The sequence below is a fragment of the Erigeron canadensis genome, chromosome 1 (genome assembly GCF_010389155.1).
Source record: "Erigeron canadensis isolate Cc75 chromosome 1, C_canadensis_v1, whole genome shotgun sequence".
NCBI lineage: Eukaryota > Viridiplantae > Streptophyta > Magnoliopsida > Asterales > Asteraceae > Erigeron > Erigeron canadensis.
In genome coordinates, this window is record NC_057761.1 from 21,291,095 (window position 1) to 21,363,183 (window position 72,089).

At 34.0% G+C, this 72,089-nt stretch overlaps 5 protein-coding genes and 2 pseudogenes across 10 annotated transcripts in view; 4 read left to right on the forward strand and 3 right to left on the reverse strand.

Annotated features, from left to right (window-relative positions):
* The window catches only part of LOC122585693 (homeobox-leucine zipper protein HDG11-like), a 3,910-nt gene extending 463 nt beyond the window's left edge, over window positions 1-3,447 (forward strand). Inside the window, exons 2-10 of the mRNA XM_043757817.1 lie at window positions 1-41; window positions 217-405; window positions 704-1,228; window positions 1,321-1,422; window positions 1,510-1,722; window positions 1,806-1,986; window positions 2,254-2,522; window positions 2,620-2,709; window positions 2,794-3,447. The exon at window positions 1-41 is cut by the window's left edge and continues 77 nt beyond it. Coding sequence (XP_043613752.1) covers window positions 1-41; window positions 217-405; window positions 704-1,228; window positions 1,321-1,422; window positions 1,510-1,722; window positions 1,806-1,986; window positions 2,254-2,522; window positions 2,620-2,709; window positions 2,794-3,240 — 2,057 coding nt within the window. The 3' untranslated portion in view covers window positions 3,241-3,447. The remainder of the gene's footprint in view (window positions 42-216; window positions 406-703; window positions 1,229-1,320; window positions 1,423-1,509; window positions 1,723-1,805; window positions 1,987-2,253; window positions 2,523-2,619; window positions 2,710-2,793) is intronic.
* A 26,600-nt stretch (window positions 3,448-30,047) lies between these two features.
* Window positions 30,048-35,748, reverse strand: LOC122584805 (ABC transporter D family member 1-like). 6 transcript variants are annotated; one of them, XM_043756868.1, is made up of 6 exons: window positions 35,730-35,748; window positions 35,184-35,530; window positions 33,441-33,554; window positions 33,130-33,325; window positions 32,180-32,245; window positions 30,048-30,327 (listed from the first exon to the last, which is right to left on the reverse strand). In XM_043756868.1, exons 3-6 carry the CDS (start codon window positions 33,517-33,519, stop codon window positions 30,270-30,272), a joined length of 399 nt encoding a protein of 132 aa, XP_043612803.1. In that variant the 5' UTR covers window positions 33,520-33,554; window positions 35,184-35,530; window positions 35,730-35,748; the 3' UTR covers window positions 30,048-30,269. The 6 variants fall into 6 exon arrangements, 3 of the variants coding, with proteins under 3 accessions (XP_043612803.1, XP_043612802.1, XP_043612804.1); XM_043756867.1 differs by lacking the exon at window positions 35,730-35,748 and having other exon boundaries at window positions 30,048-31,018; XR_006321595.1 differs by lacking the exon at window positions 30,048-30,327 and having other exon boundaries at window positions 32,181-32,350; window positions 33,397-33,554; window positions 35,730-35,747.
* Window positions 35,749-36,124: 376 nt separating this feature from the next.
* On the forward strand, window positions 36,125-42,999 carry LOC122586874 (receptor-like protein 20). The gene is made up of 2 exons (XM_043758890.1): window positions 36,125-37,232; window positions 41,756-42,999. Exons 1-2 carry the CDS (start codon window positions 36,125-36,127, stop codon window positions 42,931-42,933), a joined length of 2,286 nt encoding a protein of 761 aa, XP_043614825.1. The 3' UTR covers window positions 42,934-42,999.
* Window positions 43,000-51,323: 8,324 nt separating this feature from the next.
* LOC122586883 lies at window positions 51,324-53,834 on the reverse strand. Its single transcript, XM_043758902.1, has 8 exons — window positions 53,648-53,834; window positions 53,453-53,549; window positions 53,241-53,365; window positions 53,012-53,096; window positions 52,487-52,676; window positions 52,228-52,430; window positions 51,837-52,122; window positions 51,324-51,425 (listed from the first exon to the last, which is right to left on the reverse strand). The coding sequence occupies exons 1-8, from the start codon at window positions 53,832-53,834 to the stop codon at window positions 51,324-51,326; spliced, it is 1,275 nt and encodes a 424-aa protein (XP_043614837.1).
* A 1,196-nt stretch (window positions 53,835-55,030) lies between these two features.
* On the forward strand, window positions 55,031-55,942 carry LOC122584803 (CAX-interacting protein 4-like). The gene has a single exon (XM_043756866.1). It carries the CDS (start codon window positions 55,031-55,033, stop codon window positions 55,931-55,933), a length of 903 nt encoding a protein of 300 aa, XP_043612801.1. The 3' UTR covers window positions 55,934-55,942.
* Window positions 55,943-60,984: 5,042 nt separating this feature from the next.
* LOC122586891 lies at window positions 60,985-61,818 on the forward strand (annotated as a pseudogene).
* A 4,226-nt stretch (window positions 61,819-66,044) lies between these two features.
* The window catches only part of LOC122584804, a 13,060-nt pseudogene continuing 7,015 nt past the window's right edge, over window positions 66,045-72,089 (reverse strand).

Here is a 72,089-nt window from a genome sequence, read left to right on the forward strand (position 1 = left end):
AAATTAAGTTTTGGTTTCAAAATAGAAGAACCCAAATGAAGGTTATTTTTTTTTTTTTTTGTCTTCATTTATATGCATTTTTAACTATCTATTATTGTAGATTTTGTGTATTTATATTATAGATTTTGTGTATTTGTCTTCACTTATATTATTTTTTTATGTGTTTATATATCTATTATTGTAGATTTTGTGTATTTATATTATAATTTCATGTAGGCACACCACGAACGCGCTGACAACTGCGCATTGAGAGCCGAAAATGACAAGATACGATGCGAAAACATTGTGATAAGAGAGGCCTTAAAAAAATTGGTTTGCCCAACTTGTGGAGGCCCTCCTATTGGTGAAGATTGTTACTTTGATGAACAAAAACTTAGATTCGAAAATGCCCAGTTGAAAGAAGAGGTAATTTTACTAAGCTTTTAATTATAACTTGTCCTTTGGCCCTCTTTTGTTTTTGTTTTATATTATGATGCAATATATGCATGAATATGTAATATATATATATATATATATGGCTTAGTAATTGTTATGTACTTATTAATTTGTTTCAAATGTTTGTTTGGTTACTATTTTATTTTATTCTTGTCCCCATGGGTTCTATGTGGAATTTTTTTTTGAATTTGGGATATAATTTGATAGATATAAACTAGTACAGTACTCGCGCAAAATTAACTAATTGGGTAATTGTTATATTTTACAGTTGGATAGAGTATCTAGTATTGCAGCCAAGTACATAGGTAGACCAATGTTGCAACTTCCACCAGTACAGCCAATTCACATGTCTTCACTTGACTTATCAATGGCTAGTAGTTATGGTGGAGGTGGTGGTACATCGAGTCGTATGATGATGATGAATCATCCCGGTTCTTCTTTAGATCTTGATCTTTTTACTGGTTCTGCGATTGGTGCATCATCTAGCACAAGCAATCCTGACCCTTTGTTTCAACATCCTGTGCATCTTTCCGATATGGACAAGTCTTTAATGGCAGATATTGCTACTAATGCCATGGATGAATTGATTAGGCTTGTGCAGACTAACGAACCGTTGTGGACAAAGGGTAGTAGTAAGGATGGGATGGAAATCCTCAATCTTGATAACTACAAGAGGGTTTTCCCGCGGCCTAGTGATACTTTGAAGAACCCAAATATTAGAACTGAAGCGTCTAAGGCTTCTAGTGTTGTGATGATGAATAGTTTGCAATTGGTCGACATATTTCTTGATTCGGTAACTAAGTCCTTTATTACTTATGTTTTTCAATTTTTACTTTCTATGTTCTGTTTTTACATTACACTGATGAAGAACTTTAACTTGGACAGAACAAATGGGTCGAACTGTTTCCATCAATCGTGTCAAAATCAAGAACGATTGAAGTAATCTCATCAGGAATGTTGGGTTCTCAAAGTGGCTCTTTACAACTGGTAATTCATAATCATCTCCACATTTTGAGTAAAACTTTAGACATATTTGTTGTGTTCTTTTCGTTGATGCTTTTTTGTTTATGACAGATGTATGAGGAATTACAGGTGCTTTCGTCACTAGTTCCTACCAGACAGTTTTATCTCCTGCGCTTTGTTCAGCAAATTGAGCAAGGCTCTTGGGCGGTTGTCAATGTTTCCTATGAAGTTCCTCAGTATAGTTCATACATTAACTCTCGATTCAAAGCACATCGCCTTCCTTCAGGATGTTTGATTCAAGATATGCCAAATGGTTACTCAAAGGTTTGTCATTTTCTTTATAACTGTCAACTTACAATTAAAACGTTAACGTGGTCTAATTCCTTTTATTCTGCAAATACAAATAGGTCACATGGGTTGAACATACGGAAGTAGAAGAAATTGCCCTGATTGACCGGCTTTATAGAGATTTTATTCACAGTGGTTTGGCATTCGGAGCCAAACGATGGATATCTTGTCTTCAAAGGGCATGCGAAAGAAGCGCTTCTTTGATGATGAATAATGCTCCCTCCCATGATCTTGGAGGAGGTACATATTTCATCCATCCATTACTTACTATGAAACAATTTAGCTCGGTATATATATATAGTCTTTGTTTACACTTTCATACACATAAATGTCTGATTTTAAGTCCCACTTTTAAATTCAATTTCATATGAATGTTCATATCTATAATTAGACTTAATAAGTTGACAAAAAATGGTGGCTTTTTACGCAATGAATGAAAAAGCTTGTATAACTTGTATTTTATGTATGTTAATGGTCACTAACAATATGTTGTTTCATCCGAGTCAGTTATTCCATCGCCCGAAGGCAAGAGAAGTATGATGAAGCTATCACAAAGAATGGTAACAAACTTTTGTTCAAGCATAAATCCATCTAATGGAAATCAATGGACATCTCATTCTGGTATGAATGAGTTTGAGGTCCGAGCCACATTACACAAAAGCACAGATCCTGGTCAGCCTAATGGCATGGTCCTTAGTGCTTCTACTACCATTTGGCTCCCGGTTTCTCCCCAAAACGTCTTTGATTTCCTTAGAGACAGCAGGACTAGACCACAGGTACTAGTAATTAATCAAAACATTTTGAGCACATATACTTATTACATTCTAAGGCTCATATGTAAGTAACTCTGTTTGTAATTATATATGTGTACAGTGGGACGTTCTGTCGAACCAAAATCCAGTACAAGAAGTAGCACATATATCAAACGGGTCGCATCCTGGGAATTGTATATCTGTTCTTAGGGTAAGTTTTTAGATTACATAATACTAATATTGAACTTATGATTCCATATATGATATATATAACTATTTGTATATATCTACACAGGCATACACTCCAAGCCAGAACAACATGTTAATACTACAAGAAAGCTGTACAGACACATTAACATCACTAGTCGTATACTGCCCAGTCGACTTGCCAGCAATTAACATAGCAATGAATGGTGAAGACCCGTCTTACATTCCTTTACTACCATCCGGTTTCATCATAACAACAGACGGCCACAACGAGATAATCACATCCTCACAACTCAATACAGACGGTGCTTCCACTAGCAACACGGACGTTGTCTCCAACGATCAAGGTGTCACGTCAACTGGCTCATTGGTTACCGTCGTTTTTCAAATACAAGTAAGCAGTTTACCGGCTGCTAAAATGAGCCCGGAATCATTAGCAACAGTTAATAACTTGATAACAAACACAGTACATCAAATTAAGGCTTCTTTAAATGGAAGTTCTACTGCTACTACAACTAATAATTTAATTAACTAATTAAAAGCTAGTGGATATGCATAAAATGTCAAGTTTTTGAGAGGGGGGGTTAGTTGAGGAAGGTGTTAAATGCAGCTGGTTTCATCATCAATGGCAGAAGTTGAGTTAATATTAATATTATTGCTGCATCATCCTGCTACACTGTGGCTGTGGCTCTCTGTCATACTTCATTTACCATCTTCAACTACTACACATTCATTTACATTTTCTTGGATTTCTTTTAGATTTTTTAGTTTTTTTGGGAATTTTTTTACCTTTATTTTTTGTTTTTTTGAATTGATTTTGTGGTTGTTCTTTTGATATTTATTGCATTTTTAGATGTGAAGAGGGAGTCAAGAACGCACCATACTTGTTGTTCTATGTATGGTTTGGGTATTGACTTTGTTTTCATTTTATATATCTATATAAAAAACAATGTCATTTATTTGATTTGATTTATGTGTTTTGAAACACATTTTCTTTTTCTTTTTTGCTTTGTTTGTTTTAGTCATGTTACATCTACATTTCATCTTACTTACTCATACCCTGATTAAAACAAGATGCGTATTATTGATATTAAACATTTGTTTTAAATAGACTTGTCATAAATGTACATAAATAATAGTTGAAGTATTATTTTGTTGCTACATATTTAATTAGCCTTGACTTTGTATAAGTTACTTAAATCAAAAGATTAATTTGTGGATACATGTTTGATTAGCCTTGACTTTGTATTATAAGTTATCTTTTTCTAGACGAGGTTCCACTCGATTAAAGGTAGTCGATTTTTTCAACCAACACAAGTTACATCCCTGCGAAGTAGGCATCCCGGAGAAAAACACTACAAGTGCACATATTGTGCTCAACAAGAATCGATCAATCGCGTTGTGGGCTGATTCTCGGTGACGCAACCAAATGATTTGACATCATTGTTTCTTAGTAAGTTACTTGAGTCAAGATTAATTTTTAATGCTATGTTTAAATTGCCTTGACTCTATATGAGTTACTTACGATTAATTTGATAATACATAGTTTAATTAACCTTGACTTTGTACAAGTTATTTGAGTCAAAAGATAGATTTGACTTGTCTAAAATTTCAAAAAATATTTTTGTTTTATCTAAAGTTATATGATGAGAAGGATGTAGGGGCCAATATACATATCATTTAACATTAACTATCTGAGAATCTTATTGAAGATTGTATATTTAAACTCCAAACAGAAAGTACAAAATTAATTTGAAAATTGCAGTCTATACTTAGAAGTATTAAAAAAGAAAATGTGCCCATCATTATTAGAATGTATATATGTTGTAAATATTAATAATAACTAAGAAAGAGGCATTGAAATAAGTATTCTTTAATATTAAAACATTTTCTTGCACAAAAAATATATTGTTTTTTTCTGTAAAATGAAAAGAGTAATTAAAGGTAGGGGTCAATTAATTTAGTGTCTTTACTTTATTATCATGGACCACATGTACGTACGCGATGTAAGCAAGTAATTTCAAGTCGGGTGAAGTCTTATAAGACCATTTTCCATAGAAAGAGGTGGTTTTACGCGTCCTTAATTAATTAACTAACATCCAATAAGTACTTGAGCTTTAGCTCAATGGTTGAAAGATCATCTCTTTGCATGAGATCTTATGTTCAAACTTTAAGAAGGGCATATGAATTAAGTCTCTTTATAAGGACTTAGCTTAAGTATACTCAGGTTCAAGCTAGTCTGAGAGAACAGAGTTTACACCTATTAATTGTCATTCCTTCCGACAGATTAGTAAGAGATTTTCCCCCCATCGGGTATTTGAAATACACATTTCTACCTGGTTAATGTTAGATCTCTCGCTGTCGAATCGCGACGCGAAGTTTTCAACGAAATTCACTTTTAAAAAAAATAAATTTAACATCTAATATTGATTTATTTCTTTCTTTTTTTTATGGTTATGAGTTTTATTACCATCTACAATATTATATAACCTTAATCTAATATAAGGTAGAACGACAAATTCTAAGTTCAATTTAAGATGGAAAAAGAACTACGTCTTTGCAAAGAGTTGCATCGAATTAATAACTTGTGTCTCCAAAATTAAGGATAAACCCACTTAAATACTTGATCCAAGCTTTGCTTAGTTACCTGTCACATCATGTTACTACAAATCCTTAAAATCTTTTTATAAAATCCTTAAAGAAATTTAATTACCTTCAACCATACAAACATTTTTATATATTCTTATATTTCCACATAACCAAATACAAAAAATGATTTATATATTAAGTAAATTCTACAAACATCTTCAAATATATACTTACAAACATTATTACTTTGAACATACTTGAATTTTGTGTTTAAGTATGGACACATGGGTTGAGGATAGGCTAATAATTTTTTGAGTTGTCATTTGTATTGTAATATTAAATATAGTATAAATATTCATTTCCATATTTATGTAATTGTATCTTCTCTAGAATCTTCTTATATAGCCTATATATACAAGGTTATATTGTAACCCTAATGACTCTCTTATTAATAAGATTACCTCTTCTCCTTTCTCAATTCTTTTCTCCATATTATAACACGTTATCAGTACGAAGTCTCAAAAACCAAAAATTAACTTTTTTTTCGTTTTGTTTGGCCTTTGTTTTCTTGAAAACTCACGTAAGTATCTCATTGTTTACCATATTCAGTGGTTTTCTTTATATTAATTTTATTTAATATACTACTAAACAAAGCTCTTTTGTTTTAGATTATAAACATAATTTTTCAAACATCTAATGTTGAATGTTTTATATTAATGTTATTTTTTTTTATAATTGATTTTCAAAACCCAATTCGAACACCTTCATGAATGGTGGGGAAAGGAGTTATATTACTATTGATTTTTTATATTTTTTTATTCAAACTAAATTACTTAAATGTACGTGAATCCAATGGATTATATTGAGGATTTTTCTTAATTGTTTTTAATCTAAACTACTCATTCGGTAATAAGAATTTTACATTCACTGAATTATAATTTTAATGCATTTTTCATTTAATTCTTGTAACAAACAATTGGTTGATTATTAATATGTTTTAAATCTTTGAAAAAAGAATTTTATTTTTCATAATACTTGTGTACTCCACTGATTTGAGTCTGCCGAATATTACTGGGTTAATAGCTTGTAACATTGATCATAGCAAGCATGCAATCATCAAGCACGAAAGCTTTTAATAAAAGCTTACAACCTCATGTAAGTATAAAGGATGGGACTGGGCCGGCAAAGCATGGATGATAAATTTTCAATGGTAAATCCATGAGAATATGGGTAACCAAGTAAGAATCATCGATGCAAAAGGTATTATCGGTTTGGTTTATTATTTTAGTTTCATACTTTTATTTTATGTTATGAAAAAATAATAATAAAAAATACGCAACTACAAGCATTGCTTACACATAAAGGAACAAATTGTTATATAACTTATAAACGTATAACCGTTATGCATAAGAAACTTAAGGTTTTATTTTATTAAATTTGATTATTGTTTGAAGTAATTAATGATTTCATAACATTGGTTATGCATTAAAGAACTAATGTTCTTTCGATATTCACCAAATTGAATCATAACGTATTACCGTTATGCATGAGAAACTTAAGGTTTCCTTTTCTTAAATTTTAAGATTGCTCAAAGCAATTCATGATTTCATAACATGAATTATGCATTAAAGAACTATATGTGTTCTCGTTATTCACTAAGGTGAATCATAACTAAGGTTATGTATTGAAAACTTCAAAGTTTCCTCACTAATTGTTCTTTTGTTATTCACTTAAGTGAATCATAACTACAGTTATGCATAAAAAACTTCAATGTTTCCTCATGAATTATTTTTCGTTATTCACTAAGGTTGAATCATGACTACGGTTATGCATAAGAAACTTAAAATTTTCATCTTTTTGGATTGAATCAAAAATAACATGATCAATGTTATGAGAAAAGAGCATGTAGTTCTTTGCTACTCTTTTAATTTATTCAAAGCATTAATAATTGTAGCTTATATAAGTAAATAACAATGGTTATTTACAATAATAATTGAATTCAATATGAGGCTAATAAATTAAGGTTTATTATGCAAGAGCTACAAGTGACTACATATTCTCGTATTTTGTAGTTACAATGAAAAATATTGCAAAGGTGGAAATAATTATTATTGATATATCAAATTCATCAATATCCAAATAATCTTGGAGACACAATTAAAGTTGGATACGACCACTTTGCAAGACCATGAAAAATCAATGATTTTTCTCCAAATCACTTCCATGAAGATTTTGAAAGAAAAATATATAATGACGAGAGACTCGTTGGAATCATGTCAACATTTGAATATTTAGCAGTGAAATACCCGTTGCAATGATGAGAAATCGCAATGGTTAGTTGACAACTATTACAAAATAAAAGCTCTTAATGATTCTTTATAGAGAATCATAACTACATGTTATGTCAAATGGACTAAAGTTATTTTTGATTTTGTTGGATAAAAAATTATATGATTTGCTAATAACATCAGTTTATTACGCAACATGGTTATCGAATACCGTGCAATTATGTCAAATACTTGAAAGAAATATCATAACTAGAGTTATGTTTATTTGACATGAAGTTGTTTCAAAATTCTCCATAGAGAATGATATTGATATGTCATTGATTACTACTACTTGTAGTTCATATATAATAAAAAACAAAAGTTTCTTGTGTGATTCTTTGAACACATTTAAAGCATAAATAGCTATAGGTTATCGATTTTTTGACATTATTTGGCATTCTAATAATCTACGTCATGTAGTTCAAAAGTTCTTAATGATTTTTCATTGGGAATCATTACTATAAATTATTGTGCAACAATATACAACTTTTGATTTTGTTGGATTAAAGTTTGGTTTGATTATCAATATCCATGGGATTATGTCAAAAAATTGACATAAAATACTATGATGAATTGGCATATAAAAACTTCAAGTTTTGAAATACTTCCATTTTCTTGAAGAAAATGATCACCAAATTGGTGTGATATAATCACGAAAATCCATTATCAGAGCTCAATATGAGAGCACATCAAAATTCGTGACAATGGTCATAAGAATTCTATGATAATCATAAACATGTGATTCTTTTAAAGACTCGCTACAATTAGTTGCACATGAAGTTGAAAATTTGTCAAATATAAGGCGAGTACAACTTCATATGGATGCTCATGAAGTAGCAATATGATAAAAAAAATTTCTAAAGTTAGTTAACGGTGTGGTATCCATTCACTAAAGTGAATACAGTTACATGTGATCGGAATGATCAATGTGTGTCATGGTCATAGAATTTTAAATATCAAAGTGTTTTTTAAGAACACGAGATGACACTAGCAATCATCGACTTCTATATGATCAAATGAACATGAGAGTTATTTTACACAATGTTTCTATTATTAACACGAGTTGTCACAATGAGTGACCAAATAATTAGTGACTAAAGAAAAATGACTATATACAATATGTCGTTATTTCACTTCAAAGACATTTATATATGTATTCAAGATTGTCATATTGTTGACATATTGTTGGTTCCTAAAGAGCTACTTCGATAGCTAATATAATTTGATCAAAAGGAACAACATTAAAGAGTAAATGATACGGTTTGGTTTCATTGTTGTATATGAACTATACAATGCAATGCAAAATGCACTTGAATCATATATGGTCATAACTGAAAGTTTATGAACCATGATTTTGTTATTATTGTTTGGCATGATCGGTTAGACCATCCTGAGTCCTTATGATGCAAAAGAGAATCCGTAGATTCTTCAAAGTAATGAGTTCTTAAGCTCTCATAAAATTTCAATTATTCACCAATTGCTAGCCAAGTGGGGACTCATTCTCTTAAATATCTAAAAATGATACAAGAGGATGTATGTGGCCTATACATCTAATATACCATTTAGTTATTTAAAACTGATGCATCGTCTAAATGGTCACATATCATGAATAGCGCAACATGAAGTTTGCGTCAAAAGTGGCTTAGCTAATATGATTGCGAGTATTCGTAAATGGTGGTGAACCTTAAAGCGCTTATTAAGCGTCTATTGCAAATTAAATGATTATGAGAGCAAAACTCTGCATTATATGTGTTGAGTTATGGATTCGCTGAGAGACTCAGCAAGTCTCTTCATCAGTGAGTCCCCAGCGAGTGGCTTCGTCAGCGATCTCTCAGCGATCTATATTATCTTCAAGTTAAAGATAAGATTCGATGACTCATTGCCTAGTTTTTGTAAGCTAGAAATTAGTGGGAAAATGAAAATAAGAATATTGGTCCCAAGACACGTGTTGATCAAGAAGATTGAAGACATGTGATCATGTACCAAAACGGTACCTGGGTCTTTCTCTTTCGTACCGGCTTTGGAAACAAACAAGATGAAGACAAAGAGCATTGCAGATCTGGGAGATCCACCAATAGATGGTTGACAACCTTGAGGTGTCAACATCTATTGGGTTGTCATGTGATTCCCATCTCTGCCTATATAAGGAATCACTTGACCTAGCCGCAACTCTTGTTGGTGTAGTTTTGCAATTGTCACTTTGTGTATTCTTTCTCTTGTTGTAGAACATTTAAGTTTTTGCGTGTGTCAAAAACTTAATAAGTATTTTCTTTTTCTTTGTAAACCAACCATGTATTCACTGTTTAATTAATATATACATATAGTTAAACGTGTTTACTTTCTTACCTTATATCTCTAGTTTAATCTGTGTTTGATCGTTGCAAACTTGGGACTTTCAGTTGGTATCAGAGCGGTGGTTCGATACACCGAATCTGATCTGAACAAGATCTTTTCTTTACTTTTTCTGCATCCAAAACTTTTCCTTCTTTTCGTTCTTAAAATCTTTCTCTATGACTGCAGTTCCTACTCTGGTTAATACCAGAGACTTTGGGTATGTCTCCATCCCTCCAAGATTCGAATCCCATGATTTTGGATCTTGGAAGGAAAGAATGCTACTGCATATTGTAGGAGTTGAACCTTACTTGATGACCATCTTAACCAAAGGTCCATATGTACCGATTCTGGTTACCAGGACACCAGGAGCCACCACTGATGCTCCTGAGATTGTCACTGAGCTTATTAAACCAGAAGTACAATGGACAGATGACGAGCGTAGGCTTGTCAATGTAGATGCTAGGTTAAGAAATCTCATTATCAATACTCTTCCTGATGACATTATGAAATCTGTCATCAAACTTTCCTCTGCTAAGAAGGTATGGGACAATCTTTGTACCAGATTCGATGGTACAGAAGATGTCCTTGCTACTAAAAAGATTGATCTGAAGCGTGCCTATGAAGGATTCTTTTCTCTTCCAAATGAGAATCTGGATGGCACTTACAATCGCTTCAAATGTCTGTTGAATGATATGACTAATGTTGGCATAGAGCATGATATGCTTGAAGTATGCCACAAGTTCATTGACAGCCTTCCAATTAAATGGCAAGGTTTAAGACAAATTCTTCTCACCACCAAGCAGCTTAAGATGCATGACTTGGAATCACTTTATGGCACTCTTCAATTTGAAGAGAGAGCCCTTGCTCAAAACTTAAGAGTGGAAGTTGAATCCAAGAGGCATGTTGGTTTATCTTCTTCTTCCTCTCTATCTAACATTTCTTATTCTCATGACCCTATTGCCCTGGTCTCTGCTGAAGTTGACTCCATCCATGTCAACAGCAGCTCTGCTACCCCATCTCATCTACAAGATCTTGTCAATGACCTCGATATTGAGGAGAGACAAGAAATGTTCTCAGACTTCATGCAATTTGCTCTCATCGCTGGGAAGAGATATTCCAAAAAATGGAATAGTCGCAAATCGACTTTCTCTCAAAAACCAGTGGTTGACAAATTGTAAGAAGAGTGTTGGAGATGTGGTCGTAAAGGCCACTACCAAAAAGAATGCAATGTTTCTATTCCTTCCACGCAGGCAGCGAAGCCCTCTTCTTTCTCCTCAGCAAAACCCTCCTCAGTAAAGCCTGCTGATGAATACAAAAAGAAGTACTACGAGCTTCGTGCTAAGATGGCTGACGTTGAGAAAGCTAAGCTTCCTGCCAAGAGTCTTGTTGCTGAACAATATGACTGGGCAGACTCTGATGACTCTGAAGCTGACGCAGAAGAGTATGGTGATGCCATTTGCCTTATGGCCCTCGCTGATGATCAAGCACTGACAAAAGATCAAGTCTATTCCAGTCAATGGGTGAATGTCACTCTCAAAAAGGTATGCAATTTTTCTTCTGCTTCTGAAGAAAGTAAGTCAGAAATTTTTGAGTCGCTTACTTGTGACATTCAGTTTGTTGAATTAATTCGTGCTGATCTTTAAACTAAGCTTAACTCAGTTAGTGCTGAGCTAAGTGATAAAAATGACAAGCTCAAGGACCTTAGAAATGTCCATGTTGATCTTGAGTCTCAAAAACTTCTTAATCACAATCTTCAGAAATCTAATGAAGATTTAAAAAATAAGGTCGCTGACCTTGAAAAAATTGTTATCTCATGGTCTAAAGCCTCCAAGCTTCATGACCAAATCTTCAGCAAGCTGATGCCTACTCAAATCAACGCCATTATTGGTGGAGATTATGAGACTACTGCCCTTGTTACCAATCACTTTGGTGACAGTCCTGCTGCTGAAGAAAGAACTCCTCCAAGTGCTGTTGCTTCTTGTGAAGAAATGATGAAGTATTACTTCACCAAAGGAGTAAAGGATTATCACTCCGAGCTTGATAATGTGTCATCTTTATCCAGCACTTCTTCGTCTTCTACCAAGTCTAAAACTAACTATTCTCCTAGTTTTGCTAAGACAATCTTCCCTGATCATCCCATCATTGATATGATGCCTAATGAAGGCAGAATTCAATATTCTTCTTCTCAAACCTTTGAATGAAATCCTTCAAGTGATGGTTACAAGCCTATCGCTCCTCAGCTGCTGGCTATTCAGTCTAAAGCATTTGAACCGTTCAAAAGGAGCAAGGTTGCTGTTCCATATGACTACAGTACTCCTCAACGAGCTGTACCTGTTAGTCAATCTGTTAAGTCTTCCATTCCTTCTGTAGTTGCTGAAAGTCTTGCGCCTCAGCTCTCACCCTCCTCTTCAAATTCTTCTCATGCTGGCAGAAAGGCTGCTATGCATGGTCATTTAATGAACAGGAGAAATAAGTTCGCTGACGCTCGCTATCAGCAACCCAACTCCATTTATATTCCTAAGGGAACCCCTCTCTCCCAGCACTTCAGACCTGTTCAGCAGGTCAGACCTTCTCAATTAGAAGGACAGCAAGCTGGAAAATCCCCTTTGGAGACTCAGCATTTCAGACCTGCTTAGTAGATTAGACCTTCTCAACAAGGAGGTCAGCGAATTGCTCAGATTCACCTTGATCCTTCCTCTTCAAATGCTCACTCTAAGGACAAATCCATTCTTGGTCTTGTTCCAAAGTCTGTTCCTTTACTGCATCAAAAGAAGTCTCCATCTCTTAAATCAAAAAGGAAAAAGGCCTCTTCTACGGCATCAACTGCCTTTAATAATCCTGAAATTTGTGAGCTGACCAAACGTGTTAACGACCTATCCTCATAGCTTAAGGATTTTCTGACTCTAAATCAGACCAGTAATAGAAAGTGTTATCTTTCTGGTGAAAGAGGACACATTGCTGCTGACTGCACTGACAACAACTCCAAGAATCCTCCTGAAATTGTCATTCAACCAAATCCCTCTTCATCTCCTGCTCTCCTACTTCTGCTATCAACATGCAAGCTCCTCTTGCAGAATCCAACATGAATTCGAATAATAATTTTGTTTTAAATGAAAGCAATATTGTTGAATTCATTGCCTTTCAACAAATCTCCCTTCCCTTCTCTCAAGAGATTATTTCCAATGGTACTAACGGGATCCTTGTAGAATATGGAAATAATAATCAAGTTGGCAGCTTGGTTATTCTTGACACTGGAAACTCTGTCAATCAAGGAGATACTGTTGAAGCCATGAGTTCCATGCCTCCGTCCAATCAACTGACTGAAACACTTTCAGCTGATGAAACTGTTAATACTTCAGTCACTCCCTCTCTTTCCACTGATGATGATTCTTTTCTTCTCTCTCATTCTTCCTCTACTGATAATGACATCAGTAGGGATCCCTATAATTCAACCTAAATCCTTCTATTGTTATCCATGTAGGCCTCGCAAGGAAAAGAAGTGTGTTATTTGGATAGTGGATGTTCAAAACACATGACTGGATCCAAGGACCTGCTGGATAACTTTGTGGAGACTGATGGTCCCACAGTAGTGTTTGGTGACAACTCAACTGACCAAACTGAAGGATATGGATCTATCTCTAATGGGCTAATAAAGTTCACAAAGGTTGCCTATGTGAATGGTTTAAAACACAACCTTATCAGTATCAGTCAACTGTGCGATGCTGACTATAAAGTCATTCTTGACAAGCATCAAGGCACAGTTGTAAATATTGACAAAGAGGTAGTCTTAATAGCTCGTAGAAAGAGAGACATCTATTTGGTTGATTTCACTCCTGTTAAAACTGACAGCGAAACTTGTTTCTTTTCTAAAGTTGTATCTCAAATCAATTGGTTATGGCATAAGCGTATGTCGCATGTCAACTTCAAAACCATCAACTCTCTTGCCAAGAAAAATCTTGTTCGAGGCCTTCCTCCTCTCACTTATGAGAAGGACAGGCTCTGTGGTGCCTGTGAAAAGGGTAAAAGCCACCGAGCCACCTTCAAAACTAAACATGCCAACTCAATAAATGGTTGCTTCCATCTTCTTCATATGGATCTTTTTGGTCTTGTAAATGTTCAAAGCCTAAAAGGAAGCAGATATACTCTAGTTATTGTGGATGAATATTCACGATATACCTGGAACATATTTCTGCATTCTAAGAGTGAGGCTGCTGAGGAAATTATCAATTTTATCAAGAAGATGGAAAACCTCAACAACATTCGTGTTAAAGAACTCAGAAGTGATCATGACACTAAGTTCAGAAACCACACTCTTGAAAGTTTTTGTGTTGATCAAGGGATAGCACAAAACTTTTCTTCTGTTCGTACCCCTGAGTAAAATGGTGTAGCTGAAAGAAGAAATAGAACTCTTATTGAGGCTGCTAGGTCTATGCTCAGTGAATCCTATCTTCCTTTAAAATTTTGGGCAGAAGCAGTTAATACTGCTTGTCACACTCAAAATAGGTGTCTTATTGTCAAACGACATGATAAGACTGCCTATGAAATTCTTAATGGCAAGAAACCCCAATCTGGGTATTTCCATGTTTTTGGTTGCCCCATCTTTATTCTTAATAATAGGGATCACTTAGGAAAATTCGATCCCAAGGCTGATGATGGCTACTTTTTGGGATACTCCTCTATTAGCAAAGCTTTCAGAGTGTTCAACACTCGCACTCAAAAGGTTGATGAATCAATTCACGTTACTTTTGATGAAAGCTATTCAGCTCTAAGTGATCTTCCCAAACAATCATCTGCTGATGAAATTCTCAGCGACCTCGCTGATCCTCCTGAAATGTCGGCTACTCAATCAGTCGCTGACATTCCATCTACTGAACCATCTTTGAATGTGTCTCCAAGTATTGACCACATCGCTTCTCATATCTATTCTATAGATCCAGTAGAACCTCTTCTTAGGTCAATACAAAAGAACTCCATCGGCAATTCTTCTCTTGAAGAAGTTCAAGAAACTGACAGTATCACTGATGATGTCTTCCATGATGCCTCAGCGAACCCTGATTTAGGAGACGTTGAGGATGACATTCCTCAGCAGGAAGAACCTGTCAGTGACCCTCCTGTCAGCAATCCTGAACCAACCTTAACTGTTGATCTCTCTAGCTATCCAATAGTTACTGGTGATCCTATCTCCACCTCATCTTCTGCGCCTACCTACTCTTCCATTCATTCTCCTGCACTCAAATGGACTGCTGACCACCCACTTAACCATGTAATTGGTAATCCAACCAATGGTGTCCAAACCAGATCAGCGACAAGTAATACTTGTCTCTATGTCAATTTTCTTTCTCAAATTGTTCCTTCTAACATTGGGATGCAATGGCTGATCCCTCTTGGGTTGAAGCCATGCAAGAGGAACTTACCCAATTTGAAAGAAATCATGTTTGGTTTCTAGTTCGTCCTCCATGTAAGGAACCCATTGGTACTCGATGGGTTTATAGGAACAAAATGGATGAAGCTGGTGTTTTTGTTCGCAACAAAGCCAGACTGGTGGCACAAGGGTATACTCAAGCTGAAGGCATTGACTATGATGAAACCTTTGCCCCAGTCACTCGTCTTGAGGCTATTCGCCTCTTTCTCGCTCACGCTGCTTATAAAGCCTTCATTGTCTATCAAATGGACGTCAAGAGTGCCTTTCTAAATAGTGCTCTTGAAGAAGTCTATGTCAAGCAGCCTCCTGGTTTTGAGGATCCAAAACATCCTCATTATGTCTAAAAGCTCAATAAAGCTCTTTATGGTCTCAAACAGGCTCCCAGATCCTGGTATGATACCCTCTCTTCCTTTCTTTTAGAACATGGCTTTCATAGAGGAACCATAGATAACACTCTCTTTATTTAGAAAGAGAAAGCTCATGCTTTGTATGTTCAAATATATGTCGATGACATAATCTTTGGTTCCCTTTCTTCTAAGCTGTGTAAGAAGTTTAGTACTCTTATGTCAAGTACGTTTGAGATGAGTATGATGGGTGAGTTAACCTTCTTCTTAGGTTTAAAAGTTAAGCAACTTCCCATAGGAATTTTCATCAATCAAGAAAAGTATATTAGGGATATGTTGCATAAATTTGACTTTACCCATGTCACTCCCAAACGTACTCCTATGTCTCCTCCCAATAACCTTCATGATGATCCAGATGGGAAGCATGTGAATTCCACTTACTATAGAGGCATGATTGGGTCACTCATGTATCTTACAGCGAGTCGCCCTGACATTATGTTCCCCACATGTCTCTGTGCTCGCTATTAGGCCCCTCCACGTGAGTCTCACCTCCTCGCTGTAAAGCGAATCTTCAAATATCTTAAAGGTACACCCACCTTGGGTCTTTGGTACCCTAGAGATTCCAACTTTGATCTTGTTGGCTTCTCTGATTCTAACTATGCTGGATGCATGCTTGATCGCAAAAGCACCAGTGGTGGTTGCCAATTGCTGGGAGGAAGACTAACTAGTTGGACCAGCAAAAAGCAACATATTGTCTCCATCTCCACAGCTGAGGCAAAATATGTCTCTGCAGCGAGTTACTGTGCCCAAATGCTCTGAATGAAGCATCAACTCGCTGATTACGATATGGAATACTCTAAAATTCAATCATGTGTGATAATACAAGTGCTATTGCTATTACACACAATCCTGTTCAACACTCCAAAACCAAGCATATTGATATTCGATATCACTTCATTCGTGATCATGTCATGAAGGGAGATGTTGAAATCTATTTCATTCCAACTGATGATCAACTAGCTGACATCTTTACTAAACCCTTGGATGAAACTAGATTCAAACTGCTTGTAAGCAAGTTGGGAATGCTGAATGGAGAATCAGCGACATGATTGTCATGTCTGCTACTCAGCGAGTGAGTTTGTCTTACTTGCTGATCCATGTTGCTTTGGGAAAAAGCAAAACATAGGCAATGGAAAGCCAAAAGTTTCCATCTAGTCCAATAGCAAATGGTTATTGGTAAAGACTTCTAAAATCCGTTGATCCCTGTTGCTTTTGGAAAAAGCAAAACAAAGGCAATGGATATTCAGAAGTTTCCATCTAGTCCAATAGCAAACGGTTATTGGTAAAGACTTCTAAAATCCGTTGATCCTTGTTGCTTTAGGAAAAAGCAAAATAAAAGCAATGAAGAGCTAAAAGTCTTCATCTAGTCCATCAGCAAACGGCTGTTGGTAAAGACTTATAAAATCCGTTGATGGCTGACAATTTGTCAAAACTTGTTTTATCAGCGACCTTATGTTAGTCATAAGATCGCTAACCCTCTTACTCCAAAATTATGTCTCAGTACCAAATTAAATCCTTTTCTTAAAAAGAGGTGCTGAAGCATTTTATAAATAAAATATTATCAAACATATCTTTTCGATATTAAATAAAACATAGGACTACATCTGAAACTAACTATTTCAGATGCAACTATGTTGGTGACGTGGCACTCTTGTGAACCATATGTTTTATAATTCAAAACTAAAATTCACCCACTTGTTTTTCTTGAGTACGTCACCCGTCCACTTGAGGCTGCTACTGTGCATCTGACTGACTGGCTGGCTCTGTCAGACACATACGGCGTACACTCGAGTACTTGTGAATAAACCTTTCTTTATACGTTACTCACAAATATTTCTTTTATATATATATATTTTTTTATATACGTATATATTTGACAGTTGTTAAAAAACAGTTGTCCCACAGTTTGAAAACGAGGAGAGAGAGAAAACCTTTTGTCTTTTCATTTGACCAATCGTGGTCCATCACCATACCCTATATATACAAACTCATACTCATTTTTCAACTTTCACGCTATCTTTCAACTATTCATCTTCTCTCAAATCTCTCAAATCTCTCAAATCTCTCAAATCTTTATCTCCTTCTTTTGATCTTTTCATCTTCTAATCTCCATACTAAATCTCTTCAATGGCCTCCCCATCTGAAACTCCATCTGCTTCTGCCGCCACTGAACAAATCTCTAAATCTTATCTAAACTCTCTTTCTTATTCTCCTTCTTCCAATGTTATCAAATCTTCCAAAATCTCTTTTGCTGCATCGGAAATGGTTGTTAAACCCAATAACCATCTCGGCTCGTCTGACGTACCAAAAGGTACAAAAGGATATAAGCCAATGCTGGATTTCATCCATGCATCCACTGCCAGTCGATGTATTATGGCTGATCCTGAGAAGATCTTTGTTCATCTTCTTAGAGAATTTTGGTGGACGTGTAATTATAATGATGAAACTAAGTCCATCAGTGGTACAGTTAGGGAAAGGACGAAAACCATCACTATTACTCCGACGTCCCTGCGCCAAACTTTTGGATTTCCTCAAGAAACCGATGAGAATAAATTTGTGGAGCCTTCTACTGAAAGTGAATGGAAAGCATGGCTGCCATCGATTGGGTTCAACTATAACCTAAAGAACCCTCCAGCAACGATCCCCAGCAATCCTCTAAAGCAAAATCTTCCAGGGATCTGGAGAGTTCTCTTCACCCACGTAATCCAATGTATGGGTGGTAACTCAGGCTCATATAATCAGGCATCCACAACCTCCATGCCCATCATTCATGCTCTTGCTGAAGGGAGATTTGTAGATTATGGGCTGCTGATTTTCAATGATATGAAGCACAAGATCTCCATTAACAATAGATCACACACTGTACCCTTCGTGAGATTATTCTCTGTGATCTTTAAAGAAGTGCTTGGTGATGCATATGCGCTGCCGGAAGCCTCAGTGATTCCAATAGCAAGAGTTGGGAACAACATATACAAGCAGCCAGCTGAGCATCTTGTTACAAGGCTCACCTCACACATGAAAGAGGTACTTTTTTCTTTAAACTCTTCTTTATACCCGAAAGATAGCGACTGGGAGGCAACACTTCTCTCTAATGAAGTGGCTAGTATGGTCGCTGTGGATGCCGAAATGCCTTCAGAGGCTGGCTCGCTGGAAAACCCCCCAGCGACCTCCAAAGCCTCCAAACAAGCCAAAAGAAAATCTAAGGCAGCATCCCCAACTCAAGATATTCAATCTTCACCCTCTGCTGTCGTCCCAAAATGGAAGCGGAGTAATCCAAAGGGCAACCCAAAGGTTAGCACGTCCTCAATGCCCAAGGACATTAGTACCCAAACCACCCCATCAGCAACCTCCCAACAGGTTGTTGACGAGTTAAATGGGAACAGCAGGCAGCCACCTCAAATTTCTGTAGGAGAGGTTGGTGAAGATATTGGGTCACCCCAACCCATTAGAGGTCTAAGTCCAACTCCGAACCAATAAAATATTCCTTTTTCTCCTCAAATACCTTCTGAGTCGTTGACAGTAGCCAGATCATAGGTGATGCTAGAGTCAACACATTCTACGACCGATGATGTCTTAGTGGAACAACACACTGAGGCTGAGGCACCAGGTTTCTTTAACCCCTCTTCTATTTCTGTCTTGGAAACTGCTCTTGCAGGGACTGAGACAAGTCTTTTTGATAACATATTTGATGAAGAGGCAGCCAACGAGTTTGACCCTTTGGATGATGATGCTGAAATAACACTCGCTGCTGCTGAAGAAAATGAAGAAGATATGAATATTGGTGGATTCTTACCTGAAGATTTGGGATATGTGTTGATTTCTTCCCCACAAACTCATTTTGATGATGTCCCAGAATCTAATTATGATATGCCTTCTCTTCCCAGATTCTCTCCAAAGCCTACTGTTGATTTGGAGCTTGATGCTCACTTTGGAAATTTTGAGGTTGAACTTGATAATGCTGAGCTTCAAAAGAGAATTATGCTTTGCAAATTGACAAAAATGAAGCCAGCAGTCTACGTTGAAGTTGAAGAGTTAGATGATGAAATTATCATGGAAGTATCACCATTTCACCATCCAGACTTCTTTGGTCTTCCATGTTGTAAATACCCAGTGTCACTAAAGGACTTGAAAGTGCCTTCTCCAAAAGAACCGACCACTGCCTTCACCGTTGTTAATCTGCCTGGTTTGGATTATGTGGAGACCTACCAGTTGCAAGAAATCTTGAGAAGGTTGCAAGTATTCCAAAGTCAAGGGAATAGACATGGCTACTTATATGCATGGTTAGTTGACAAAGTGGCTGAGCTTAATTTGGGAGCATGGGCAAAGTTTGGTGAGTTGGTCGCTGGGAACAATACATTGCAAGATGAGCTAGCTGAACTTAAAGACAATATATTTGGCATCAAGAAAGCTCATCGTGCAAGCGAGCTAACCCACGAGCGCCTTCTTCGTCAAAATCAAACCTTATTGGATGCCAGCATGAAGAGGGTTAGTATCTCAAACACTTCTATCTCAGCATCTCTTGAAAATTTGAAAATTGAATTTTTGAAATCTAACTTGGCCACTGAGGTGCCTGGTCTTATTTCATCGCTACATCAACTCTCTCAATCAAACATTCTCTTCACTACCCATCTAAATCAACTCAATAATACCGTCTCCACTTTCTCAAAACATCAAGATGATTTTCTCACCACTCTTACTAAGGAAATCTCTTCTTTAAAACCACAATCTTCTTAATCTGCTGCCACTTCTGATGATAGAACTCTTAAACTTGAAAAAGAAGTTGGTGAGCTTAAAGGTATGATGCATGAGATGTTGGGCCTCCTTAAATCTAAGGTGGAAGTCGCTGATACTTCAGCTACTTCCAAGGGGGAGAAAATTGCAAAGGAGGTTCCAACAAATACAACTCAAGAAAATGAACCAGCTGAGAGGGTCGTTGAATCGACAGCTGAGGTTCATACAGAAAATGTTGTTCCCCAACATGTTGAAGCTAATGTTGAGGGGGAGCAAGCTGATGAGGAATTTGCTAAGAAACCCGCTGAGGGGGTGCTAGCGAATGTTGAAGAGGTAGTTGCTGAGGGTAGTGTGCTAGCGAGACCAATCAATGTCTCAATTTTTAAGCCCACTGATGCATTTCATGCTTCCCTGGTGAAAAAGTTCCAAGAAAAGAATAAGGGAAAGGCTGAAATGGTCTCTCAAAGCAAGCCACCAAAAGTTCCCTCCTCAGCAAGGGAACAACAACAAAAGTTGATGTCTGGTGCCTTCCCTAAGTCTTCATCAGCACCTAAAACAACTGCTGAATTGACACCAACTGAGATCGTTCTTCAAGAAGAACAAAAGAAGAAGAAAATCCAAGAAGAAATTTCTCAGAAATTTATAAGCGAGCAGGTTGTGAATGAGGAGCTTAAAGATGCTGATGATGAAACTAAAAGGTTGGCTCAGCAAGCTGGTGGTTTGGAAGCCTTAAGGAAGAAAGAAGAAGAATTCTTCGCTGAAAGGCAGAAAAGCATTGAAGAGGCTCGCCATACTTATCTTGGTTCGAGAAACGTCAAACAGAGAAAGGAAGAGATCTTGTGGGTCAAGCCATCTCTCACTCAACAAGGCATGAATCTTCAAATGCAAAGAAAAGGTGTGCCCAAGATGTTCACTCTGAAGAATGTCAAAACTGATACTCTTGGGCCCACTGAATGGATCGAGATCTACAAGCTGATAAAGGATAATAAGACTGCTGTGTATGATCCATTGCTGAAGATGGTTGGCGACCAGATCAAGCAGACAAGGAGATTGGAAAAGAAGCACAAGGTTGAAGACTCCTTGCTCAGCGCTGCCAGACATCCATATCCTCCTCCTCCTCCTCCTCAGCAACCTAGAAGTGGTGTCAAGAGGATAGCTTCTGGTCAGGTTACTTCCTGCCTCCCCACTATGCTTAGAGCTTTACCAAAGTCTGATATTGGGGAGGAACCATCGCTCAACCTTCGCATGCCTTCAAGAATATTGTTCATGGAAGGTTTGTATAGTGAAGATTTGGGAGGTTTCTGTTTTTTCAATGTTCATGGTCATGAACTCTTCTTCAGGACCAGTGAAATTCTCATCGCTTCCTCTGGATTTCTTGTTAAATTAAGAAAGTATTGCTCAAGGACTTCAAACAATCCCAGATTCATCAAGCTGATTGATAAAGAGTTGATGAAGCCTGAAAGACAAAAAGATAAGGCCTTCATTGAAGCAAAGCAAGAATCTGCGTGGGAGTAGATAAATATTTGTAACTTTACTTTGCTGTATTTGTAAATTGTTTGTCATATAAAATCAGCATTGTACCAAAAATCTCTTGTTAAATACTTGTTAGTGCAAGTCTTTTACTCAGCTAAGTCTCCTCAGCGAATAGGGGGAGATTGTTGAGTTATGGATTCGCTGAGAGACTCAGCAAGTCTCTTCATCAGTGAGTCCCCAGCGAGTGGCTTCGTCAGCGATCTCTCAGCGATCAATATTATCTTCAAGTTAAAGATAAGATTCAATGACTCATTGCCTAGTTTTTGTAAGTCAGAAATTAGCGGGAAAATGAAAATAAGAATATTGGTCCCAAGACACGTGTTGATCAAGAAGATTGAAGACATGTGATCATGTACCAAAACGGTAACTGGGTCTTTCTCTTTTATACTGGATTTGGAAACAAACAAGATGAAGACAGAGAGCCCTGCAGATCTGGGAGATCCACCAATAGATGGTTGACAACCTTGAGGTGTCAACATCTATTAGGTTGTCATGTGATTCCCATCTCTGCCTATATAAGGAATCACTTGACCTAGCCACAACTCTTGTTGGTGTAGTTCTACAATTGTCACTTTGTGTGTTCTTTCTCTTATTGTAGAACATTTAAGTTTTTGCGTGTGTCAAAAATTAATAAGTATTTTCTTTTTCTTCTTCTTTGTAAACCAACCATGTATTCACTGTTTAATTAATATATACATATAGTTAAACGTGTTTACTTTCTTACCTTATATCTCTAGTTTAATCTGTGTTTGATCGTTGCAAACTTGGGACTTTCAATATGTTTGGGCAAAGTCATTATACAATATGTTCTTGTGAGGTACAAAACTTGAGATACGTTGGCTAAAATAGCAAGATGAGCAATGTTACCGAATATTTGAAGCCTCTTATTGTGCACAAAGTTATGGACATGAAATGCATACATAAGAATGTGTAACATACTCTATATAAGTCGGTCTTTGCTAAAGCTAATTGATATATTAATGTTTAAGGCGCAAATGATGCTACAATAGATTTTCGCAAAGACCTAATGTATTTCTCCCATGGTTGATAATATTATCGGTAAATTTGAATGTCGTGATATACAAATAGTTATTTGTATCTCTTTGCTATCATTAAAGCCCGCAAATGGCTTAAAGTTTCACATGGATATAAAATGCGAGGAGCATGTATCATATTTTTAATGATCAACATATATATGAATGGTTCTTATAAACAATATTGATTTTGAGATTATTATGTCATTATTTGGAGAAACAAGATATGTGTATGGCAAAATTGCCCGCATGCAATATCATCGATTACATATTGATATCATTATGTTTTAACGAGGCATAATTTTGCTAATTGCACATCCAAGGGGGAAATTTATAGATTATTAAAGAATGGATGATCCAAATTCATATAAGTGAATCTCATGAAAAGATTGATATAATACAACTTAGTGTTGTGTTATCTCGAAAATTGAGCATTTATTGAATGAGACTTTTGTCAACTTATGAAACTATATTGACTAAAGATCAAAGAGATTCAATATTGACAAAGCTTACTCATTAAGCTTTTATCGGTCTTGAGCCGCAAATGAGATTTTGATGTATCTTGTTATGTACTCATAAAGTACTAATCAATACAAGGCTTGCAATCTACACACCAACATTGGAAGAAACTCACGACATATTTCAGTACATGATATTAAAAGAGTTCAATGTCAAAGATGGTTGAATATATTGCTTGATCCGCTCAAAGGATCGTCATAAACAATTTAAGTTATTTTCACAAATGGTGACGCTACAACTTTTATGGCGGTTTAGCAATCATCAACAGCTACATCATCAAGTTATGAAGATGATCATGATCAAAGAACAATGATGAAGATGCCCAAAAAGAATGTGTTTTGGGAAGAAATATCCAATAGTATCATTTGAAGATAATGTGGTGTATATAGATCAAGCTCAAACAATGATAGATTCAATCTCAACATATGATCAACAAATTTGGCATATTATTGAGTCATTTGTATACAAGTTCGACATTTGATATTTTGAAGACGGATATTCAAATGAGGGAGAGTATTATACGCGCTGCACTCTTTTTCCCTTCAACGAGTTTTTATCCCACTGGGTTTTCTTGGTAAGGTTTATAATGAGGCAGCAAACAACATATATACGTATAATAAAGTGTGAATATCCTAGGGGGAGTATTGTAATATTAAATAAAGTATGGATATTCACTTCCATATTTATGTAATTGTATCTTCTCTAGAACCTTCTTAAAGAGCCTATATATACAAGGCTATATTGTAACCCTAATGACTCTCTCATTAATAAGATTACATCTTCTTCTCTCTCAATTCTTTTCTCCATATTATAACAATTTGGTTCTAAACTGTGAAATTTTTAGCAATGAGAAAATCATACTTTCTCTTTTGCAAAATTTGTTTGATAATTGTATAATATCAATTTTTTTATGGACGAGATATATTGTCTATCTTCATAAGTCTCGAAATAAGTGTTTACTTTGCAATTTTAAGCTGCCTTAAATCATTTAAAATTAATATAAAATAGTATTAGCAAACATAGTGTAATAATGAAGGATGCACATGTTTTTTTCTTGAATCCTAATCATATCGGGGTACCATACTAAGTCTTGGTATTGAAAAAATCCCAAAATACCGAGAATTACTAGTCCCATATTGATATCAGTCATATTGGAACGAGATCAATACCATAGTTGAATGATTTTTGGATCTTCAATAATTAGTTTGTTTCTTGAATTTCCAAATTGCGTACTTTATTAATTAATTTACTTTTAACTAAAGATAAACTAATTCGCATAAATTGTAATCCTTAGCCTTTAGCTCTTGCGATATGTTTGTATCATGATCCATTTGACTTATAGGTTGTGGTCCACATATTTGTAATTCAACAACTTGTGGATTATAGTCCCATAACTAGATTTTAGACCCGTGTCTAACACTAGAAACGGGGTTTACGATATAATCAATATTAGATCGTTATACATTTAGTTCATAATAGCTTATAATTTTGAGATATAAGATTCTAAGTGTTATACTTTATAAATTGTAGTACAATAATCACAGTTAAAATTAGGGGTTTTCATCAAATCGTCAAAACCGGACCAAACTGGGGTACCTGGATTGGTTTGGTCGGATTGAGTTGTTAAAACCTGGTCTGACGTTTTAATTTTTGAAAAACTGGGTTCCTTGGTCCGGTTACAGTTTGAGCAAAACGTAAACCGTCAAAAACCGGACCGGACCAAGAGATATATATGTATATATATAATATATTTACTTCACATATTTATCAACTTTTACCGAGGATATTCTACTTACATATTTTAGTATTATGCGCAATATATTATCAGGTATTTTAGTTTAGATATATTATAAAAAAAAAAATTTGATAGACAATTATAAGATATTCTAATAAACATTTATTTATATTATATAAATCTAATTTTTCTTTCATTCTTTCCTATTTTAGTTTATCCTTTTATTTTTTTCATCTTCATTACTCCACTATTTTTCACTCAAAGATCAAAATTATTAGACTCGAGTCCTTCATCACCTTTAATATTTCATATTTTGTGAGTATGAAACACAATATAATTGTAACTTTATTAGTGTTTTTATTAATAATATTAAGATCATAATGTTCATGTATTTATTTGAGTAATAAAAGAAAGAAAAAATATATATACGGAATATATATGCATAAAATTATTTGGGGATAAAAATGAAAAAAAGAAATCACAAAACCGTTGAACCGGTCAAACCGGACCGACTTACATGGTTTGGTTTGGTCCGGTTTGACAACACACCTGGTCCGGTTTGGTTTGAAATAAGTTGAAACCGCGAATCCTGGTTTGGTTTGAGATTTAGTCAAAACCGGACCAAACCGGACCACGAACACCCCAAGTTAAAATGTAAATATACTTGTAATCCTATACTTAACATTCAAGTATATGTATTTGATCATGATGCAGGACATAACACGAATAGGTCTATTATCAATCACATGTCCTATGATAATTAGATAACAATTAGGATTGTTTTCATATTCTTTGATAACAATTAAAACTGTTGATTTGAGTGACAATTATAACTTTAAAAAACTAAATATATAAATATTGTCGTTCTAAAAAAGAATTATCATGTTGATTATTAAAAATAAATATATATATATATATAAAACTTCTCAAGTTGATGGTTAAAAATATATATGAGTTGAATTTTCAGGGCTCAAAAGTATAAATTATTGATGTAAATTAATGAGACTTTTTTTCTACAAATTAATATAAATATTAATATAATAATATATTTGGATAATGATTATTAAGATTTTTAATTTATAGTTAATCTAAATGATGACATAAGCGAGAGTCAATTTGATAAAATTAAGTAACTTGATTGGTTAATAAGTAATTAGTTCAACTGTCTTATAGTATATATTAAGATAATGATATAGGCCGTAACACGAATAGGTGTATTTTCAATCACCTGTCTTATGATAATTATATTCAATTAGAATTGTTTTCATATTCTTTGATAACAATTAGGACTCTATTTGAGTGACAATTGTAACATTAAATATATAAATATTGTCGTTCTAAAAAAACAAAAAAAATAAAAACTCTCAATTTGATGGTTACATATAATTATATATATATATAAGTTTTAAAGTTGATGGTTAAAAATAAAAATAAATTAAGTATTCAGGGTTAAAAAGTGTAAATTATTGATGGAAAACAAAAAAGTGTAAATTAATGAGGCTTTTTCAACAAATTAAAATAAATAGTAATATAATAATACATTTGGATAATGATCATTAGGATTTTTAATTTATAGTTAATCCAAATGATGACATAAACGAAAATCAATTTGATAAAATTGAGCGATTTGATTGGTTAATAAGTCATTAGTTTAACTGTCTTATAGTATATATTAAGATTAAGATGGACACCCGGTAAATATGTGCAAGTGTAACATTAAGTTTGTGCTTAACATAATTGCCTTCTTAAAGAATTCACATAAACTAAAACGTATTACTAGCATAGTATATCCACACAATGCAACGGAATAAGTCTTTTTTATTGTCTTCATCATAGTTTAACCTAACAAACGAACGTACATGAATACTTAAACAAACATGAGCTCAAACGAATGATTACTTGTTAATTAAGAAAAAGATAGTTTTCATTCCGCCCATTTAAAAAAATTAAATGAATATGAAAATACACAACGAAAAATGTAGAAATTTGAGTAAATATTTTAGGAATCATATACTAAGCTATAAGGTATTAAATCTAAATCTTTGATAATATTTTTGCTACTATAAGTTAGATACTTGTCAATGTGTTGGCGACCCATTGCTTATGTTTTAGACATTAGGAAAATCTATCAGAGTTTGAATTTCACTTCCGAATGTTATTTTATTAGGATCTGGTATTTTACAAGTTATTTTATTTTATTTAATATATTGCCGTTTTAAAAGAAAATTACCGCTAACATTATATAAGTACCAAATTAAACTGTAGAAACTTAATGTTCGTTGTATGATGTTATTAGCGGAAAAAGCTAATGACAAGATTATGTTGGGTATGATACTAGTTAAGAAAATTTTAAAAATTTTAGTGACCGTTAATTTCAAAAGGGTTATGTTAGTTTCTAAAAATGGCATGGAAAAACTATGATAGATAAGATGTTGCATGTTAATACGTACCATGTTAAATTGCTATATGCTTTCTTTCTTCTTTGAAGGTGGTCCATTCAAAGCAATAAAGGACCAACAATGAAGCAAATATATAGTTCGTTAATTCAAGGTCGACGCCTTTATACGTGGTGACCCATCAATGTGGATGATACCATCCGACAATCTTCACGAGTCAAAGTACTTAATGTCGAGATAGCGAGTATGCTTTGGTAAATTTTCGTCACAATGACTACTTACCTTCTACGTACTAAAAGGATTCAAGAAAGGCGTGTTGTCGAATTAAGATCATGTCTTAAGTTGGTCTTAATTTGTCGTGGTCACAACAACATTTGTTCCCTAAGCTTTCACTATCAAAATTGTATTCTTGTAGAATGCATCAAAAACCACTTAGTGGCTTATTTTACCAACAATTTCCATATTTAGTTGGGCACATTTTGGAATTGGTCCATTTGAGAATTGACAATCTGTCGTCACCTTGATAATGAAAGATTTATGGGTACAAAGTGAGCTAGAAAATGCATCTCTATTGTATTTTAACGAAATCATAAAATATGTAGTTCTAATTGTACATTGACACTAATTTGATAACTTACGCCCTTCTTTTAATTGTACATTGAGACTGATATTCCCTTCGTCTCTTATTAAATGTCCAATTTTGATTTATCACGCCTTTTGGCTTCAACTTCGACCATAAATGTTTTTATTTGTATTATCGAAATTTCCTATTTTTCAAATTTTTGAATATTCAACTTCGAACACCCCTAACTAGATGTATCCATCATGAACCCAGCTTCGTTCTCACTAGCGCGCATGGCCACAAAATTCTTAGTCCCAACATTGATGACTTAAAGCATCCTAATAACAAATTAAAGCTTTCCACCAAAAGGTTTTATCAAAAAGCTTTTCAATAAGCTTTTACTCCGATGGAGAAATTCTTGAAAAAGCAACTCTTTTAAGGAAAGTGGTAATTTGGTTCTCTACAAAAGCTAGTCAATAATAAAATATACTCGTAATAATAACATAATATAACGACGGTAAATGTTATCAACAATAAACCCGATAAGTAAAGCCCCGGGTTAAGACTATAAATTCTTAAGTTGCCGAATAAAATATTTAGACATACTTAAAAAAATAATAACTAACATTTATGGAATTATTGAAATATAAATAAAGTGTATGACAATGATATTCAATCATTTAAACCTTAATAAATAAATCCAAGTAAGGTATAGGTTTCTATAAGTTAGTAAATAGTTAGATATTATACTACAATTAGATAACTTAAAAAAAAAAAAGAAAAAAAAAAGAAATCTATTGTTACATGTGTTTCTTTGACAAAAGGCAAATAAGGGTTTTAATTAATTTGTTATATGTCGTCAATTGTGAACATGAGTATGTTAGTACGTCTGTATGTGGCCTTTCAAACACAGTAGATTAAAAATGTTTCAATAACAGTAGGTAAAGTTTGTACATATAGGTTCAAAAGTCTAAAACTTATCGGTTCAATAGGTATAGGTACAATAGGAAGAGTGGGTCTGGCTCTTTAGCACCCTTTGAGCCTCCTCATGACCGGCCCTGATTTGGTTCAAAGACTTGCAACGTTCGTTAAATAACTTGATTTGCTGGCGGTTATGATGCAATATAGAATTATAGATTGACATTTTGTCTATTTAACATATGAAAAGTAAAAATGTTAATTATTTAACATATGGAAACTTGAAAATGTAGTATATATGTTAAATTATACTAAGTGTCTTGGCAAGTAGACAATTTTTTTTACTGTAATCGTTTTTACTCATATATATGATGTTTTCATCATATAACTTATCCTTTTTTTTCACCTTCAAAGTTTGCTCAATAAATTACAAAGTCGTTCATCACGCGAAGCGTTAACCCAGTGACATATACTTCTGTTAACATAAATTTGAAGAAAAAAAAAATTCTTCCAAATTTGACCCGTTTCACATTTTAATCCTGGCATTTGAATTAAACATTTGTCTGTGCTTCATTTTTAATTTTAGCCCTAAAAGCTAAAACTAATATTTATAACAAACTACCGTTATAAAACAATGCTACGTGCATATGTTATTTCTTTGCAATTACATCTACATACCAAGTAACAAAGTCAGTTCACTTATTCTCATAAGTTATTTCTTCCTTTAAAGTAATTCCTAGTGATAACTCTAGAATCAATAAATGCAATAGCCTTCCTAACAAAAATATTTACTTACACAAACTACGAGATTCAAAATACAACTGTTGTACATGACTCATAAACATAACCACGTTAGTTTGAAATATCTGCAATATTTATACTGCTGAGATACACTGCAACGTAAAACTGGATACTGTAATTTATGATATTAGAAAATGACGTTATTTAGGTCACTGCTCACGTGCAGCTGTTTGAGTTGTCCAGATAACATTTTATAAATTAAAACTGAACATTGTAAGTTAAGATATTACAACAATTCCGTTGATTAAATCAGCTCCAACTAATTCAGTCTGAAATATAATAAGGATAGTAACCCATTGAACTCAACTGAGAATGGTCTGCACAAAAGATTGCAAAGAATGACACATAAACTTTAGCCGTCACAAGGGCGGTGGGAGATAATATGAGATGGCTGGAAGCAAATATATACAAAATCTCATATGGGTATGGTTTGAAAGCAACACTTATACAAAGTCAAAGGGTATTAGGGGAACGGTTAAAATCAACCTTTCCGGCAGTTTATGGAGAATTGCTAGTTCTTTGAAGGAATATTGCAGTGAGCTATCTGAAACTATAGTAGAGCATAATAGTGTTGTCTATTCTAAGCAAGCCAATTGGGATATTCATATGGGCATTTGGCTACTCTTTTGGGCACTTGGATACGCTTTAGATAACTTTTAACCTGTTCAACCCGTTTAATCCATTTAGGCCATTAAATCATTACGAGTACTTTTATTAGTGCCTTTATTAAGGCCACCTGACCCGGCTTAATAATCCAGATTGGCAGGTTCGTGGATGGCTGGTAGTTTTCCCGGTTCCATAGGGTACTGGTGAAGTCCTGGGTTTGCTTGCCAGGTCAACAAAGTTGGCTCGAGTAGGATTTCCTGACTTACTGTCTTACTCCCCCAAAAAAATGATAAACTTTTAAATGAAGACAGTACCTCATTTAACCACTCCCAATGCCAATAATTTCAAATATTTAGCTGATGCAAAGCTTCAGAGACTCCCCATGATCGTAGCCGTAAAGATCTGAAGAGCATTAAGCAACAATTCGTGGATACAAGATCCTAAATTTTTTATATGTTGATTTATCAACTACGATCTATAATATTACTTCAAGTAAACATCTAAGAAAAATTCCATGATTTCATAAGAAGGAACAAACTATTTATGTCACCAACACTGACTTTATGTTACCTAATGCACTAGTCTGTCATGTCCACACTAAGATACAACATCAAAATACTTAACTTTTATCGACTCGATAACATCTTATATCTTTCACTGAAAGAGAACTTAATATTATATGGTGTCAACTTTAACCCATTCACCTAATGCTCAATTTAGCTTTGTTTTTATCAGTAAATGATCCAATGAGCTGGTCTTAAGATTTAGTTAAGACAAGTCAAATGGGTCAACAAATCCCTAAAATCACCTAAGGCTCAGTTTGGCTTAGTTTCTATCTCTAAGAGGTCCAATGGGCTAATCAAAAGATTTAGTTAAATGATCCACTCGGACACTGATAATTACGAATTAAAAAACAATAAAACAAAACAAAATACACACACACAATACCGTCATGAAGAACGCCATGGTTCCTTCCACCACGCCAAGACCATGGTGGTAATGGTATGGCGTCACATCATGGAGTTGAACTTCTGATGTCCTAATAATGGTTAATGGATACAACCTCCAAAATCACTTTTTGGAAAACATAGTCGAAAATTCTTAAGACCGCAGAGCGTACTAAACACCATGTCCACCCTGGGCACCTGCTAATGGGAGTTGAAGTGTTGAACCACCCTGGGCACTGCTAGCTGTTGGTAGAAAACTTTAGTAATATACTACTATTATATAGTTTGTATAATCATTAGTAATACACTAATCATTTATAGAAGAAAGGTTTAAGGAAAAACTCAAAAAGTTTTCGGGTTGCATGGCCCGTTCCACCTCTAATTTTGAACTTTCAATAGAGTATGGCACCGAACTCAGGGAGTCAATTACTTAACGCTGTAAGCTCAAGGCTAATAATGTTACTAACTTCACTGAATTTATCAACTTACCCAGCAAACACAGTTGGGCATGCCAAAAGTCGGGGAAGCATAACATAAATAGGCACTACGGCAGACATCTCCATCTGCCATCTATGGTACATAAAGTATGAAAGGTTTATTAAGAAAAAAGGTGTATCTGAGTAGTCTGAACTCTGAACTGTAGATGTTTATGTCGCTATCTTTTCCCCAACCATAACTGACTCTACACGGAGCAAGTGAATTTCAATGGAGTAGATAGGAGCTGCAAATGCTTCAACTGTTAATAGAAGGCACTGAGTACAAATTCTACTGGATACCTTAAAGCCACCTATGCAAATTAAAATGTGTCAGGTATAACAATATCATAGTCAACTTAACAACAAAATTAGGAAATTAAAATTGCAATAAATCTAAGTGATATAAGTGCCTTATTTACACCCATTTAACTTGCTCTCTACGGTAACTAAGTTTAATCACCAAGAGCAAATACTAGTGTATATCCTTTATCCAATGACTGGACCGTTATGCTCTATAAGTACCTTTAACCACAAATTTCTCTTACATTTTACGAGGATGGCCCAAACTGATTTTTAGTGGACATCACAAAATGTAACACTCATTTACAAAAAGTACATACATAATAAGTTTAAATGTAGCATGTAACGGTCTTCCATCATTTACTGTTAATATGTCTCCTCTTTTTAGACATTTCAGTAGCACCTGGGACAAGTAGTAATCATGAAGACACCTGATCTCAACAGGAAGCAATGCGTGTCTTTGTGTAACCCAAACAAAGGAACTAAAATAGAAACTAACTAAACAGACGGAGCAAGTCATATGGGTTCATAGTCACCATATGCATTATTCAAATATTATCAACCTCCATGCTATTTATAATAATTCATATATTCAACCTAGTCAACCCAACCCAGCCCCTAGCGGTTCAGTAAATATAAAAATCCCTTTTTGACGCCAAGCTTGAATAGAATATTAGTCGTCCTGAAATGAACTCCTTTTCACACATTACAGAACCGTCTCCACCCGGCCATTATCCTACCTCTAGAAAAAACAGTTTACATTAAGCAAGAAGGGCAGAACAAAACTCACCTTCTTTTCTGCTTGGTCATGTGAGAGATGATAGAAATTTTGATCTTATAAGGTTTCCGAGGAATGTATAATATACCACAACTGAATTCACCCACGTCATTAGCATTGTGGGAAGGTTTACCATTGCGTCCACTGATAATAGGCCAAAGACCACGGAGAGCCATAAACACCAAACTTTTCCCACTTCCATTTGGACCTTCATTATTACGTTTGAATTGTTAGAACAATGTAGAATACGAATAATACAAAAAATATATTTTAAGCAACCAGCAAGAAGAACTGAAGAAGCCCTTGCACTGGTACTATCTCACTTGTCAACTTCCATTTCTGTGATGACGTAATAATATCAACCTCCGATATAAAGATACCATCATCAGATTCCATGTGCATCTCATCAGACGGAGATGAAGTGCCAATAGTTTCATCTGTAGGAATACAGCAAGGATCAGTTGTAATTCATAACTTAAGGCAATCCAAAATTATAGGAGGGACATGACAATGAATTATAACTATCGATTTATGTGTAAATGGGTTGATTTGGGGAGTATTTTATACTAAACAGATCAAACCAAATGGTTCAACTAGAAAGAGGCAAGGTAGGCTAGCTTGAATGACAACCCAGGTCTATTTTTTACTGCATAAAGCCTCCTAAATTGCATTATTCAAAAATTAAAGTTATTTTCAAATAAATATGTTCTTGTAATTATATTCATAGACTTGTATATAATAATTATAATATTCTGGTCAGCCAAGTTACCCCATGTTATCCAATACTTTAAGATGAACCTTTTAAGCGAGCAAATTTTGGCCACTTATCCAACCCATCGGCCTGCATATGTTGTCACAACTAATTCTAATTCATGACCACTTTCATGAACAACTATAAATGCAGTTAAAATTGACATAGCTTCAAGTATAGATTGAGAACTTTCAAACCCACCAAAACAAAGCCTACTAACTGACACAACTAAAGTTTCGTGTGTAGGGGTCTCCGTGGTCTTTGGCCTATTGTCACCACCTAGATAAACAAACTTGATGGGCTTGAATACATTTTACATAATATGATCATTAAGTAAAATAATTATTAGCAAATTAAGAGTTGATAAATTGTAACTCTGGTGGAAAATAATTATCAAATCTGCAACTCAATACACTAAGCCTTGGACCTGAAACTCAGTCATATCTGCCATCCTCCTTTAACTGAATAGTGAGGCTATTGATAGAAAGTTTACGTGTTTAACACTGCAGTCAACCTGAACGACATTAACATGTTATAATGACCCAAACAAGTTGATATATATATGGCCACCGGCTCTTGAAAGACTTTGTACCATTCTATTCATTCATGAATCCAAGTCTACAGTTGAATTCTTGATCATGACAATCGTGCAATTCATAAATAAAATTTATCCAAAACACTGCAGTCAACAAGCATTGGATGAAAATAATAGGAGTAAACACGTTATGGACCCATAAGCTTTTTCTGTGTGTGGCTACTATCTCTTGAAAGACTTTGTGTGACCCTTGACTCAAAGTCTACTATGAACTGTCTTGTGGAATCAAGTCGATGTCTACCTAAGTTTACGTTCATAAAAGATTTGAAGGCATGCTGTGTTATGTATATGCCACATTCCCCCTACATCTGTATTATACAAAATCTACTCTATCTTAATTACTCCAAAATGGAAACCACTATTATGGTCAATTTTACAGTATTATACATGTTCTTTCAAACATATTGCAACACCACCACGATCACGGCTTCTTCAAACGTAACATGTATCCAAAGAGAGCGGCAATCCAACAAATACAATTTGAGCAAAGATTGATAACATGTGCAAAAAAAAAATATTGGGAATCACACCAGCTGAGATAACAAATATTATCCAAAATTAAAAAAAAATTCATCATAATTCTGGAATTTGGGATATCACTATCATGATCATTATCAGGAAAACCAACAAAGACAACTAATGGAAATGCTCTTAAAAAATACTCAGCATAATTAACATTAAATTTAGCTAAAATAGGCCTAAAACCAAAAGCAAATTTACTTACATGAATTCCTTGAAGTCAAGCACCTAAAAGATGACCACTTTCATGAGCAACTATAATTGCAGTTTAGATCGATACAGCTTCAAGTACAAAACCCACCAAAACCAAGGCCTACTAAAGACTTGATATGCATAACAAATATCATGGTAAAACTTTTCAAACAATAATTATGAACCTAAAAACAATAAATTGAAGTTATGAAAAATAATAATCTAAAAACCCATTCTAAAATCATTAGCATAAAACATACCCCCAAACCTATGATACGAAGGTGTTATCTGCAGTCTGCTAAAAGAATCGAGACAAATAAACCACAAAACTTGGACCAATACACCAAGCCTTGGACCTGCAACACAATCAAATCTGTTATCCTCCTTTATGACTCCCAAAACAAAATAACAACTGAGACACCAAAGAACGAGGACATGATGGCAAAGAAATACCAGTCCAGAAGACACAACAAAAATTTAACTGAGAGATTAAAATTTTGGCCATTGATAGAAAGTTTACGTGTTTAACACTGCAGTCAAAAATCATTGACCGACATTAACATGTTATAATGACCCAAACAAGTTGATATGTATGTGGCCATTCATGAATCCAAGTCTACAGTTAAATTCTTGATCATGACAGTCGTGCAATTCATAAATACGATTTTTCCAAAACACTGCAGTCAACAAACATTGGCTCACAATAATAGGAGTAAACACGTTATGGACCCATAAGCTTTTTGCCTTTTTCTGTGTGTGGCCACTATCTCTTGAAAGACTTTGGGTGATCCTTGACTGACTCCAAGTCTACTATGAAATATCTTGTGGACTCAAGTCGATATCTACCTAAGTATATGTTCATAAAAGATTTTAAGGCATGCTGTGTTATATATATGCCCCATTCACCCTGTATCTGAATTATACATCTACTCTATCCTAATTACTCCAAAATGGAAGCCACTAATTTTATTGTCAATGTTACAATATTATTTCTGTTCTTTCAAACATATGGCGCAAGCAGCAGCAACACCATGATTAAAGCTTCCTCAAATGTTACATGTATCCAAAGAGAGCGGCAAACACTGCTTTTATTCAGACAAGGCTTCACGAACCAATTAAAATGGACCGGATTAGAATGTTGTGAGTGGGAGGGAGTTGTGTGTGACACGAGAACTGGTCACGTTGTCTCACTTAATCTCCCTTACTATCGTATCAACTCCACCATCCCCGTTTGGTTATCAAACCTTACTGGCCTCGTGCATCTAGACCTTAGCGATAACAGCTTCCATGGGGGCATACCTGAAAGCATTGGACTACTCACCAGCCTACAAGAACTCTATCTTGAAGATAATCAATTGAGCGGGAACATCCCCACTAGTCTTGGTCAGCTTTCAAACCTGGAAGTCCTTTTTCTTGCTCGTAACCAATTGAGTGGGGTTGTTTCTGAAGATCACTTCGCCAAACTCTACAATCTAACCCAATTGTTCTTGTCTGATAATACATTGATAACGTGGAACGTCAGCCGTAATTGGATTCCTCCCTTCCAGTTGACGTCTTTTTTTGCAAGCTCCTGCTGCAACATGGGACCCCAATTCCCAAACTGGCTTCAAACACAAACACATCTTGAAGAATTATATCTTTCAAATTCGAGTATTAGGGATACAATACCAGAGTGGTTTCACAACATCTCCTCTCATCTTTATTACTTGGATCTGTCCGACAACGAGATCGGACCCCAATTCCCAAATATTCAAACATCAACTGATCTTGTAGAGTTATATCTTTCAAATTCGAGTATTAGGGATACAATACCAGAGTGGTTTCACAACATCTCCTCTCATCTTTATGCCTTGGATCTGTCCGACAACCAGATCGGACCCGAATTCCCAAATATTCAAAGATCAACTGATCTTCAATGGTTACATCTTTCAAATTCGAGAATAAGAGATAGCATACCAGAGTGGTTTCAGAACATCTCCTCTCATCTTCGGTGGTTGGATCTTTCCGACAACGAGATCGGAGGAAATCTGCCACGAATAATAGCGAAAAACAACACAGGTATACAAGATTTTAATACTCTTTATTTTTATTTCTGCTGCTTGTGTTGGTGGTCAGATTGGATAAGATGAATGATTTTTGCTTAAAAACTTATTCAGAGGTTTTTGGTTAAGATTACGATGCGAGCTTTTATAAGATTTAATCAATCACACTTTATATTTTGTGATAAAACTAGGTAGCTCGAGGGCGGCATCGGCTTTTGAAAATGTCTGCGTTATCAAATACTATTATTTCGTAAAAATTTTATAAAGAAACGCATAAATCAAAAGAAAATGTTGATAACATACATGTAAAACAAAATTTTACAAAATTTTTTTATAAAAGACCAAAAACTTAAAGAAATGATGAATATACAAATGGAATATTAAAAAAGATACAGATTTATAAAAAATATTCTATAAAAGTTTAAATGTTACAAAGTGTTGAAAACTATTGTATAATACAAAGACAAAAAAAACAATAAACTAAACAAAAGTTATATATAAAAAAAACTAAATGTTAAAACATCATAAACTACAACACATATGTCATTGTTATAAAGTACATATAATAAAGTTATAAAAAATTTAAAAAGTTAAAAAAAATATATTACAAAGAATAAAATGCTAAAAATGTCAAAATATAAAAATGACAAAGTACGGAAAAAAAGACAAAATATTAGTAAAACATAAAGGTATAAAAAAAAAGATTTTCCAAAAATTTTTTTAAAAAAAAAACAAATTATATAAGTTTAGGGGTTTCAAATAATAAAATAGAAACAGGAAGGACAGAAAAGTAAAAAGGAAACAAAGAAGGGATCAAAATGTAAAAACTTTACTATTAAATACAAACTTTTAAAAAAAAAAACAAGGTGGGAGTGTTGAACCTGTGACCTCCACCCCTTAAGGCATAGGGAACAAGCACTGAACCAAATCCATTTCATGTTTAATAATTGCTAATTTTTTTATTTATCTTCAATGTGCAGATAAAGACAAAAAAACACTATTCACATCTTATTCCCTTATTAAATTAGATAATATTTAAGTTTTTAGTTTGTTGTTTAACTTATTCAGGTCAATATGTAAAAGTCAAGAGTCAATATTATGTTATACCAGGGTTTTTTTTTAAATATTTATATAATCTTAATCTTAATAATCTTAATTTTAATCTTAATCTTAATCTTATCTTATCTTAATATATATTATAAAACAGTTGAACTAATGACTTATTGACCAATCAAATCGTTCGATTTCATTAAATTGACTTTTGATGATGTCATCATTTAGATAAACTACAAATTAAAAATTCTAATAATCATTATCCAAATATATTATTATATTAATATTTATATTAATTTATAGAAAAAGTCTGACTAATTTACACTTTTTTGTTTTCCATCAATAATTTACACTTTTTATCCCTGAATACTTAATTTATATTTATTTTTAATCATCAACTTGAGAAAAAATTTTGAAATTTACAATCATTTAATTACATAAAAAAAATTTAACATATGAAATATTTTCTTAAAAAAAATATTTATTTGAAACCTAATGACTTGTTAACAAATATTAGAAGAGTCCTAATTGTTATCAAAAAATATAAAAACAATCCTAATTATTATCATATTATCATAGAACAAGTAATTGAAAATAAACATATGCGTGTTATGAACGTGCATCATGATTAAATACATATACTTGAATGTCAAGTTCGGGATCACAAATATGTTTATATTTTAATTCTTAATTATTTTTTCTAATAATATCATATTATGAGTACATCTGTTTCAAAATATATTATAATGGAGAAATTATTATATATAGCATGTGCCTTGTGAAATAACTACGGCAAACAATTCCATCAATATGTCTAGGCTAATAATGACAGTGAGAAACCTATGATTATTGTACTACAACTTGCAAAATATAACACTTAAAACCGTGTTTTTTTTAAATTGTAAGCTTTTATGACTTAAATTTATGAAGATCTAATATTGTTAATATCGTAAATCACGTGTCCAGTGTTGGACACGGGTCTAAAATCTAGTATATACTATAAGACAGTTGAACTAATTACTTATTAACCAATCAAATCGTTCAATTTAATCAAATTAACTCTCGCTTATGTCATCATTTAGATTAACTATAAATTAAAAATCTTAGTAATCATTATCCAACTATATTATTATACTAGTCCTAATACTACGATATACGGTACATATATAAATTGTATCATAAGGAAATTCGAATATGCCTCATACATGATTCATGAGTATGAAATAAATTATGATTAAAGTAAACCGATGATCGAAGCTAAATTATAATAAACAGTAATGATAAATATAATATATGTTTAATTAGAGTTTCGGATTTACCTTAAATTTTTACTATCACATCAAAATCGGAACTTATAAGTATATAGTGGATGACGCAAATAGCCTTGTGATTTCGGATTGTAAACTCAAATTTTTGAAGTATTCATGTTATTAACTTATTATAAGTAATATAAGCAATAGGTGTTGAATTGAAAAGAAACAAAAGAGATAATTTTATTCATGAGAAAATGATTAATAAAATAATGTTATAATGTACATAGGTTAGTTTACATCAAATTAGTTTAACATATATTCTAATATTTAATTAATTAATAAATAGCATATATTAAAATAAGGAAATCATCACCTAATAGATATCTCGAATTTATGTTATTATTAGATTAGATTTGGATTAACTTTTTTAAATTTAAATATGACTGAAAGAACACGTGTCGCTTTAATAAATCGCTACGTATAACACTTAGAAATGTATATCTTCAAAATTATAAGTTTTTGTGACTTAAATGTATGAAGATCTAATATTGATTATGTCGTCCCTGGACACGGGTCTAAAATCTAGTTACTATCTACCAATAAACTAAAACAAAATTGTAGCCTCTTTTAATTGACATGTGGCGTTATATTAGAACGACAAGTGTTTTTTTTTGGTTTTATTTAATTAATTAAAAATCTAATAAATTCTTTAAGTAATCTCATTCGTATTAAACTAGGATATTGCATATCTAATCCGTATAAGATTTATTAGTTACCTAATATAACTTACAACATTGTCGGTTTACATGTTTTGTTTATCTAAACTCAAGTTTCATGATACTCATGTAAACTTTAAGGCATCATTTTATCAAGGCTGGTAAGATTTTAATACGTTTTCCTTATTATTATTTTTTTCATTGTTATTATTATTTCATTGATTATTATTATTATTATTATCATTATTATTATTATTATAATAGCATTTTAAGTTAATTGATTTGAGAATTAAATAATTACTCTACCATAATAAGCATGTTGCGCTTTATATTATAAACGATTTTAGTATATTAATGATTATCATTATATTGTTATAGTATTCTAAGTTAATTGATTTAGTGTTTAAAAATCACACTTTCACAACAAGCATGTTGCTTTTCATATTTTGTATGATATTTTAAGTTAAATTTTAGCTTACATGTTTAACTTGACTAAAAGCATATGATTTTTTTTTAAACATTAAAATTTAAAAGCATAAAGCATATGATTAGATTTATTATATTTAGTATGATGGATTTAGCTATCACGCTCAGTTTTTCCTTACTACATATGTTATAACTTCTATTACTACTGATTAGACATAATGATTATTGATAAAGATATTATAGCTATTATTTGTCAATCCGTGCAACATGTACGGGTGTTGATGCTAGTATTATATTATAAAAAAAATCACTTTACTTTTAGAAGTGTTGAAAAATATGTAATATTATCATTTAGCACCTTTTTAAAAAATTTCACTTACACTACCCTCTTAACATTAATAATAAATTACACCATCAATCTTTTATCCTTTAAAATATCTCTATTAACTTTTTACACCAATTACTTTTACATCAATTATCTACATCGCTCAACGTCTCATCTACCACCATCAGTCGACCCCACCACAACATTGTCGCCGGCACGACCACCGCCGCATTGCACGAGTAACGTGCTAGTTTAGAACTTAAAAGAAATTAAATTTACAGTTTTCATAGAACTGGTATGAGTATTTTTTTTTATTCTTTTGTTTTTATTTAATCATTTCGTTATATAATATGATATGGAAATCTAGAATTTTTTGCATATATCTTATTCATTTTCATAAATATGTTTTTCTAATAAGAACTAATATTTTATTCACATGATACGATCATGGATACTAAATATATTTAACTGAACTTTAAAGTTTAAAATATTTCAACCAAATAAATAGTTAAAAATGATAGAAGTGATATCATTAAAAGTTTAAAGATATTTCTTTATGCTTTCTATATAGTAACTTCTATATAGTAATATTTGTTTTTCTTCTTTCACTTTTTGGTTTGGTGATAGTAGTCGTATAATGAAAGTTATTGGACTAGATTTTGTCTTTGTATATAAATTTCTTGGGGACAGATGATAGTCCCAAGCTAATCCAACCTAAATTGTCTTATCACTATTAACTAGATAGTGGTTTCCAAAATCCATCCAGGTCTTAGAGTTGTTGCTTTGAAGAATAACAATTTCACTGGAAGCGTTCCAACAAACTTATGCGAGTTACATAGTATACAAGTGCTGGATTTATCACATAATAACTTATATGGAATTCTTCCTGAGTGCCTAGGGAGTTTGATTAATTTGCTAGTGATTGACCTTACAAGTAACAATATAACGGGTGATATTCCAAATTCATTGGGTTCTCTATCACTACTTGAATCATTGCACTTACGTAACAACAAATTAGAGGCTAATCTCCCGGTGTCTTTACAAAACTTGAAAAACTTAGTAACAATGGATTTGGGGTACAATTCGCTGACTGGTAATATCCCTTTTTGGATTGGAAAAAAGCTATCAAAGCTTAAAATCTTGAATCTCCAATCAAACCTGTTCATGGGTATGATTCCACCGGAACTATGTCAAATCAAAACTCTTCAACATTTAAATCTGGCAGATAATAAGATAACCGGAAACATCCCTCATTGTTTTAGTAATTTAATTGGTATGATCAAGAGTGACGTGGAGTTAACCTACAAAAGTTATATGTATGAAGAAAGTATTGAAGCTTGCATAAAGGGTATTCAGCAAAAGTACACGAGCACACTTCCATATCTTATATCCTTAGACCTCTCAAGGAACAAAATTATTGGTGAAATTCCTGATGTGTTGATGGACCTGGTAGCATTGACGAATTTGAATCTTTCAAGAAACGAACTAAGTGGACACATTCCCACAATGATCGGAAATCTAAAGTCAATGGAATCTTTAGATTTGTCGATGAACAAGTTGTCTAGTCAGATTCCTCCAAGTTTAGCTAGTGTCAACACTCTAGGCTATTTGAACCTATCATTCAATAAATTATCCGGTCCATTACCAGTTGGAAATCATTTTCAGACTTTTGATAATCCCGCTATATATGAAGGGAACAACGGACTATGTGGATTCCCACTATTAAGTTGCCAAGAAAACAATTCATCATACACTCATGTTGGTGACGATGAAGGTGAGAATGGTTCACAAGCTTTCTCGTGGTTTTATGCTGGTATGGTTCCAGGATTCGTTGTAGGTTCCATGGGACTTATTATTAGCTTGCACTATAATAGGAATTGGAGGATAACTTACTTTGAAATGATAGAGAATGTTTACGTTTTTCTAATGGTTTCGATCAAGTGACTTTTGCTCAACTAAGGAGGAAGTTTTTCTAAATATATGTTTTGATGTTGTGGTTTGACTATTAAATGTATGTTATTATATATTTAAGCATGTGGTTGTTTAGTGTGATATTTATGGATTCAAAGAAATTTATAGGAAAGAAACTTTGGGCATTTTGCTCACAAGGACAATATGAAGTTGCTTCAAGACTAAGAAAGGGGAAGTATTTTACTATTGTTAATAGGATATGGGTTTTGTATTATCTCATGCTAGGAAGAGTTTGTCAAAATATTGTTTGTATTCTCGTTATGTGTCTTCGGGTAATGTATAAAAGATTGATGGGCTAAATATATAAGGCATATAATGAACATTCCCTTATATATTGAGCATGCAAATTATAGTTGAGTCAGCAGGAGAAATAAAAAATACTAAGCAAACATTTTTATCCGACCTTTAGAAATGCAAGAAGATCCATATTGATATACTTATTAGTAGGAGATATACACGTTTGGAATTTGTTAAATTTAAATGTATGATTAAAATATTGGTGAGTCGCGTTTACCCTTTATGGTAACTTTAAGTGAGCAAAAACGTCTCAAAGATGTAGCCAACCTTATAAAAAGAGTTTTGATTGTGGTATTTTGTATAGAGCTTTGTTAACAACAAATTGTTTAAAAAAAATAAAAATAAAAAATAGGCATTTCGGGTTTTTATCCCCACAATCTACAAGTATCTTATATTCAAGTTTAGTTTTTAACAACATATCGTATCGTGCATTCTAGTGTATAGAGACATTGGCGGAGCCAATGAAGTATGAGGAGGCACTACAAGAAAATCTGCATTTAGCGCCGCCTTTTGTTGTCGCCATATGTCAAAAAAATCATCGCCAAATGTTTCAGTGACACACTTTGCGATGACAACACTTCGTCGCTGTAACTTCGTCTCCTATGACTTTTAGCGACTCCATTTTCGACGCTGGAAAGTGGGCCCCGTCGGGGGGAAAATAAAGGGAAAAGAAAATGAAAAATTGTTTCGCGACACATTTGCCGTCGCTAAACTTTTATTATAATTAAATATAAATGTTTTTTAAAATAAAAAATCATAATTAAAAACAATTGGCGACGGAAATGTCGTCGCTGATTCCGTCGCTAGCAAAAATTTTTTTTATCTAATTCCAAAACCTGGAAACCCTAAAAATGGTTAACTACGACTTTTCCGTCGCTAATATGAAAAAATGTGACAGCATTTGGCTGCATTTCCATAATGTAACAACCGTCTTAGAAATGTTCTTATTAAGTTCTTAACAACGTACATTTGCCATTAGAACGGCCGGACAGTTCAATTTGATTAAGTTCTTGACGTACTTTAGACCTCCATTATGTGCTTGCATGAAGGTCGATTTGATCTAAAATCTTGATTTATATGACGAGTTTATGGTTATGTGCAATGAAATATTAAAGTTCGGTTCATAAACGTTCATGTTCATAAAAGTTCTAGTTCAAAATGTTCGCAAATGGTCCTTGCATTTATGAAGTCCATTAAATATGGGAAATGTATATATTGAAAAGATGAGAACCCTAGAGAGAGAAAACTATCACTATTCATCTTCTTCTTCTCTCTTCTTTCTCACTCTAAAACACATAGTGCAGCCACATTTTCACACTAAATTCAATCTTTGATTTTGTGTTGTTAAACCAAAATCATTTGTACTTTTAGCATCCTTGTGATAATCAAAACGTGTTTCTGGAATCAAATCTCAGGTAACAACAACAAATTATGAGATTTTGATCAAATTAAAAGTGAACTTTTCAACTTTATGTTCTTGATGATTGGTCCAATTTTGATATGAAATTGTGTTAAAGGTTAATGGGTTTGTGTCTAAATGTGTTTAATAACATATATGTGAACAAATTTGGGTCATAACATGCTTTAATCTTCAAAACCCATTTTTGAAAAAGAAAGGAAACTTGTTCTTGATGTGCCACACCTATTTTATGTTATAGATGATCTTGAAATCATTAAAAGTGTTAATGGTTGGTGTTTATATGCAAATATGTACAAGTTCTGTGTTCTAACTTGTCCCGGATTCGATCTAGATCTTTGTGAATTGAGCTTGTTCTTGTTTCAGCCGTGTTTGGCTCTTGAAACGATCCTGAGGAACGATCTTGAGCCCAAGATCGTTCTGGCCAGCTTCCTTGATTCATTGTTCATGTTCGTTTGATCTTGTGTGGTGTTGTGGTGATGTTAGTACGTTAATGGGTAACCGACCCTTTGGATTGGTTTTGCTCAAACACTTGATCATGTCCTTGGAATGGGACGATCTTGTGCTAGGTTCAGTAGAACAATCTTATGCTAAGTCCAGTAGGACGATCTTGTTCAAATACTTAAGACGATCTTGAGTTCTTGTCCTCTAAAACGATCTTGTACCTTGTTCCTTAAAACGATCTTGTGAGACGATCTTAATCCTTGTACATTGAAACGATCTTGGAGAAACAACCTTGACCTTGAGGCATTTAAAACAATCCTGGCTAGACAACAGAACGATCCTGACATGTCCATTGAGACGATCTTGGCTTCAAAACCCTAAAACGATCTTACGTTCATCTTTTAACAACACGTACTTGTTCCATATCATGCCACACTTGATCCTTATTCATCAAATCAGTTCTTGACAACATCATTACTTGATTAAACACATCAAAGGCTGTTCATTAACATCTTAGCTAGATCATGGTTCGATCTAAGACGACGTACAAAGTGCAATCCCTAATTAAGTACAATTAAGACATGTTCTATCTTGATTATCAAAGTACGAGTCCTATGATCAACTAAATTGAGTTCTAAGGACTAAAAGTTCATCATTAAAGACATGTTCAACTTATTAACACGATAAGTACTTAAGTGTGAGTTCAAAGACGTTCAGTTCGAGTCCAGTCCATGTACTTAAAGTTCATTTAAAACTCTTTTGAGTCAAAACGTTCAAAGATCTTCAGAGGACCAAATCATCAGTTCATCAAGGACATTTCAGTGATTGAATAATCACATGAATTAATATACGTACTTATTTATGATCTATGATATGTACTTAGGCATCCAACAAGACGTGCTTGGATTGCGATAGATATACTTATCTATCTTTGTGCTTGTTCATTGTGCTAATACTACTTGTGCTTGTACCAGATCACTGTGAGTTCACTAATCCCCCTTTCGTACATTTGTTCAAAGTTCTTTATCGGGGACTGAAAAGCATGAAAACTATTTTCGTACTTGTACATATGTTCGTGAACTATTTTACGTACTATATTATGAGCTTGATCTTGAACTACTTATGAAATGATTCTTAAACTGTTTGAAGGAGTATTTAAGTTTTGAATGGGCAGGATCTTGAATACATTTATTTTACTGTACTTGATCTTTATCATGTTCTAGTTCGTACATGTACTTGTTCAGTTCTTGTTCACTGCTATCAATTCATATCCCACAGTTCAGGGAATGAACCGTAGGTAATTATGGACAGCGCTATTTAGGGTAGGCCCACCCTCATTCTCCACAGTTCAGGAGGATGCATATTACTTGTTCTTGTTCATGTCATTGTTCTGACATAGATCTTACTTGACGTACTTGAGCTATATGAGCATACTATTACATTAAGGTTCAGTTCTGGCCAATCGGTTTAGCAGTGAAAACTTATAACTAAAGTTTATTATATGTTCTTGTTCTATTCATACTATTATGAAGTGCTTGTGTTCAAAGTGCAGTTCTTGACCTAGTTCTTACTATCATAAAGTACTTATATTCAAAGTGTAGATCTCGACCTAGTCCTTATTATTACAAAGTACATTGGTTCGACGTACAAAACTTATGATCTTGTTCTTATTATACATATATACGTATATGTAAACTAAAAGTACATTACGTGAATCTCACCAACTACTTCTGTAGTTGACCTTTTGAACTTACATGCTTTTTAGGCTAGGTTCATAGTTCTTTAGCATAGGAGTCTTCCTTTCTAAGCTCATACTTTTGGCGATTGTCCGAGCGTACAAGTTCAGGAACTATGAAGATCTTCCTTGCTACATCGGTTCAAGTTCTGTTCTTAAAAGACAATTGTTCTGTCTTCCAGTTATTGACTATTTTAAGTTCATTTATGTCCTGTAATAACAATCGTACTTTTGTTCTTTAAATATAATGATGGCTGTGTTGGAACTTGTACTGTGTGCAATTGTGCTTATCTGTGCATTCCGTATATTCCGCTTTAGCGGGGTGTTACAGTTGGTATCAAGAGCCATGGTTATAGTGAACACCGAGCTTTTCCTAAGGAAAACTCGAGCTATAACTTGAATCCACTCTGAGGTGATTCTTTGGTGACCGGTTTGAGTAGTAGGTACTCTTATCATAATTAGATGTAACCTGATCAACTACATATAATTACGATAAAAGCACCTAGGACCTCAAGGTGTGTCATTGAAGGTGTCATCCACTTCTTAGAGCTCAATTAAGAACTTCATGCAATCTCATTCTCGATCAGATCAGTTCTAGTTCATGTCCTAGTTCATTTGTTCTCTTATAGTTCATTCGTTCTTGTAAGACATACGTGTTTGTGCTTCGATTATAGGCCTTAGAGCTTATACGACTATGGGTCCTTATCGTACGACCGACGACTGTAATGTGCTAAAGACGATCATTTATTAACGTACTACGTGCTTGGAGCTATAGACTTGTTCGAAAAGTAATCGAGTTAATATTTTCGTCTTATCAGGAGATATAAGGAAGGATGCCTGCTAAACGGGGAAGAAAACCTAGAGTTGAACCCGCTGTTGAACCTGCTGAACCTGCTGAACCTGAACCAAGTGCTAATGCTACTGTCAACTTCACTCTAGAAGACGTAGCGAACCTCATCACTAACCGCATGAATGCGATGATGCCGAATCTTGCTACACAAGTTGCTCAGATGCTAGAGATTCCTTTGACTGAAGGTACCAGAACTACCAAAGTCACTCAGAACAAGAGAGCTCAAGGAGAACCTGAACAGAACCAGGAAGTACATAGTGATTCTGATGGTGCTAGTCAGATCAACACCCAAGCTGCTACTGAGGGCAGAGTTACCCGAAGTAGGGGTTGTTTGTTCAAGACTTTTACTCAGTGCAAACCCCTAGTGCAAACCCCGAAGTCAACCACCTTGACTTCCCTCGACTTCAAATGTAATTGCATTAAATTAAGTACAAATTCTCTAGAGTTTAAAAATAATCGTGACAAGATTAAGGTGCTCACGTGGTACCACCAACCGTGAACAAAATATCGAATCACCTAACTGCTAGTTAAATTACCCAAGCCGGTACCACCAAAGCAAAGACAATTCTTCCAACAATCAGTTTTATTGACTATCAAATTATCAATTGAACCTAAGTGACAATAACGTGGTACCACCAACCGATATCAATCACGTTGACAAAATTAATCTTTTCTTAAAATGATATTCACTATCATACCATGAACTAGTGATAATTACTCATAGAAAAGTAACCGTTTTAAAATCACATACACATTCAACTGGTACCACCAACGAAGAATCATATGCAACCAATATCAAAATTAATTAATAAAAAGAATTAACATCATCAAGATCACAGAACAACGATAATTTAATAAACTCTTTTGAATTAAAAATATTGCAATCACATTATCCGTCTTGTTTCATCAAGGTGGATGATTAAACGTTTAGCCACTCATGATCAATCCACAATAATAATTAAAATAGAAGAGAAACATGATGTACCAATCGTTTGATGAAAAATAAATTGCAAGACAATAAGTAGATACGATCTAGATGGGTGCCCGTGAATCTTCAACGAATCCGCCTAAGAAATTATGTTGATTGGAGATTGAAGAATCCTTGTAGAACAGCTCCTAGAAAGATTTTTGATACTAGAAAATTCGTCCAAGGGTTTGTAATTATACCTCCTTGAAAACTGATGCATAAATCGGCCTGAAAAACCTTGTTGGCCAACCTTTCACTGCGGCGCAGTGAAGGTGTGATGCCCCCCACTGCAGCGTAACCCAAAATCTCTGTCCATTTGCTCGCTTTACTTTGGTCTGACTGCGACGCAGTGGCATGGTTTTTTATCCTCACTGCGATGCAGTCAAGCTCTTTAACTCGGTGCCTGTTGATTCTGGACCACTGCGGCGCAGTGGGACTCGATGACACCCACTACGGCGCAACCCAAATTCTCTGTTCGAAATCCTTGCTCGTTCTGATGACCACTGCGGCGCAGTGGACATGTGTAACCCTCCACTGCATCGCAGTATTAAATCTCAGATCAAATCCACCATTCTTCCAACTTATAACCCGCAACTTCCATCATTTCTTCCACTTCAAACGACTCTCAACATCATGAACTATTGTCTTGGCCAAAAGTCTTCCAAACGTGTGCCAAATGACCACATAACCTGCTTAGCGCCTGAAAACACTAACAAACACCATAAACGCGCCAAATGCACACAAAATAGACTCAAAACACTTAATATAATGGCCAATAACGATGTAGGTAATGGGTATAAATTAGTCACATCATGAAGCCTTACACCTACCTTAGACAACGAGATGCTGACCATGAGTCATTACAAGTATTCGAGTCATTACAAGTATTCAAAATAAAAAACCTCAATACTTGCCATCTTTAAAGATCGACTTTGAGTAAAACCATGCGTCTGATGAGTTAACTAGTCTATCATTGGCAATATAATCAAATATTTAATTTTAAGAATCAAAGAACCGTGAGTGGTTAATAACATTGTTCTATTTAAAATTAGAAAAATGCTAAACAAAACTTTTAGAGATTTACTATGCATAAAAAGATTATACCTTTCCATATAAAAAGTCCAGCCGTAATTTTTATTAATTTTTATGGTAAGCTTACTAAGTGAAAACCTGACTTAGTTTAGAAAACCCCTAAAATCAAATATCCTACCCAGCACAAACTCAAATTCTATATATAATCCACTTTTTACGATTTCCCCTTCTCAATTTTCCCTTATCATTGCAAACTTCAAATTGAGAGCGATCACATAAACCTAATAACATGTATGTTTTTATATATCAATATATATGTGTATGTGTGTCTCTATATCATTGTTTTCTTTTTGAATATGGTTAATTTTATCGATTAATTGGTGATTTATTTGCATGCTATTATCGAAACCCTAATTATAATGTAGTGAATTTCGATCGATATAGATATGTCGATTCATGCCTCTAATTTTAAATCGGAATACCCGACCCGACCCAAACTCGGTTTCTGTCTATCATCCACTTTTTATGATTTCCCCCTTTTCCACTAACTAATCACAGGCATTCTTCTATACATATATATATATACTAGTGCCTAGACCCGTGCGATGCATGGACAACCTAAAATTTTGACGTAAATTGTATAGATCTTTGAATACGCAACGTCTGAACATATATGTATAGATATCATAAAGCAATATGTCACAATTTACTGGAGTTGGAATTAATTCATGTACCCATGGCAAAATAGTAACAGTAATAACATTCACATGCTCGTATTATTAAATTGAAAAGAAAGTGCAAAGACAATAATGATGATTGTAATCAGAACCAAACTTCATGTGCACATCTTATTTAAAGCAAATACAAACTATTGGAAATAGAAAAAACAATAACAATGTCAAATTACTGTCTCGGTGTGGAACGGGGTGAATGTACCACATATATATCTATTGGTTTGTCTTTTTTTGTAACATTGTATAATGATTTCAAATGTTGATCTTCGAAAACAGAAGCAATTGAACGTCGATCCCTAAGTAACTTCCTTGGACGTTTGCATTTAAACCAAACTTTATGTTTACAACTTTGGAAATTTTGATAATACCATGCTCGCAATTCATTGATCGTGAATTCGTTTGTTTTCACATCAGAAATCATCACTGTCCCACCACCAACATATTGATAGCCTTGATGTAACTTAATCATTTTGCCGCCATAATGCAAGCATATTCTAACAATAGTTGGAGGACTTCGAATAAATCTGTAAAATTTGATACTTGTTAGTGGTTAAAATTTATTTTGACTAATATTGATACTCACTATGAAAGGGTACAAAACAATATAAATAAGACTATTACAATAGGTTATTATGGATACCTCTTAGTGGTATGGCGCGACTTCATCACATATATATGTATTGCTACTTAATTTTTTGATATTCTATATAACCAATTCAAGTCTATGTCTTCAAAAAGTTTTTGAATCGAATTCTTATCCCCAAGTGATTTTCCTGGTTGTTTGTGTCTAAACCATACTTCATCTGTGCACATTGGGAATTTGAAAGAATACCATGATCGCAGTTCATTCATCAGAAATTCGTTTGTTTTGACATTAGGTATCATCACTAACCCACCACCAACATATTCATAACCTTGGCGTAACTTGAACATTTCTCCACCATCGATACAAGCATATTAGAACGGTGGGTGGAGGATCTGCACTCATACTGCAATCAAAAAAAAAATATCAATGGTGTAATCAAATAAACTAGCGATACTATGGCTGACAATATATGAGTGATCGTAACAAATAGAGTTGGCTGTGAATGTGATGAACTTTGAGAAGTATGTTGTGTGAGAGATTAATGGGGGTAATTATTAATATATATATATATGTATATATATATAAACTACAAAAAAAAAGAAAAGTTTATTGATAGATTCTTACCAATTCCATGCAAATATTTTTTTCCTATTCAATATTATAGGCATCTCTAAATTTTATAATCGTACTTATAAAATTTGATGATTTAGTAAGTATATGTGATTTGTTTTTGGTGATAAAATGAGGTTTAAGTTAATTTGATATAAGGTTTAAATTTAAAAATTAAGGTGTTAGTTATTATAGATGCTCTTACCATTTCAATCATGGATAACTTGTAAAAAGTTTTAAACATGACTTCTTCTTGGGTCATTCGAGAAACAACCTGGTAACTGTTGTTAAGATTAAATTGAGTCACATCAAACTTAACCATAACTTTCTTTCCAATCATTGCATCCAAGTCCTCTGGATAAGATTCCGCGCCAGCACACTTATCCACCAAACTATGAGCGGTTTTCATGATGAGCTTCACAACATCTCGATCAAAGAACACCAAGGATGCTGCACCTGATTCATCTTTAAGTTTGATTTGCACTTTGAACCTGTTACCATTAACATAGAACAATAAAGAGGATACACAATTGATTAGTTTTGTGAGGCAACAAAGATATTCAAAACAACAGCTAGCAAAGCACTTGAAAAAATACCGAGAGATGACATTCACATCAGGACCACAATCTGGGCAGTCATGGGTGGTTTTTTTGTTCTTTCTCACATCACCAACCACTTCAATTTCATCTTCTGGATTATTTGTAGTTACCTTCTTGCTACATTTGCGGCATGCAATGTAGTACCAAGGCTGGTCGGTTTCGATGGAGTGAATTGTTGCAACCGCAACACATGATGTTGCCTGAGCCAATTAAGAATAAAAATCTTGTATAATGAAACATGTAAATCAGAATTTACAACATGAATATTGTAAGGCGAGGTTTCACTGTTTGGGAATATATTTTCATAAAGAGTAATTAACTCAAATATGGTATCTAACTCGAACAGTTGGACACATTTGATATTAGTGAAGAATGCTTTAGTTGATGGATCTGCTAAGGATATCATCTTATGATTTGCAACTTCATCCCCATTTTTGTCAACAAAACTGCATATAATAAAACAAAAATTACACACGCTTATAATAAATCAAAATGCATATAATAAAACAAAACTGCATATAATTCCTAACCCCCAAAGGTACTGACTTTAAATGTTAGACTTATGTTGCCACAATTGGATAATAGTAATATAGCTTAAATGTTTCTGCTATTGCAGTCACATTATAGCATAAATGTTAGACTTCAAATTTTCTCTTTTGTACAAACCTTCCTCTATTGCTGCTAACACATGGGTAGATTTTTTACAATTGGAAGGTCAATTGATGGGTCAAAATCATACACGCTCATAGCTATTTCATGTTCGACTATATAAATGACTAACCTTTTTTTGAAGGCGTTGATTTCATCGATATTATTATTCATGAAAATACGGGCAACATTGAAACCATGAGATACAAAGAAGATTCCTGTCAACATACATGTAATGTATTACTGTGGTATCGAGAAAATCGAAAGACCAATGATAGATCATCACATTAACAGCAACAATATGTTGAAGTCATCCACATATGAACTGTACAATCATCACATTATAGAGAAAATCGAAATACCTCTCCATTCCCGCAACTTCGCAAACTTTACAATCATCACATTAACAACAGCCTTGTCATTGTCAAATTTTGCCTTGAAGTCATCCACATATGGATCCCAGAATGTTACCTTCATCTTGTTACCACTACATTTTTACAAATTCAAAAAATTTAACCTACATATAACATATTGATGTATTTCTTAAGAAATATAAGAAACAACAGTTTGTTACTCAATGTCTTGCAATTGCACATCCATCCTCTGATTTGGGGAACCATATTTATCACCAATGATCACATCACCATATCCAGAAACTTTACCAATCACATCTGAAATTGTAGATGAACTTAGTTAAGCTTTTTGGATTCAACATATAAATTACTAATACATCGACTGTAAATTTATATACATAATTAGCAACACATACCAACTGTGGTGTTGTTTTCGACTTTCCCATTTGTCATATCAGGGAAGGAAACGAACCTAAATCCATGAATGGATCCACAAAACTTCTCAATAACCTTCATAGCAATCAATTTGTGAAGATTGATTTTGTATGGATTATCCAATATCTTATAAGAACCAACATTCTGATGCACGAAGAAGTTACTCATGCATATCGCTCCACCTTCGACCAGCAGTTTCTCAAAGGTAGGTATTACATTTTTCTTGACAAAAGCTTGAATCCGCTGACCCTAAAACACAAAGTTGAAACAAACATAAGTAGTTGTACGTTTTATATGTTCATTAATAAACCATACATATATCATAAATCATGAATCATGAATAATAAACCATACATATATAATCTGAAATTAAACTTGATTACAAAAACTAACCGCTGCATCCATTAAGATCATCTCGATGCTTCCGATGTTGTTCACATTGCCATACACAGGTTGTGGAAACAACCTGATGATCCTTACAGTTATGGAACACGGGTTGTAGTTTGTGTGAAGTTCACGTATCATTACGGGATTTTTGGAAGCCATGATCGGAAAGTGATTCGACGTGTGTGTTATATGATGAGAAGGTGATTGATGGGTTGGTTTTATAGGCACCAAGATGGACGGTTACAACTGCCATACAGTTATACAATTTAAATTTAAATTTAAGTTCCAGAAAACCCTAGCAAAAAGAGGAGGGAAAGGATGTCTGATTGGTAACCTCCAATTTAACTTAACCATATGAGAAAGTGTAACATAAACATGCCACATAGAATTTTAGTTGTCTTAATCACTCATAAGGCATGCCACATAGGACATACTTAGCAAAACCCAAGTAGGGATTTATATAGTGTATATATATATATATATTTGTGTCTCTATATCATATATATTCATTTGTATGCTAGTATCGAAACCCTAATTATAATGTAGTAAAATTCGATTGATTTCCGATTTTCTAACAGGAATTAAAACTAAGATTCTTAATTTTATGTTGAATTGTTATCTTTAATAGAGTTAGTTACAGAAGTCGGCCTTGTCGTGGTTCCCTTAGTTGCAACTTTTATCCATAACTTTCAAAAATTACAGTTTCGATCCAAAAGTTTTGGTATTGAAACCCTAATTATTTCAGATCTTTGTGAAGATATAAAGAGAAAAAATTGGAGGCAATGAAATAAAAAAAGAAAAGAGTCTGGTGAAATAACCGGCGAGTGAAATCTAGTATGTGCGGTTTTGGCCTGTTGCACCAGTTTCTTGTACACCCTTTGAGTTATACATACACTTGCAATAGGATGTTGCTATTATTACTTATAGTCTCATGATTCTTAAATTTTAAATTGCAGTTCTTTATTCGAGCTCTCAAGATGCCGACCACAGCGGGTAGGGTTCGTATGCCAGCCAACAATCGCGTGCACAGTAGTGCTGCCTTGCAAACCCATCGTATTTGGCAAACTGCGATTGGATATGACCCTTATGCTCCTAACAAAAAACATAACAATGATTCTGTCCAGCTTCAGGCTTCCAATGCAGAACCGGAGGGAGAAAACGCTTATGCTTGTTTTCAGGGATTGCTTGCACTTGCTCGCATTACTGGGCCCAATGCTGATGGGGCTCGTGGGTCCTGCATGAAATGTGGTTTTGTGGGTCATATGCAATTCCAATGTAGAAACTTTTTGAGCATCAAGGAGGATAAAGATAAGGATCCCAAAGCTATTCAGGCTGCTGTTAATGCTGGTTTAGAGAAGCTAAAAGGAAATGGAAAGATAACAAATGAGAGTTCAGATGAGAGTGACGAAGACGAGAGTGAGAGTTCAGACTCAGATTATGATTCAGAGATCAAGCAGGCGATTGCTCAGAGGTATGTGAAGAGGCTGAGTAGTAAATCAAAGTCACTGACAGGAAAGAAAGATGATGATTCTGATGAAGATGAGTTGGATTATGAGAAAAGAAAAAGGGGTAGGTCGAGAAGTACAACTGATAGTGACGATGAAAGAAGTGTGAGGAAAAGGAAGAAAGAGAAAAAGAGAAGAAAGAATGATGAGTCATCTGATGAGAACTGGGAACGACACTCACATCGGAGGAAGAGTAGGAAGGAGAAGAGGAGGAGTCATAGACATTCAGATGATTCAGATAGCTCTGAAGAGTCGGTGAGAATGCATAAAAGGAAGAGTAAGAGCAAGAGAAGGTCTTATTCTGATTCAGATGCCAGCGTGGATTCGCAGGTTGGCAGGGATAAAAGAGCATCTGAGAGGAGGAACAGGAAATAGTCATTATGATCGAGGGGAGTGTTGTACACCATTCAAGAAAACAACAATTTTATTGAAGATACATTCGAATTACAAGTTAATTAAGTACTACTAAACAATACAAGAATACAAAATTAAGAACATAACAGAAATAGAAAGAAAGGCAAAAAACGGGCTGAGGATATGGTTAAACCAAGGTCCCTTAAAACTGATTTCGGGCCACCCAAGTGAACCCGACAGTTTCCCAGGCTACAACAACCAAAGCAGTTTGTACTGCCGGAGTTAACACAACCCGGAATTATACCTTCAAGAACAAAACGAAATGAAGAAAATGAAAGAAAATCTGGTTGATGATCCAGTTTGAGAGAGTGTTTTTTTTGTTGCTGAACTTCCAAAACACCACTAAGTATAGTTTATATAAACTGGTTAGTGGATGTTTTAGTGGGACACATGTTGGTTTGCATGTTTAAACAACATGTATTACACTTAAGGCTAAGTCAAGTGTCCTGCCAGGTGCAAGGCCTGGAATAAGACCACCCACTGAGCCATAATCAAGCCATGTAAGCCATAACCGAGCCATACTGAACTAAGTGCAAAGTGCGCCACTAAAACGCCACATTACGCCTCCACGCCCACGCCCCCGGTCCCGGGCGCGTCGGGTGCTTCGCACCCTCCTAGCTCACTTGGGGTGTAGCCCCTTATAAGGAATTATAATTCTTCCAACACTCCTCCTTATAAACATACTAAATGTTTATTCTTCTACCAATGTGGGACACATTCATATTAGTTAATTATTCTTTCAACTCCTTTTAACATATCTATTAACTTGGATATTCTATGTTATTACATAAAATTTCCAACAGGGAGTACTCTTGATTTAAAAGGTATCTAACTTGTTCTCATTTTTAAAACTTTTGTTCATATGTTACAGAATTACTCATTTACTTTACTTTGATCTGTACGTGCAATTCTTTGTACCATTTTTCCGCTATTTGTTTTTTTCTTACCGAATATTTTATCTATATCTTATAATCATGCCATGTTTTACACGATTCTTTGATATTTTCACTCCATTCTCCAAGTTTCCAAGGCATCAGTTTTTGTTCTTTATAAAATATAAAAACAACTGCTAAAGACCGAAAATATGTACTACTAAAGTATGGAAACCGGTTTGTATAGCCCTAAAAAAAGATTAGAAACCCTATGTAAAAACAATAGAAACCTCTAACGGAAACCGGTTTTCACACGAAGGATAAAATCAGTTTTCTAAAAAGAATGGAAATCGGTTTTCACAACCCCTTAATTAAACAGGTTTCTATATCATTAAAACAGGTTTATGTATCCCTTAAAACCGGTTTCCTTTCTATTATAGGCTTTGGATATTTAATTGTGCCTTTCAAATTATGGGCCTTGGGCCTACATTAGTATGTTTTCAGGCGCTAGAGGTGGCTCCGCCCTCAGCTTGCGCCCAGGCGCATAGGGTGCATGCCTCTATCCATAGTTGTCAAAAGGGAAGTCAACCTCAAAGCGCAAAGACCCCAAATAGGGCGAAGACGAGAGGCGCAAAAAAAGCGCACGCCCGGGAAAAAAAATCGCACTAAGTAAGTATTTATATATAGTGAAAGATAATAGTAAAAAAAAATCAGATATCAGTTATAAAACCAAATATCATTCAAAAAATAACTTTTCCACCAAAAATTCAAATTATTAGACTATTATAAACATATATAAAAAAAACATAATTTTTTCTTCCCCCCATTTTATATTTTCACTATCTTCTTTTATCTTCTTAAACGACTATGGTCACTCATTAGATCTAGCCACGATTTGGCCGGATCTTGAATGAATCTTGACCCATTAAACCATTTTGACCGTCGTTGACCACCACAGTTGACCGTTGTTGACCGCCTTTTTCATGGTCGACTTGGGCCTAGGGTTTCAGGCGCTGGAGGTGCGCCTCACCCGCCTTTTGCGCCTAGCACAAGGGGCGCTCACCTTTAACAACACTGCCTCTATTAACTATTTAGGAGATACTAATGTACTTTAAAATCAATCAAATGATATCCAGAGTAGTTGGTATTGTAATAGTCAACTCGTATGAACTCGTATGATGATAGTGTATTCTTACGTATTAAACTACCAATCTCTTAGTCCTTATATACTAGCAGAGTTCATTGTTATTGACCAGTTAGTGAACATTAACTGGAAATTGCTTCAGTATGAATGTGTGGAATCACTAGATGTGACAAAATAGGCGGGTTTGGTAATGGTCAATTTTTTGGTTTTGACCCTCAAAACCATCAATTTTTTGTTTGGTCTAATTGAGTTGGTTTTTGTTGACTAATAACACTTTGGCATGAAACTTGTTTTAGAAATTTTGTAAGCTAATATCTTTGATACAACTGATATATGAGGATTTGTTCCAAAAGATGAATTTGAGGCAACCTTTTTAAATGTTTGAATTGTTCGAATCGACGAATCATTTGGGCTTTATATATTTTTCTTATGTAACCTTTTGGTTTTTTAAGAGGTTAGCACCAAATACGCCTCGGTACTAGGGCTGGCATAACAGGTCCGACACAACCTGTTAAGACACGACACGATAAGACACGGGACCTGTTAGAGTTGAACACGAACACGACACGATAACTTATCGTGTCATGTTTTCCAAACACGAACACGATACAAAAATTAACAGGTAACACGATAAAAACTTGTTAAGAAACCTGCTTACATGTTTACCTTTTTATATTATTTTTTTTAGATGTAAATACAGATTCGTATTCATATCTATATCAGTCTTTAATCTATACAATTAAGTATCTAAATGATGTATCTATCTCTATATCTAAAAAAGATGAAAAAACACATACACAACAACAAGATTACTGTACAAACACATATATAAAGACCCTAGATCTATAGAAAAATAAAGATGAAAAGAAATAGCGATTTGGTGGTGTTGAAGGCGTCGATGCCCTCCAACGTAGACCTGGAAAAGTAGATCTGTAAATTTATGGATCTCGTATTCGCCGCCGCTCTCATAACTACCATCAACCATATCAATACCAGTATATAGATATATACCAGTAAATAGATAGACATATACCAGTAAATAGATAGATATAGAGATATATCGGATAATGAAGATAGAAGATAAAATTTTGTTTGAAGTTCTGTGATATTTTTTTACAGAGATAGAAAGAGAGTGATATTAGATTGAAGGAGTAGATATGAAAATGAATATCATTTTGCTTAGTGGAAAAGATTTTTGACTGTATCCACGTGCTGCCTATATTATATTTCTCAAACAAACCTTCAAGTTTGGTGGGTTATAAGAACTAGACCTTCACTTTTTAACACTATATATTATAATTTTTTAATATAAAAATCTTAACATGTCTTTAACAGGTCTAACAGGTCCGGATCTGTTAAGACACGAAACCTGTTAGGCCCAAACACGAAACCTGTTAAGAACAAGTCGTGTCGTGTCGTGTTAACAGATTTCGTATCAAAATTGCCAGCCTTCCTCGGTACTACATGTCACCTTTTGGATTTTTAAAAGAATAGTACTATGTATTGTGCTTTGTATCTTCTTGGGCTTTATATAATTTTTCCCTTGTATGCTCCATAACTCAAATTTTACCAAAACTAATGCAAAACTCTTGGATCCTTGCACTTTGGTACTTAGAACAATTTGAACTGAAACTCAATTTCTATATATAATCCACTTTTTACGATTTCCCCTTCTCAATTTTCCCCTGATCATTGCAAACTTCAAATTGAGCGATTACATTAACCTAATTACAGGTATGATTCTATATAACGATATATGTGTATGTATGTCTCTAACTCTCTATATCATATATATCTTCCTGAATATGGTTAATTTTATCGATTAATTGGTGATTTATCTGCATGCTATTATTGAAACCCTAATAATAATTTAGTGAAATTCGGTCGATATAGATATGTCGATTCATGCCTCTAAGTATAAATCGGAATACCCAACCCTGCCCAAACTCAGTTTCTTTATATCATCCACTTTTTATGATTTCCCCCTTTTCAATGTTTCCACTAACTATTGCAAATCTAAACCCGCGTTCATATAAACCTAATTACAGGCATGCTTCTATACATACATATATATATATATATATATATATCCGTGGTGTCTCTATATCATATATATCTTCTTGAATATGGTTTATTTATTGAATAATTGGTGATTCGTTTGTGTGCTGGTATAGAAACCCTAATTATAATGTAGTATAAGTCGAATGGTTTCTGATTTCCTAACAGGAATTAAAACTAGATTGGAGGCAACGAAAAAAAAAAAAATGAATCTGGTGAAATTAAATTGTGTTTGTGTGTGTCGTGCCAGTGATATTCTCATCATTGTTCATATTGTATTTTTTTTGTTTCTCATTTCATCATTTGTGGGAAATATTTTTCTTGATGTTGTTGAAGATCTGGATTTACATTTAGGATATGTTATATATAGGGGAAAGATAATTTGAGACCACCTCTTATTTTAGGACCAACTAGGACCATTGATTTTTGTACACCATCATGATCTACTACGATATACAAGACTTTTTTGTAAAAACACTAAGACTTTCCGGCGATGGATCCATAGAAAAATCATGTGTAAGTTACTTACACATGTGTAAGTGTGTAAGTTAACTTACACATGATTTTTTCTGTGGGCCTGTCGCTTGAAAGTCTTAGTGTTTTTACAAAAAAGTCTTGTATATCATAGTAGATCATGATGGTGGTGTGTAACTTACGAAAATCAATGATCCTTTTTTGGACTTTTTTTAGTTGGTCTCAAATTATCTTTCCCCTGATATATATATATATATTAAAAATTGCTGGCAGTATGTAATTTGTCCAATTGAGATCTAGTATGTGCGGTTTTGGCCTGTTGCACCAGTTTCTTGTACACCCTTTGAGTTATACATACAGTTGCAATAGGATCTTGCTATTTACCATGCTTGTATAATGTGAACATGATTACTTATAGTCTCCTGGTTCTTATTTTTAAATTGCAGTTCTTTGGAACTCTCAAGATGCCGGCCACATCGGGTAGGGTTCGTATGCCAGCCAACAATCGCGTGCACAGTAGTGCTGCCTTGCAAACCCATCGTATTTGGCAAACTGCGATTGGATATGATCCTTATGCTCCTAACAAAAAAGATAACAAGAAGTCTGTCCAGCTTCAGGATTCCAATGAAGAACCTGAGGGAGAAAACACTTATGCTTGTTTTCAGGGGTTGCTTGCACTTGCTCGCATTACTGGGTCCAATGCTGATGGGGCTCGTGGGTCCTGCATGAAATGTGGTTTTGTGGGTCATCTGCAATTCCAATGTAGAAACTTTTTGAGCATCAAGGAGGATAAAGATAAGGACCCAAAGCTATTCAGGCTGCTGTTAATGCCGGTTCAGAGAAGCTAAAAGGGAATGGAAAGATAACCAGTGAGAGTTCAGATGAGAGTGACGAAGAGGAGAGTGAGAGTTCAGACTTGGATTATGATTCAGAGATCGAGCAGGCGATTGCTCAGAGGTTTGTGAAGAGGCTGAGTAGTAAATCAAAGTCACTGAGAGAGAAGAAAGATGACGATTCTGATGAAGATGAGTTGGATTATGAGATGAGAAAAAGGGGTAGGTCGAGAAGTACAACTGATAGTGAATGAAAGAAGTGTCATCTGATGAGAACTGGGAACGACACTCACATCGCAGGAAGAGTAGGAAGAAGAAGAGGAGGAGTCATAAACATTCAGATGATTCAGATAGCTCTGAGCCTCTGAAGACTCTGTGAGAACGCATAAGAGGAAGAGTAAGAGCAAGAGAAGGTCTGTTTCTGATTCAGATGCCAGCGTGGATTTGCAGGTCAGGGATAATTAACATCTGAGAGGAGGAATAGGATATGGTCATTATGATGGAGGGGAGTACTCTTGATTTAAAAGGTATCTCACTTGTTTTCCTTTTTGAAACTTTTGTTCCTATGTACAGAATTACTCATTTACTTTACTTTGATCTGCACGTGCAATTTTGCACTATTTTGCCGCTATTTGTTTATTTCTTACTGAATATTTTATCCATGTATTATAATCATGCCATGTTTTACACGGTTCTTTGATATTTTCACTCCATTCTTCAAGTTTCCAAGGCATCTGTTAGCGTTCTTTATAAAATATAAAAAGTTAAAAACTACTAAAGACCGAAAATATGTACTACTAAAGTATGGAAACTGGTTTCTATAGCCCTAAAAAAAAGATTATGGACCCTATTAAAAAACAATAGAAAGTGGAAACTCGGTTTTCACACAAAGGATAAAATCAGGTTTCTAAAAAGAATGGACACCGGTTTTCAGTTTTCACAACCCCATAATCAAAACAGGTTTCTATATCATTGAAACCGGGTTATATATCTCTTAAAAACCGGTTTCCTTTCTATTGTTGGGTTTGGATATTTAATTGCGCCTTTCAAATTATGGGCCTTGGGCCTGCGTTTTCAGGCGCTAGAGTTGGCTCCGCCCTCGCCTTGTGCGCAGGTGCATAGGGTGCACGCCTCTAACAAATATGTAGATACTAAAATACTTTAAAAGCAATCAAATGATATCCAGAGTACTTGGTTTTGTAATAGTCAACTCGTATAATGATAGTGTATGCTTACGTATTAAACTACCAACCCCTTAGTCCTTAGATACCAGCAGAATTCGTTGTTATTGACCAGTTAGTGAACATTAACTGGAAATTGCTTCAGTATGAATGTGTGCAATCACAAGATGTGGCAAAACGGGCGGGTTGGGTAATAGTCAATTTTTTGGTTTTGACCGTCAAAACCATCAATGTTTTGTTTGGTCAAATTGAGTTGGTTTTGGTTGAACAAAAACACTTTGTATGAAATTTGTTTTAGAAAATTTAGTAAGCTAATATCTTTGAAACAGCTAATATATGAGGATTTGTGCCAAAAGATGTATTTCAGGCAACCTTTTATATGTTTGAATTGTTCGAATCATTTGGGCTTTATATATTTTTCCCATGTAACCTTTTGGTTTTTTAAGAGGTTAGCACCAAATATGCCTCGGTACTACATGTGACTTTTTCGTTTTTTAACAGAATAGTACTACATGTCACCAAATACTATGTGTTTTGCTTTGTATCTCTTTGGGCTTTATATAATTTTCCCCTTGTATGCTCCATCACTCAATTTGATTTTCGACTATGGTTGTGGTTCTACTTGTTTTCTACATGCTGCAAATTTTTTATCCTGCAATATACAGTGTTTGACTTTGTTGCTATTTAGTCAATTTCTGTGGTATACCAGGGGTATACTGGTGGTATTTCGGTTTTCGGTCCTCCACTGGTATACCGGTATAGATTTTTGTCCAAAATTTCGGTACCGAGATTCTCGGTGAAATTTACCGAAATCGGTCAAATTTCGGTCCAAATTTCGGTGGTATACTAGTTTTTCAGATTTTTTTAAAAATTTTTTATTAAATTATTTTTTTCCAAACTAAAAAACAACATAAGAAACAGTAAAATTTTGAAGTATTGACACTAATCTATCGAAGATTGACACTTTTAAGCTTGAATTTGATATTTAGATTGAGTATTTACTTAATATAATTCCTATTTGTGTGTATAATTGCAATCTTTTTGGTATATATATAATTATGTATAATACTTTTCATAATATTAAGATCACCGAAATACCATTGAAATAACCGATTTCAAATACATGTGTTCACCGAAACACCGAAATTTTGGTCCTTAATTACTTAGCTTTGTTGTGAGATTTCTAGGTAGATTAATTAACATTCTACCAGTTGTCTTGGATAAATTATCGAATTGTATTTCTGTATTACAATGTATGTTGTTGATATCTTGCTTGCTCTGTGGATACTGTCTTTGGGGCCTGAATCATTCCATTTGATATGCAGAATTTTTTTTGTCTACGTTACTTGTGCATTTCTACATTTTAACTTTTCTGTTTGCATGAGGGCATCTTATTGATCGCTAACACTTTGGGTTTCGCAGGAACTGGAAACAGCGTAGCATTAGTGCTATGTTGTGTGTAACATCAGCTGTAGCATTATTGCTATATTCTCATGCTGATCTAAAAAAAATGCCGGATGTAGTGTTATTGATGTAAACTGTCATGCTGGTGATAGGATTAGTGCTATATTGTGTGTAACATCAGCTGTTATGTACTTCAGTACTTGTATGAGTTATATTTTCTAGAAATTGAAATTGTACCTTGCAATGTACCCTAGCAGCCTTTTTGCAATGTATTTCACTTATCTCGCGATTCTTACATGGTGGTGTTTTATATGGTCAAATTCGTATATTGTGCTGAAGACCTGTATTCGTATTCTTACATGATGGTGTTTTATATGGTCAAATTTCCTTTTGGTGACGTGGTCGAATTCTATTGGACGATGAAGAAGCAATGCTATCATCACTGTCGTTAAAAAAAAAAACAAAAACAAAAACCTTCCATGAGCTATGTTTCCTTGTCATGCCTGTTGGCTAACTCACAGCACTTCATGTATACTTCGTCATTTACTGACCTGTATCAACAGTTTTGTGACCATTTGAACCGATTACTTATTTTACCTATACTTTTGATTGTCATATTCGGTTTACCTCAGTATCTATATATACGTGTTAGATGATGATTACCATGTGTTAATTCAAATCTTCAACATGAACCAACGTTGTCTTCTTTTCATTTAACAAAAAATAACAAAATATATGTCATATTCTAATTTTTTTTTTTAAAAAATGTAAATAGAGAGCAAAATAAATTTAAAAGAATAAAATCTTTTGTAGAAGAAGAAACCATAATAAATGTATAATTGAAAACAAAATAAATTAAATAACAACGGCCATTAAAAGACACTTTTGCTTTTACCCTCACGTGTTTAACACGTGCATACATTAACGGCCAAATAACAACGGCGTCTATGAAAAGGACCACAATTGCAAATTTTTGCCAACTTTAGGGATGCAAATTGATAACCTTTTACTTCAGGGATTAAAAGTGAGAAACGTACCAACTTTATCGACGAAAAAAAGTAATTTATTGATTAGGTAATGAATAAACATGAACAAAATACCAAAAACTAAATTAAAGTGATATAAAAAAACATATGTTTCTTTTGTTGAGAAGTTATAAGACCATGATTTTTTTTAAAGATAAAAATGAGATGAATGACGGAAAATGATTAATTAAAATATATTTAGGTTGTATATATAATAACCCTTCTTGTGAGAGTTTTAAGGACAGTGTATATCTTTAAAATTTAAAAAGATTTGTTTTTAATAGAAAAAGATTAATAATATATTTTAAATATAATTATCTATTTAATAAGTAAAAAAAAGGAAAAATCTAGAAGAAAACAAAAAGAGAGATATATTAATTAGGAAGGAGAATTAACCTAGCAAGAAGGATTAGTAATGCCAAGTTTACACCAACATACTTTTTTGGTTATTTATAGATAACTACTACTTAATAAAACAAATATCTTTTTTTTTTCCTCTATAACTTTTTAATTAAGCATTTGCAGGGGTTCATATCGGTCTACGGTGTTAGAATATTGATCGAAACCTTTCTGATGATCAAACTTGATATTTCGAGAATTCGAGTCAACATTAATTTGAATTTCTTCAAATTCGATCTATTTGATTTAAACGTTTGCTTCCGCAACATTTTTACTTTTAGCCATAAAATTAATATTTATAACTACATTGCCACTTAAAATTTATAACTACAGTAAACATTGCCACATGGCCTACATGTGCATATGCTATTTCTTTGCAATTACCTTTACACACAAACTAAGAAGAAAATTCACTTGATCTCACAAGTTATATCATCCTTTACACACAATTGTTGTACATATATAAACCGTTCACATTACGACGCCAGTTTGAAATATATGCAACTGGATTGCTAGGCTACACTACAAACGTAAAACTGATTATTGTAAGTTATGATATTGCAAAACAACGTCATTTTGGTAACTGCTCCATGCAGTTGTTTCATTTGTCCAGATAAAATTTTCCATGAAAAACTGAACATTGTTAGTTACTCGTATAATATTACAAAATTGATTCCGTTGACTAGATCAGCTCCAACGGAAGGCTTTCCATGGCAACCTGAAATTTTATAACAAACAAACATTCAGAATATATGGTAGATAGTGAATGATGAAAACTTACAGACCAACATGTACCCATTTTCTTAAAGCTTTTGGATCAGATTTTTGCTGCACGTTATACAATTCAGTCTGAAATGTAATGAGGAGTGTGATCTTGAACTCAATTGAGAATGGTCTGCACAAAAGATTGCAAAGTATGACGCATACACTTTAGCCGTCACCAAGGTAGATGGGAGATACTATGAAATGACTGAAAGAAAATAGATACAAAATCCTAGCTGGGTGTAGTTCAATTGTTCAAAAGTGATACAAAGTCAGGGGGAAACAGTTAAGATCAACCTTTCCAGCAGTTTGTTGAGAACCGCTAGCGCTTTGAAAGAATAGTGAAGTAAGGCATCTTAAACTGTAGTAGGACAAATTAGTTAACAAAGGCACTTAGGATATTCTTTTGGGCATTTGGATGCGCTTTAGTGTGACCAGTTCTTTGCATTTGGGCCATTTACTTATTATTTCCTTATTGTGGCCACCCACCCAAGGCTAATAATCCAGATTTGTGAATGGCTGGTGAATTTCTCGGTTCCATAACTTTGCAGGGTTCTAGTGGAGCCCTGGCTTTGCCTGCTAGGTGAACAAAGTTGGCTCGAGTGGGATTTTCTGATTTGCTCCACAAAAATAGATAACCTTCTTTAATGAAGACGATTTCTCGTTTCACCGCTTCCAATGCCAATAGTTTCAAATGTTTAGCTGACACATAGCTTCAAAGGCTAGACAGCACAGCTATATAGCAGTAAAGATACGAAGAGCATTAAGTAACGATTCGTGGTTACAAGGTTCTAAATCTCTTATGTGTTGTTAATTTAACCACTAAGAGATCCAACGGGCAGGTTATAAGATTTAGTTAAGAAGACAAGTCAAATGGGTTGACAAGTGCCTAAAGTTAACTAAGGCTCATGGCTTAGTTTCTATCTCTAAGAGGTCAAATGCGCTAATCAAAAGATTTTTTTTTTTCTTTATACGTTGAAAAATAAAAAGATTTAGTTAAGACAAGAAAACTGGGTCACAAAGTGCCTAAAGTGTAATAACTATCAAGGGCTCATGGACTGACGGTCACACGGACCACACTGAAAATGGTTGCCACATGAGCACCCCACAGAAGAACTATTTACCCACTCAGACGTTGATAATTACTAATTCAAAAACAAAACAAAAATACAAATCACACACACATATCCGGCATGGAGAACACCATGGTTCCCTCCACCAGGCCATGACCATGGTGGTAATAGTATGGCATGACAGCATGGAGTTGAACCATGAACTATGGTGAGTGCCACATCAGATGCCCTAATAATGCATACAACATTACAACTTCCTAATTCACTTCTTTGCAAAACTTAGTGGAAATTTTTTTAGAACCACAGAACATGTACACATCCACCTCTATTCCTAACGGGAGTTGAACCACCTTAGGAACTGCTAGCTGTTGGTAGAAAACTTTAGAATAATATTGTATAGTTTGTGTAATCATTATTAACACACCAATCAGTTATAGAAGAAAGCTTAAAAAAATACTCGAAAATTTTTTCAGGTTGCATGGGCCATTTCACCTGTACTAAAAATTACCCATCCAACCCGCCCAGGTTGCCACCTCTAAATTTAACTTTTAATAGACTATGAAACCGAACTAAGAAATTCAATTACATTTGTTTAAAAGATCAAGGGTTATAATGATAATCATTTCATGCAAAATTATCAACTTACCCAGCAAACACAGTAGGGCATGTCAAAAGTCGGGAAGCATGACATAAATAGGCAGAGACATATTACGGCAGACATCTCCATCTGCTATCTATGGAAAGGTGAAGATTTGTCACATTAAAATCAAAAGGTAAGTGCTGTATGAAAGGTTTATTAAGAAAGAGGTATGTGCCTGAGTAGTCTGAACTGTAGATGTTTCTGTTGTTATCTTTTCCCCAACCATAATTGACTCTACACGGAGCAAGTGAATTTCAATGGAGTAAATAGGAAGCACAGATGCTTCAACTGTTAGCTCTCCCACTAAAGGATCCGATAAAAGACACTGAGTACAAATTCTACTGGATACCTTAAAGCCACCTACGTGAAGTAAAATTTGTCAGGTATAGCAATAACATGATCAACTTGACTACAAAATTAAAAATATTATAAGCGACTTAAAAACAAAATTACAAATGCAATAAAACTAAGTGATATAAGTGACTTATTTACACCCATTAAACTTACTCTCTATAGTAACTAAGTTTAATCGCAAAGCGTAAATACTAACCGGTGTCCCTTACCCAATGACTAGAGTCCGTTATGCTCTATAAGGCCCTTTAACCACATATATCTCTTACATTTTATAAGGATGGCCCAAACTGATACTTTTAGTGGAACATCACAAACGTAACCGTCAGTTACAAAAAAGTACATCGATATTTAGTTCAAATGTAGCGTGCAACGGTCTTCCACCATTTATTATTATTATTATTATTATTATTATTATTATTATTATTATTATTATTATTATTATTATAATAGCCGTTATTAGTCAAAGGATACATTAATAATTAAGTAAAGATTAATTATTAAAATTTTTAATTACGTAACTAAACCTGTTAAGACACTATTTTTAAATCAAATGTCTGTCAATGATTAAACACCCAAACTACGCCAAACCCGGCTAAAATACGCCAAACTACACTATTTTTAATTCAATTAGAGTCTTATGATTTTTTGCCATATGATGACTATTGATGGAGGTAGGACCTCTTTTAACCATTGCTTTTGTCTTGTATGATTGTGAACTTATCTCTTGTCTGATGTTGTCGGAGATTCTTGCTTATCCGTAAAACGTTTGATTAACGTTTCTTCCATTTCATCAAAAATGTCTTCCAAAGGTATTTCTTCGGACTGCGGTTGAGATTCTCCAGCTAGATTATTGTCTTCAGAATTCATGGAAGTGTCGGATTTGTTCCACTTGCTATTTTGAAGGATGTCCTTTCTCAATTCTTGAATGTAGGCTTTTATAATATCCTGCTTGGACATCACATTATGTCCTTGTCTTCTTAGTTTTTCTTCAATTTGTTGAAGAAGACTTGGATTCTCCTGGCTATTGAGATATTCCATTTGCTCTTTATATGATTCAAGAGCTTTCTTGAGTTTGTCCAATGTATCTTGGGATTGTATTAATCCCGTAGTATGATCTTTTTCTATCATTTTTCTCTAAAATTTTGTCAAGAATACCCTTTGTATACAAGGGGGATTATCTTCAGGAAAATTGACTTCTGGCATCCATTTCCAAATCCATGGGATTGAAAATTCAGTAAAGAAATGTAGCAAGGGTATGACCTCGTTAGAACTATTGTTCTTGATGATTGCATCTTTCAATTTTGGGCTAATATTAACCCATTCGATATAAAGACTTTTATAAGGATCCGGTAGAATTTGGACGGATGGTCCATGTGTTTTCCACCAAATAATAAACCAATTTGGAATTTTGCGGTTATAAACCTTTTCACAAACTTTAAAGAACCAAGTATGTTTCCTTTGAGGATTTTTGTATAAAAAAGCTTTATGAAAGCTATCTATATAATCCCAATAATTATATTTTACTTGGATGCGTGATTCTGCATAAGTAAATTCTTTTTCTCTTAGGGTACTAAGTTCCCATTCATCAGGTAAAATTATATGTTTTATTATTGCTTTACTAAAATTAAAAACTTTTGAGTTTGAATTTGCATAAAAGTGTTGAAATTCACATGTATCTGTAGCATTTAAAAGGGCTTCATAGTATGACCTTGGTTTGTATGATGTGGCTGCATATGATGCATTGTCTAAATACCTTGTCAAAATATTCCAGGGATCATTACCTGTTTCATAATACCTTAAAACATCTTCATGTTCTAAGGTGAATATGACCTCCTTGTAGGGAATTCAAACATATTCAGCAGCATCATCTGATTCTTCTTCTGTTGCTGCTTTGAGATATGAAGGGATATTATCCCCTTTCTTATTTTTTTAGCAATTCTATAAATTCCTCTCTGAATTCTCCATACATATCTTCTTTTGGAGATGATGATGATGATGATGATGATGATGATGATGAGGAAGCGAGATTTGCAGCTATTAGATGTCTCTTTCCTTGTTGTGCAATTTGGGGCCTTTTTCCATCTCTGGGTTGGCTACTTCTACCCCTTCCTGGGTAGCTTCCTCTCTCTGTTGAATGTCGGATCATTTGGACATTTTCTGTAAAAACTCACGAGTTAGATAATCAGGGAGACTATTATCCTCCCCTTTCTTATATAGTATCTCAAAATCAAAAGGAGCTAAGTGGGCTTGCCATCTGGCAAACATTTGTTTTGACACATCATGCTTGAAATCTTTATTAAACATAAATTTGGCAGCTTGACAATCTGTTTTAATAATAAAATGTTGATTGTATAAATCTTCTTGAAATTTTAAAACACACTTAATAATTGCGAGAATTTCTTTAGCAATAGTTGCATAATTCTTTTGTGCGTTGTTCAATTTCCCTGAATGGAACCTAATCAAATATTCTTGTTTATTTTCATCAATTTGTTTTAAAATTCCTCCGTTTCCTATATCAGAGGCATCTGTTTCTATAATCTTTTTCCAATTAGGATTTGCCAATGTTAAACAAGGGATACTTTTAACCCTTTGTTTAATTTTCTGGACTATTTCAGTATGCTTATCAGTCCAAGGACATGGAACTTTCTTTAGTCTATCATATAAGATAGCAGTATCTTGAGGAAGATTTTTGTAAAATGGGGAAATATAACTTAAACTTCCCAAAAATCTTTGTAATTGAGTTTTATCTAAAATTTTATTCGGAAATTTTGTAGAAAATTCTATACTTCTATTAATAGGTATTATTTTTCCTTTCTCAATATTATGACCAAGAAATCTGATATTTGTTTGGAAAAACATCATTTTTGATTTAAAAATTACTAGACCATTATTAATGATAATTTTCTCGAATATTTGAAGACGTCTAAAATGTGTTTCAATATCTTTCGAAAATACTAAGATATCATCAATATAGACTATAATGAAATCACTATAAGGATTAAAAATGTCATTCATAATTTTTTGAAATTCTGAGGGAGCATTTTTAAGCCCAAATGCAATAACATTCCATTCATATTGTCCAAAAGGGACATTAAAAGCAATTTTATAAGTATCATTCTCACTAATTTGGATTTGCCAATATCCTGACTTTAAGTCCAACTTAGAAAAGATAAGTGCTTCATGTAACCTATCTAAATCTTTTTTATTAGGAATTGGATATCTAATCCATTTTAAAACTTTATTTAAGGGCTTATAATTTATAACAAGACTAGGGACACCTCTTTCTTGCTCTGCATGTTTATTAACATAAAAAACAGTACATGACCATTGTGATTTAGAAGGTTTTATTAACCTTTTTTGTAAAAGGGTATCAATTTCTTTTTTACATAGATCAAGATATTGCGAGTTCACTTGACAAGGCTTAGCTTTTGTAGGTATTTTACTTTCATGAAATTCATCTTCATATGGAAGATTTACAATATGCTTTTTCCTATTCCAAAATGCATTTGGATGATCATCACAAATTTTTAGAGTAAAATGATTGGTTAATAATTTTCTTTTAATTTGGGATTTTCTAATTTTTCTTCAATAGTGTTAATATTAATTTCTTCTTTAAGAAAGTTAACTTGCTTAATTTTTGCTATTAGTAAATCTTTTACTTCTGAGAGTGCTCTTGTAAAAGGTTGAGTAATAAATTCAAAAGTTATTGCTTTATTATTAAAAGTTCCTGTTATTCCGTTTTTATCAACCCCTTGTATTGAGAATATCTTCTCAATAAAATGAGCGCCTAAAATCATCTGATTTGTTATATTTTTGATAAGTATAAAATTAGTTGGTATGCAAACATTTTTTTGCATATTTTAACATTTTGTAGTTTATATTTAATATTCATTTTTTC

Excerpts from the sequence above, each read along its gene's own strand:
- LOC122586883 (XM_043758902.1), bottom strand. The coding sequence starts at position 53,834 with ATGAGTAACTTCTTCGTGCATCAGAATGTTGGTTCTTATAAGATATTG. Across the intron at positions 53,550-53,647 it reads CGAAAACAACACCACAGTTG|ATGTGATTGGTAAAGTTTCT; the intron begins GTATGTGTTGCT and ends CTACAATTTCAG. Across the intron at positions 51,426-51,836 it reads AGTTATCCATGATTGAAATG|TATGAGTGCAGATCCTCCAC; the intron begins GTAAGAGCATCT and ends TTTTGATTGCAG.
- LOC122586874 (XM_043758890.1), top strand. The coding sequence starts at position 36,125 with ATGGAAGCCACTAATTTTATTGTCAATGTTACAATATTATTTCTGTTC. Across the intron at positions 37,233-41,755 it reads AATAGCGAAAAACAACACAG|GTCTTAGAGTTGTTGCTTTG; the intron begins GTATACAAGATT and ends AAATCCATCCAG.
- LOC122584805 (XM_043756868.1), bottom strand. The coding sequence starts at position 33,519 with ATGCACATGGAATCTGATGATGGTATCTTTATATCGGAGGTTGATATT. Across the intron at positions 32,246-33,129 it reads ATGACCAAGCAGAAAAGAAG|AGTCAGTTATGGTTGGGGAA; the intron begins GTGAGTTTTGTT and ends TGCTCCGTGTAG. Across the intron at positions 30,328-32,179 it reads TCAGAGTTCAGACTACTCAG|ACCATTCTCAGTTGAGTTCA; the intron begins ATACACCTTTTT and ends TCTTTTGTGCAG.
- LOC122584803 (XM_043756866.1), top strand. The coding sequence starts at position 55,031 with ATGCCGACCACAGCGGGTAGGGTTCGTATGCCAGCCAACAATCGCGTG.